This window comes from Ascaphus truei, unplaced genomic scaffold (assembly GCF_040206685.1).
Source record: "Ascaphus truei isolate aAscTru1 unplaced genomic scaffold, aAscTru1.hap1 HAP1_SCAFFOLD_1973, whole genome shotgun sequence".
Classification (NCBI taxonomy): domain Eukaryota; kingdom Metazoa; phylum Chordata; class Amphibia; order Anura; family Ascaphidae; genus Ascaphus; species Ascaphus truei.
Genome location: NW_027454879.1, coordinates 1 through 55,874, shown reverse-complemented (window position 1 = coordinate 55,874; position 55,874 = coordinate 1). Strand labels below are relative to the sequence as shown.

General features: G+C 52.8%; 1 pseudogene; it reads right to left on the bottom strand.

Moving 5' to 3' along the window:
- Nucleotides 1-20,236: 20,236 nt before the first annotated feature.
- On the bottom strand, nt 20,237-53,898 carry LOC142477129 (kazal-type serine protease inhibitor domain-containing protein 1-like; annotated as a pseudogene).
- Between the last annotated feature and the right edge of the window lie 1,976 nt (nt 53,899-55,874).

The window sequence follows — 55,874 nt, the reverse complement described above, 5'->3', positions numbered from 1 at the left end:
CAGTAAGGAAACGCTGGCAGGGTGGTGGGCAGTAAGGACACACTGGCAGGGTGGGGGGCAGTAAGGACACGCTGGCAGGGTGGGGGGGGCAGTAAGAACGCGCTGGCAGGGTGGGGGGCAGTAAGGACACTGGCAGGGTGGGGGGGCAGTAAGAACACTGGCAGGGTGGGGGACAGTAAGGACACGCTGGCAGGGTGGGGGGCAGTAAGGACACACTGGCAGGGTGGGGGGGCAGTAAGGACACTGGCAGGGTGGGGGGCAGTAAGGACACACTGGCAGGGTGGGGGGGCAGTAAGAACACGCTGGCAGGGTGGGGGGGGGCAGTAAGGACACACTGGCAGGGTGGGGGGGCAGTAAGGACATGCTGGCAGGGTGGGGGGGGGCAGTAAGGACACACTGGCAGGGTGGGGGGAAGTAAGGACACACTGGCTGGGTGGGGGGGCAGTAAGGACACGCTGGCAGGGTGGGGGGGGCAGTGAGAACACGCTGGCAGGGTGGGGGGGCAGTAAGGACACTGGCAGGGTGGGGGGGGGCAGTAGGGACACGCTGGCAGGGTGGGGGGGGGGCAGTAAGGACATGCTGGCTGGGGGGGGGGCAGTAAGGACACGCTGGCAGGGTGGGGGGGCAGTAAGGACACGTTGGCAGGGGTGGGGGGCAGTAAGGACATGCTGGCAGGGTGGGGGGGCAGTAAGGACACGCTGGCAGGGTGGGGGGGCAGTAAGGACACGCTGGCAGGGTGGGGGGCAGTAAGGACACTGGCAGGGTGGGGGGGCAGTAAGGACACTGGCAGGGTGGGGGGCAGTAAGGACACACTGACAGGGTGGGGGGGGCAGTAAGGACACACTGGCAGGGTGGGGGGGGGCAGTAAGGACACACTGGCAGGGTGGGGGGGGCAGTAAGGACACGCTGGCAGGGTGGGGGGGGGCAGTAAGGACACGCTGGCAGGGTGGGGGGGGGCAGTAAGGACACACTGGCAGGGTGGGGGGGGGCAGTAAGGACACGCTGGCAGGGTGGGGGGGGCAGTAAGGACACGCTGGCAGGGTGGGGGGGGGGGCAGTAAGGACACGCTGGCAGGGTGGGGGGCAGTAAGAACACGCTGCAGAGTGGGGGGAGCAGGAAGAACACACTGGCAGGGTGGGGGGGGGGCAGTAAGGACACACTGGCAGGGTGGGGGGGAAGTAAGGACACGCTGGCAGGGTGGGGGGGCAGTAAGGACACGCTGGCAGAGTGGGGGGGGAAGTAAGGACACGCAGGGTGGTGGGGGGCAGTAAGGACACTGGCAGGGTGGGGGGGGGCAGTAAGGACACTGGCAGGGTGGGGGGGCAGTAAGGACACTGGCAGGGTGGGGGGGCAGTAAGGACACGCTGGCAGGGTGGGGGGGCAGTAAGGACACTGGCAGGGTGGGGGGGCAGTAAGGACACTGGCAGGGTGGGGGGGCAGTAAGGACACGCTGGGTGGGGGGGCAGTAAGGACACACTGGCAGGGTGGGGGCAGTAAGGAAACGCTGGCAGGGTGGGGGGCAGTAAGGACACACTGGCAGGGTGGTGGGGCAGTAAGGACACACTGGCAGGGTGGGGGGCAGTAAGGACACGCTGGCAGGGTGGGGGGGCAGTAAGAACGCGCTGGCAGGGTGGGGGGCAGTAAGGACACTGGCAGGGTGGGGGGGCAGTAAGAACACTGGCAGGGTGGGGGGCAGTAAGGACACACTGGCAGGGTGGGGGGGCAGTAAGAACACGCTGGCAGGGTGGGGGGGGCAGTAAGGACACACTGGCAGGGTGGGGGGGCAGTAAGGACATGCTGGCAGGGTGGGGGGGGGGCAGTAAGGACACACTGGCAGGGTGGGGGGAAGTAAGGACACACTGGCTGGGTGGGGGGGCAGTAAGGACACGCTGGCAGGGTGGGGGGGGCAGTGAGAACACGCTGGCAGGGTGGGGGGGCAGTAAGGACACTGGCAGGGTGGGGGGGGGGCAGTAGGGACACGCTGGCAGGGTGGGGGGGGGCAGTAAGGACATGCTGGCTGGGGGGGGGGGCAGTAAGGACACGCTGGCAGGGTGGGGGGGCAGTAAGGACACGTTGGCAGGGTGGGGGGCAGTAAGGACATGCTGGCAGGGTGGGGGGGCAGTAAGGACACGCTGGCAGGGTGGGGGGGCAGTAAGGACACGCTGGCAGGGTGGGGGGGGGCAGTAAGGACACGCTGGCAGGGTGGGGGGCAGTAAGGACACTGGCAGGGTGGGGGGCAGTAAGGACACACTGACAGGGTGGGGGGGGGCAGTAAGGACACACTGGCAGGGTGGGGGGGGGGGCAGTAAGGACACACTGGCAGGGTGGGGGGGGCAGTAAGGACACGCTGGCAGGGTGGGGGGGGCAGTAAGGACACGCTGGCAGGGTGGGGGGGGCAGTAAGGACACACTGGCAGGGTGGGGGGGGGCAGTAAGGACACACTGGCAGGGTGGGGGGGGCAGTAAGGACACACTGGCAGGGTGGGGGGGGCAGTAAGGACACACTGGCAGGGTGGGGGGGGGGCAGTAGGACACACTGGCAGGGTGGGGGGGGGGCAGTAAGGACACACTGGCAGGGTGGGGGGGGGGGCAGTAAGGACACACTGGCAGGGTGGGGGGGGGGGGGCAGTAAGGACACACTGGCAGGGTGGGGGGGGGCAGTAAGGACACACTGGCAGGGTGGGGGGGGGCAGTAAGGACACACTGGCAGGGTGGGGGGGGGGCAGTAAGGACACACTGGCAGGGTGGGGGGGGCAGTAAGGACACACTGGCAGGGTGGGGGGGGCAGTAAGGACACACTGGCAGGGTGGGGGGGGGCAGTAAGGACACACTGGCAGGGCTGTTTCCTCGGTGTAACGATGTGTCGGGACTGATGGTCACCTGGACACCGCCATATCCTGGAAACCAACAGCCACCAGCCGGGACCCTGAGGCTCAAACACGGGGGATTAGTAGCGCGGGAGAGTGTGAGGAACATGCAGCGCAGGAGAGTGTGTGAGGAACAGGCAGCGCGGGAGAGTGTGAGGAACAGGCAGCGCGGGAGTGTGTGAGGAACAGGCAGCGCGGGAGAGTGTGAGGAACAGGCAGCGCGGGAGAGTGAGGAACAGGCAGCGCGGGAGAGTGTGTGAGGAACAGCAGCGCGGGAGAGTGTGAGGAACAGGCAGCGCGGGAGTGTGTGAGGAGCAGGCAGCGCGGGAGAGTGTGAGGAACAGGCAGCGCGGGAGAGTGAGGAACAGGCAGCGCGGGAGAGTGTGAGGAACAGGCAGCGCGGGAGAGTGTGAGGAACAGGCAGCGCGGGAGTGTGTGAGGAACAGGCAGCGCGGGAGTGTGTGAGGAGCAGGCAGCGCGGGAGAGTGTGAGGAACAGGCAGCGTGGGAGAGTGAGGAACAGGCAGCGCGGGAGTGTGTGAGGAACATGCAGCGCGGGAGTGTGAGGAACGGGCAGCGCGGGAGAGTGTGAGGAGCAGGCAGCGCGGGAGAGTGTGAGGAACATGCAGCGCGGGAGTGTGAGGAACAGGCAGCGCGGGAGAGTGTGAGGAGCAGGCAGCGCGGGAGTGTGAGGAACAGGCAGCGCGGGAGTGTGTGAGGAACATGCAGCGCTGGAGTGTGAGGAACGGGCAGCGCGGGAGAGTGTGAGGAACGGGCAGCGCAGGAGAGTGTGTGAGGAACAGGCAGCGCGGGAGTGTGTGAGGAGCAGGCAGCGCGGGAGAGTGTGAGGAACAGGCAGCGCGGGAGAGTGAGGAACAGGCAGCGCGGGAGAGTGTGAGGAACAGGCAGCGCGGGAGAGTGTGAGGAACAGGCAGCGCGGGAGTGTGTGAGGAACAGGCAGCGCGGGAGTGTGTGAGGAACAGGCAGCGCGGGAGAGTGAGGAACAGGCAGCGCGGGAGTGTGTGAGGAACATGCAGCGCGGGAGTGTGAGGAACGGGCAGCGCGGGAGAGTGTGAGGAGCAGGCAGCGCGGGAGAGTGTGAGGAACATGCAGCGCGGGAGTGTGAGGAACAGGCAGCGCGGGAGAGTGTGAGGAGCAGGCAGCGCGGGAGTGTGAGGAACAGGCAGCGCGGGAGTGTGTGAGGAACATGCAGCGCGGGAGTGTGAGGAACGGGCAGCGCGGGAGAGTGTGAGGAGCAGGCAGCGCGGGAGAGTGTGAGGAACAGGCAGCGCGGGAGTGTGTGAGGAACAGGCAGCGCGGGAGAGTGTGAGGAACAGGCAGCGCGGGAGAGTGTGAGGAACAGGCAGCGCGGGAGTGTGAGGAACAGGCAGCGCGGGAGAGTGTGAGGAACAGGCAGCGCGGGAGAGTGTGAGGAACAGGCAGCGCGGGAGTGTGTGAGGAACGGGCAGCGCGGGAGTGTGTGAGGAACAGGCAGCGCGGGAGAGTGTGAGGAACAGGCAGCGCGGGAGAGTGTGAGGAACAGGCAGCGCAGGAGAGTGTGAGGAGCAGGCAGCGCGGGAGTGTGAGGAGCAGGCAGCGCGGGAGTGTGAGGAACAGGCAGCGCGGGAGTGTGAGGAACAGGCAGCGCGGGAGTGTGTGAGGAACAGGCAGCGCGGGAGTGTGTGAGGAACAGGCAGCGCGGGAGTGTGAGGAGCAGGCAGCGCGGGAGTGTGAGGAACGGGCAGCGCGGGAGAGTGTGAGGAACAGGCAGCGCGGGAGAGTGTGAGGAACAGGCAGCGCGGGAGAGTGTGAGGAACGGGCAGCGCGGGAGAGTGTGAGGAACAGGCAGCGCGGGAGAGTGTGAGGAACAGGCAGCGCGGGAGAGTGTGAGGAACAGGCAGCGCGGGAGAGTGTGAGGAACAGGCAGCGCGGGAGAGTGTGAGGAACAGGCAGCGCGGGAGAGTGTGAGGAACAGGCAGCGCGGGAGAGTGTGAGGAACAGGCAGCGCGGGAGAGTGTGAGGAACAGGCAGCGCGGGAGAGTGTGAGGAACAGGCAGCGCGGGAGAGTGTGAGGAACAGGCAGCGCGGGAGAGTGTGAGGAACAGGCAGCGCGGGAGAGTGTGAGGAACAGGCAGCGCGGGAGAGTGTGAGGAACAGGCAGCGCGGGAGAGTGTGAGGAACAGGCAGCGCGGGAGAGTGAGGAACAGGCAGCGCGGGAGTGTGTGAGGAACAGGCAGCGCGGGAGTGTGTGAGGAACAGGCAGCGCGGGAGAGTGTGAGGAACAGGCAGCGCGGGAGAGTGTGAGGAGCAGGCAGCGCGGGAGAGTGTGAGGAACAGGCAGCGCGGGAGAGTGTGAGGAACGGCAGCGCGGGGAGTGTGAGGAACAGGCAGCGCGGGAGAGTGTGAGGAACAGGCAGCGCGGGAGTGTGTGAGGAACAGGCAGCGCGGGAGAGTGTGAGGAACAGGCAGCACGGGAGTGTGTGAGGAACAGGCAGCGCGGAGAGTGTGAGGAACAGGCAGCGCGGGAGAGTGTGAGGAACGGACAGCGCGGGAGTGTGTGAGGAACGGGCAGCGCGGGAGAGTGTGAGGAACAGGCAGCGCGGGAGAGTGTGAGGAACAGGCAGCGCGGGAGAGTGTGAGGAACAGGCAGCGCGGGAGAGTGTGAGGAACAGGCAGCGCGGGAGAGTGTGAGGAACAGGCAGCGCGGGAGTGTGTGAGGAACGGGCAGCGCAGGAGAGTGTGAGGAACAGGCAGCACGGGAGAGTGTGAGGAACAGGCAGCACGGGAGAGTGTGAGGAACAGGCAGCGCGGGAGAGTGTGAGGAACAGGCAGCGCGGGAGAGTGTGAGGAACGGGCAGCGCGGGAGTGTGTGAGGAACGGGCAGCGCGGGAGAGTGTGAGGAACAGGCAGCGCGGGAGAGTGTGAGGAACAGGCAGCGCGGGAGAGTGTGAGGAACAGGCAGCGCGGGAGTGTGTGAGGAACGGGCAGCGCGGGAGAGTGTGAGGAACAGGCAGCGCGGGAGAGTGTGAGGAACAGGCAGCGCGGGAGAGTGTGAGGAACAGGCAGCGTGGGAGAGTGTGAGGAACAGGCAGCGCGGGAGAGTGTGAGGAACAGGCAGCACGGGAGAGTGTGAGGAACGGGCAGCGCGGGAGTGTGTGAGGAACGGGCAGCGCGGGAGAGTGTGAGGAACAGGCAGCGCGGGAGTGTGTGAGGAACGGGCAGCGCGGGAGAGTGTGAGGAACGGGCAGCGCGGGAGTGTGAGGAACAGGCAGCACGGGAGAGTGTGAGGAACAGGCAGCGCGGGAGAGTGTGAGGAACAGGCAGCGCGGGAGAGTGTGAGGAAAAGGCAGCGCGGGAGAGTGTGAGGAACAGGCAGCGCGGGAGAGTGTGAGGAACAGGCAGCGCGGGAGAGTGTGAGGAACAGGCAGCGCGGGAGAGTGTGAGGAACAGGCAGCGCGGGAGAGTGTGAGGAACAGGCAGCGCGGGAGAGTGTGAGGAACAGGCAGCGCGGGAGAGTGTGAGGAACAGGCAGCGCGGGAGAGTGTGAGGAACAGGCAGCGCGGGAGAGTGTGAGGAACAGGCAGCGCGGGAGAGTGTGAGGAACAGGCAGCGCGGGAGAGTGTGAGGAACAGGCAGCGCGGGAGAGTGTGAGGAACAGGCAGCGCGGGAGAGTGTGAGGAACAGGCAGCGCGGGAGTGTGTGAGGAACAGGCAGCACGGGAGAGTGTGAGGAACAGGCAGCGCGGGAGAGTGTGAGGAGCAGGCAGCGCGGGAGTGTGAGGAACAGGCAGCGCGGGAGAGTGTGAGGAACAGGCAGCGCGGGAGAGTGTGAGGAACAGGCAGCGCGGGAGTGTGTGAGGAACAGGCAGCGCGGGAGAGTGTGAGGAACGGACAGCGCGGGAGAGTGTGAGGAACGGGCAGCGCGGGAGTGTGTGAGGAACAGGCAGCGCGGGAGAGTGAGGAACGGGCAGCGTGGGAGAGTGTGAGGAACAGGCAGCGCGGGAGAGTGTGAGGAACAGGCAGCGTGGGAGAGTGTGAGGAACAGGCAGCGCGGGAGTGTGAGGAACAGGCAGCGCGGGAGAGTGTGAGGAACAGGCAGCGCGGGAGTGTGAGGAACAGGCAGCGCGGGAGTGTGAGGAACAGGCAGCGCGGGAGAGTGTGAGGAACAGGCAGCGCGGGAGTGTGAGGAACAGGCAGCGCGGGAGTGTGAGGAACAGGCAGCGCGGGAGAGTGTGAGGAACAGGCAGCGCGGGAGTGTGAGGAACAGGCAGCGCGGGAGAGTGTGAGGAACAGGCAGCGCGGGAGAGTGTGAGGAACAGGCAGCGCGGGAGAGTGTGAGGAACAGGCAGCGCGGGAGTGTGTGAGGAACGGGCAGCGCGGGAGAGTGTGAGGAACAGGCAGCGCGGGAGTGTGTGAGGAACGGGCAGCGCGGGAGAGTGTGAGGAACGGGCAGCGCGGGAGTGTGAGGAACAGGCAGCACGGGAGAGTGTGAGGAACAGGCAGCGCGGGAGAGTGTGAGGAACAGGCAGCGCGGGAGAGTGTGAGGAACAGGCAGCGCGGGAGAGTGTGAGGAACAGGCAGCGCGGGAGAGTGTGAGGAACAGGCAGCGCGGGAGAGTGTGAGGAACAGGCAGCGCGGGAGAGTGTGAGGAACAGGCAGCGCGGGAGAGTGTGAGGAACAGGCAGCGCGGGAGAGTGTGAGGAACAGGCAGCGCGGGAGAGTGTGAGGAACAGGCAGCGCGGGAGTGTGTGTGGAACGGGCAGCGCGGGAGAGTGTGAGGAACAGGCAGCGCGGGAGTGTGTGAGGAACGGGCAGCGCGGGAGAGTGTGAGGAACGGGCAGCGCGGGAGTGTGAGGAACAGGCAGCACGGGAGAGTGTGAGGAACAGGCAGCGCGGGAGAGTGTGAGGAACAGGCAGCGCGGGAGAGTGTGAGGAACAGGCAGCGCGGGAGAGTGTGAGGAACAGGCAGCGCGGGAGAGTGTGAGGAACAGGCAGCGCGGGAGAGTGTGAGGAACAGGCAGCGCGGGAGAGTGTGAGGAACAGGCAGCGCGGGAGAGTGTGAGGAACAGGCAGCGCGGGAGAGTGTGAGGAACAGGCAGCGCGGGAGAGTGTGAGGAACAGGCAGCGCGGGAGTGTGTGAGGAACGGGCAGCGCAGGAGTGTGAGGAACAGGCAGCGCGGGAGAGTGTGAGGAACAGGCAGCGCGGGAGAGTGTGAGGAACAGGCAGCGCGGGAGAGTGTGAGGAACAGGCAGCGCGGGAGAGTGTGAGGAACAGGCAGCGCGGGAGAGTGTGAGGAACAGGCAGCGCGGGAGAGTGTGAGGAACAGGCAGCGCGGGAGAGTGTGAGGAACAGGCAGCGCGGGAGAGTGTGAGGAACAGGCAGCGCGGGAGTGTGTGAGGAACAGGCAGCGCGGGAGAGTGTGAGGAACAGGCAGTGCGGGAGAGTGTGAGGAGCAGGCAGCGCGGGAGTGTGAGGAACAGGCAGCGCGGGAGTGTGAGGAACAGGCAGCGCGGGAGAGTGTGAGGAACAGGCAGCGCGGGAGAGTGTGAGGAACAGGCAGCGCGGGAGAGTGTGAGGAACAGGCAGCGCGGGAGTGTGTGAGGAACAGGCAGCGCGGGAGAGTGTGAGGAACGGACAGCGCGGGAGAGTGTGAGGAACGGGCAGCGCGGGAGTGTGTGAGGAACAGGCAGCGCGGGAGAGTGTGAGGAACAGGCAGCGCGGGAGTGTGTGAGGAACGGGCAGCGCGGGAGAGTGTGAGGAACAGGCAGCGCGGGAGAGTGTGAGGAACAGGCAGCGCGGGAGAGTGTGAGGAACAGGCAGCGCGGGAGTGTGAGGAACAGGCAGCGCGGGAGAGTGTGAGGAACAGGCAGCGCGGGAGTGTGAGGAACAGGCAGCGCGGGAGAGTGTGAGGAACGGGCAGCGCGGGAGTGTGTGAGGAACAGGCAGCGCGGGAGAGTGTGCGGAACGGACAGCGCGGGAGAGTGTGAGGAACGGGCAGCGCGGGAGAGTGAGGAACGGGCAGCGTGGGAGAGTGTGAGGAACAGGCAGCGCGGGAGAGTGTGAGGAACAGGCAGCGCGGGAGAGTGTGAGGAACAGGCAGCGCGGGAGTGTGAGGAACAGGCAGCGCGGGAGAGTGTGAGGAACAGGCAGCGCGGGAGTGTGAGGAACAGGCAGCGCGGGAGAGTGTGAGGAACGGGCAGCGCGGGAGTGTGTGAGGAACGGGCAGCGCGGGAGAGTGTGAGGAACAGGCAGCGCGGGAGAGTGTGAGGAACAGGCAGCGCGGGAGAGTGTGAGGAACAGGCAGCGCGGGAGTGTGTGAGGAACGGGCAGCGCGGGAGAGTGTGAGGAACAGGCAGCGCGGGAGAGTGTGAGGAACAGGCAGCGCGGGAGAGTGTGAGGAACAGGCAGCGTGGGAGAGTGTGAGGAACAGGCAGCGCGGGAGAGTGTGAGGAACAGGCAGCACGGGAGAGTGTGAGGAACGGGCAGCGCGGGAGTGTGTGAGGAACGGGCAGCGCGGGAGAGTGTGAGGAACAGGCAGCGCGGGAGTGTGTGAGGAACGGGCAGCGCGGGAGAGTGTGAGGAACGGGCAGCGCGGGAGTGTGAGGAACAGGCAGCACGGGAGAGTGTGAGGAACAGGCAGCGCGGGAGAGTGTGAGGAACAGGCAGCGCGGGAGAGTGTGAGGAAAAGGCAGCGCGGGAGAGTGTGAGGAACAGGCAGCGCGGGAGAGTGTGAGGAACAGGCAGCGCGGGAGAGTGTGAGGAACAGGCAGCGCGGGAGAGTGTGAGGAACAGGCAGCGCGGGAGAGTGTGAGGAACAGGCAGCGCGGGAGAGTGTGAGGAACAGGCAGCGCGGGAGAGTGTGAGGAACAGGCAGCGCGGGAGAGTGTGAGGAACAGGCAGCGCGGGAGAGTGTGAGGAACAGGCAGCGCGGGAGAGTGTGAGGAACAGGCAGCGCGGGAGAGTGTGAGGAACAGGCAGCGCGGGAGAGTGTGAGGAACAGGCAGCGCGGGAGAGTGTGAGGAACAGGCAGCGCGGGAGAGTGTGAGGAACAGGCAGCGCGGGAGTGTGTGAGGAACAGGCAGCACGGGAGAGTGTGAGGAACAGGCAGCGCGGGAGAGTGTGAGGAGCAGGCAGCGCGGGAGTGTGAGGAACAGGCAGCGCGGGAGAGTGTGAGGAACAGGCAGCGCGGGAGAGTGTGAGGAACAGGCAGCGCGGGAGAGTGTGAGGAACAGGCAGCGCGGGAGTGTGTGAGGAACAGGCAGCGCGGGAGAGTGTGAGGAACGGACAGCGCGGGAGAGTGTGAGGAACGGGCAGCGCGGGAGTGTGTGAGGAACAGGCAGCGCGGGAGAGTGAGGAACGGGCAGCGTGGGAGAGTGTGAGGAACAGGCAGCGCGGGAGAGTGTGAGGAACAGGCAGCGTGGGAGAGTGTGAGGAACAGGCAGCGCGGGAGTGTGAGGAACAGGCAGCGCGGGAGAGTGTGAGGAACAGGCAGCGCGGGAGTGTGAGGAACAGGCAGCGCGGGAGTGTGAGGAACAGGCAGCGCGGGAGAGTGTGAGGAACAGGCAGCGCGGGAGTGTGAGGAACAGGCAGCGCGGGAGTGTGAGGAACAGGCAGCGCGGGAGAGTGTGAGGAACAGGCAGCGCGGGAGTGTGAGGAACAGGCAGCGCGGGAGAGTGTGAGGAACAGGCAGCGCGGGAGAGTGTGAGGAACAGGCAGCGCGGGAGTGTGTGAGGAACGGGCAGCGCGGGAGAGTGTGAGGAACAGGCAGCGCGGGAGTGTGTGAGGAACGGGCAGCGCGGGAGAGTGTGAGGAACGGGCAGCGCGGGAGTGTGAGGAACAGGCAGCACGGGAGAGTGTGAGGAACAGGCAGCGCGGGAGAGTGTGAGGAACAGGCAGCGCGGGAGAGTGTGAGGAACAGGCAGCGCGGGAGAGTGTGAGGAACAGGCAGCGCGGGAGAGTGTGAGGAACAGGCAGCGCAGGAGAGTGTGAGGAACAGGCAGCGCGGGAGAGTGTGAGGAACAGGCAGCGCGGGAGAGTGTGAGGAACAGGCAGCGCGGGAGAGTGTGAGGAACAGGCAGCGCGGGAGAGTGTGAGGAACAGGCAGCGCGGGAGTGTGTGTGGAACGGGCAGCGCGGGAGAGTGTGAGGAACAGGCAGCGCGGGAGTGTGTGAGGAACGGGCAGCGCGGGAGAGTGTGAGGAACGGGCAGCGCGGGAGTGTGAGGAACAGGCAGCACGGGAGAGTGTGAGGAACAGGCAGCGCGGGAGAGTGTGAGGAACAGGCAGCGCGGGAGAGTGTGAGGAACAGGCAGCGCGGGAGAGTGTGAGGAACAGGCAGCGCGGGAGAGTGTGAGGAACAGGCAGCGCGGGAGAGTGTGAGGAACAGGCAGCGCGGGAGAGTGTGAGGAACAGGCAGCGCGGGAGAGTGTGAGGAACAGGCAGCGCGGGAGAGTGTGAGGAACAGGCAGCGCGGGAGAGTGTGAGGAACAGGCAGCGCGGGAGAGTGTGAGGAACAGGCAGCGCGGGAGAGTGTGAGGAACAGGCAGCGCGGGAGTGTGTGAGGAACGGGCAGCGCAGGAGTGTGAGGAACAGGCAGCGCGGGAGAGTGTGAGGAACAGGCAGCGCGGGAGAGTGTGAGGAACAGGCAGCGCGGGAGAGTGTGAGGAACAGGCAGCGCGGGAGAGTGTGAGGAACAGGCAGCGCGGGAGAGTGTGAGGAACAGGCAGCGCGGGAGAGTGTGAGGAACAGGCAGCGCGGGAGAGTGTGAGGAACAGGCAGCGCGGGAGAGTGTGAGGAACAGGCAGCGCGGGAGTGTGTGAGGAACAGGCAGCACGGGAGAGTGTGAGGAACAGGCAGCGCGGGAGAGTGTGAGGAGCAGGCAGCGCGGGAGTGTGAGGAACAGGCAGCGCGGGAGTGTGAGGAACAGGCAGCGCGGGAGAGTGTGAGGAACAGGCAGCGCGGGAGTGTGTGAGGAACAGGCAGCGCGGGAGAGTGTGAGGAACAGGCAGCGCGGGAGAGTGTGAGGAACGAGCAGCGCGGGAGTGTGAGGAACAGGCAGCGCGGGAGTGTGTGAGGAACAGGCAGCGCGGGAGTGTGTGAGGAACAGGCAGCGCGGGAGAGTGTGAGGAACAGGCAGCGCGGGAGAGTGTGAGGAACAGGCAGCGCGGGAGAGTGTGAGGAACAGGCAGCGCGGGAGAGTGTGAGGAACAGGCAGCGCGGGAGAGTGTGAGTAACAGGCAGCGCGGGAGTGTGAGGAACAGGCAGCGCGGGAGTGTGAGGAACATGCAGCGCGGGAGAGTGTGAGGAACGGGCAGCGCGGGAGAGTGTGAGGAACGGGCAGCGCGGGAGAGTGTGAGGAACGGGCAGCGCGGGAGAGTGTGAGGAACGGGCAGCGCGGGAGAGTGTGAGGAACGGGCAGCGCGGGAGTGTGTGAGGAACGGGCAGCGCGGGAGTGTGAGGAACAGGCAGCGCGGGAGAGTGTGAGGAACGGGCAGCGCGGGAGAGTGTGAGGAACAGGCAGCGCGGGAGAGTGTGAGGAACAGGCAGCGCGGGAGAGTGTGAGGAACGGGCAGCGCGGGAGAGTGTGAGGAACAGGCAGCGCGGGAGTGTGTGAGGAACAGGCAGCACGGGAGAGTGTGAGGAACAGGCAGCGCGGGAGAGTGTGAGGAACATGCAGCGCGGGAGAGTGTGAGGAACGGGCAGCACGGGAGAGTGTGAGGAACAGGCAGCGCGGGAGAGTGTGAGGAGCAGGCAGCGCGGGAGAGTGTGAGGAACAGGCAGCGCGGGAGAGTGTGAGGAACAGGCAGCGCGGGAGTGTGTGAGGAACAGGCAGCGCGGGAGAGTGTGAGGAACAGGCAGCGCGGGAGAGTGTGAGGAACAGGCAGCGCGGGAGAGTGTGAGGAACAGGCAGCGCGGGAGAGTGTGAGGAACAGGCAGCGCGGGAGAGTGTGAGGAACAGGCAGCGCGGGAGAGTGTGAGGAACATGCAGCGCGGGAGAGTGTGAGGAACAGGCAGCGCGGGAGTGTGAGGAACAGGCAGCGCGGGAGTGTGTGAGGAACATGCAGCGCGGGAGTGTGTGAGGAACAGGCAGCGCAGGAGAGTGTGAGGAACAGGCAGCGCGGGAGTGTGTGAGGAACAGGCAGCGCGGGAGTGTGTGAGGAACAGGCAGCGCGGGAGTGTGTGAGGAACAGGCAGCGCGGGAGAGTGTGAGGAACATGCAGCGCGGGAGAGTGTGAGGAACAGGCAGCGCAGGAGAGTGTGAGGAACATGCAGCGCGGGAGTGTGTGAGGAACAGGCAGCGCGGGAGAGTGTGAGGAACAAGCAGCGCGGGAGAGTGTGAGGAACGGGCAGCGCGGGAGAGTGTGAGGAACGGGCAGCGCGGGAGAGCGCAGGGGCGGGGTGAAGCGCAGGGGTGGAGAGGAGCGCGGGGACGGGGAGAAGCGCGGGGCGGGGAGGAGCGCGGGGGCTTGGAGGAGTGGGGGGAGTGCGGGGGGGAGCGCGGGGGCGGAGAGAAGCGGGGAGACGTGCAGGGGCGGGGAGAAGGGAGGAGCGCGGGGGCGGGGAGACGTGCGGGGGCGGGGAGGAGCGCGGGGCGGGGAGATGCGCGGGGCGGGGAGACGTGCAGGGGCGGGCGGAGTGCAGGGGTGGGGAGACGTGCAGGGGCGGGGAGGAGCGCGGAGGCGGGGAGACGTGCGGGGAGATGCGCGGGGGCGGGGAGATGCGCAGGGGCGGGGAGGAGAGCGGAGACGGGCGGGGAGAAGGGAGGAGCGTGGGGGTGGGGAGGAGCGCAGGGGCGGGGAGGAGAGCGGAGAAGGGAGGAGCGTGGGGGCGGGGAGGAGCGCGGAGGCCGGGAGACGGGCGGGGAGGAGCGCGGGGCGGGGAGATGCGCAGGGGCGGGGAGGAGAGCGGGGGCCGGGAGGAGCGCGGAGGCGGGGAGAAGGGAGGAGCACGGGGGCGGGGAGGAGCACGGGGGTGGGGAGGAGCGGGGAGACGGGCGGGGAGAAGGGAGGAGCGCTGGGGCGGGGAGGAGCGCGGAGGCGGGGAGACGGGCGGGGAGAAGGGAGGAGCGCGGGGGCGGGGAGGGCGGGGGGGAGGGCGGGGGCGGAGAGAAGCGGGGAGACGTGCAGGGGCGGGGAAATGTGCGGGGGGCGGGGAGGAGCGCGGGGGCGGGGAGATGCGTGGGGGCGGGGAGGAGCGCAGGGGCGGGGAGATGCGCGGGGGCAGGGAGGAGCGGGGGGAAGCGCGGGGGCGGAGAGAAGCGGGGAAACGTGCAGGGGCGGGGAGAAGGGAGGAGCACGGGGGCGGGGAGACGTGCGGGGTCGGGGAGGAGCGCGGGGGCGGGGAGATGCGCGGGGGCGGGGAGGAGCACAGGGGCGGGGAGACATGCAGGGGCGGGCGGAGTGCAGGGGTGGGGAGACGTGCAGGGGAGGAGCGGGGAGGCGGGCGGGGAGAAGGGAGCAGCGCGGGGGCGGGGAGATGTGCAGGGACGGGGAGATGCGCAGGGACGGGGAGGAGCGCAGAGGCGGGGAGACAGGCGGGGAGAAGGGACGCGCACGGGCGGGGAGGAGCGCGGCGGCGAGGAGACGTACAGGGGCGGGGAGGAGTACACGGGCGTGGAGGAGTGCAGGGGCGGGGAGACGTGCAGGGGCGGGGAGGAGTGCGGGGGCGGGGAGGAGGGCGGGGAGGAGTGCGGGGGTGGGGAGGAGGGAGGGGAGGAGCGCGGGGGCGGGGAGAAGGGAGGGGAGGAGCGTGGAGGTGGGGAGGAGCGCTGAGGCGGGGAGGAGCGCAGGGGCGGGGAGAAGCGCGGGGAGGAGCGCATGGGCGGGGAGAAGCACGGGGAGGAGCGGGGAGAAGGGAGGGGAGGAGCGTGGGGGCGGGGAGGAGCACTGAGGCGGGGAGGAGCGAGAGGGCGGGGAGGAGCGCGGGGGCGGGGAGGAGCGCGGGGGCGTGGAGAAGCGCGGGGGCGGGGAGGAGCGTGTGGGCGGGGAGGAGCGTGGGGGCAGGGAGGAGCGCTGAGGCGGGGAGGAGCGCAAGGGCGGGGAGGAGCTCGGGGCCGGGGAGGAGCGCGGGGGCGGGGAGGAGCGCGGGGGCGGGGAGGAGCGTGGGGGCGGGGAGGAGCGCTGAGGCGGGGAGGAGCGCTGAGGCGGGGAGGAGTGCGGGGGCGGGGAGAAGCGCGGGGAGGAGTGCGGGGGCGGGGAGGAGCGCTGAGGCAGGGAGAAGCGCAGGGGCGGGGAGACGTGCAGGGGCGGGGAGGAGCGCGGGGGCGTGGAGGAAGCGGAGGCAGGGAGGAGCGCGTGTATCTCCAGCATCGGTTCGTGTAGCTCCAGCATCGGTTCGTGTAGCTCCAGCATCGGGTCGGTTCGTGTAGCTCCAGCATCGGGTCGGTTCGTGTAGCTCCAGCATCGGGTCGGTTCGTGTATCTCCAGTGTTGGATCGTGCAGCTCCAGCATCGGATCGTGTAGCTCCAGCATCGGATCGTGTAGCTCCAGCATCGGATCGTGTAGCTCCAGCGTCAAATCGTGTATCTCCAGCATCGGATCGTGTATCTCCAGCATCGGATCGTGTAGCTCCAGCGTCGGATCGTGTAGCTTCAGCGTCGGATCGTGTAGCTTCAGCGTCGGATCGTGTAGCTCCAGCGTCGGATCGTGTAGCTCCAGCGTCGGATCGTGTAGCTCCAGCGTCGGATCGTGTAGCTCCAGCATCGGATCGTGTAGCTTCAGCATCGGATCGTGTAGCTCCAGGATCGGTTCATGTAGCTCCAGCATCCACTCATCCAGATCCCACTACCACAAAGAGCTGGATCCTGAAACCAGTCAGGAGACTAGTCAGGTGGTCTCTCTCCCCTCTCCTCTCACGTATCTCTCTCGTGTCTCGTCTCGACCGCAGACGGGGAAATGTACTGTTTAAACACATCACATCAAAGCCCTTACACAATTAAAGGTATAACTTTAGTTAGGAGTGTCCTAGCTTTCTAATTTTTGGTATGCAAAGGGTTAGAAGGGTCTCATGCAGATTGATAGGAGTTTGTTAATTTTACAATGTGTATAAATGTATAAACGGACATAGCCCGGGTTTAGGTACATTTAAAAATGATGTGAGCTGGGGAATTTACAGGGACAGCGGATACATTAAAGATTCACCCAGATAATTTGTGTTTAGCCTTTCCGGGGAAGTCATAAATAAAATGAATGTCTGGGCTTCTAGAGACCCTGGGGAGAGGCCGCCCGATTGTCTATAGAAGTCAGGAGCTTCAAAGGTTTTAACCCGGCCAACGTGTGAAGTGCCGGTAAGTGAATTAAGACCACTTGCCTGGCAAATGGTGAGGGATCTCAAGGCAGGTAGACTTTCTGCGCCGGAGCAAGGGGGTTTGGCCAGGTATGCTAAGCGGGCTAAGCGTGAAATTAGCGCATGACCCTTGTGACGCCCTTTGCCCGGCTGCAGGAACTATTGGCAACTTTGCTATAGGGTAGAATTTGCTTCCCACGCCAGAGATTGGTTGCCCATGGCCCAGATAGGCGTGGGAGGGTATTATAAGCCCGCGCACACCGTCGGGGAAGCGTTCTCTGCTTTACATCGGAAAGGATAGCGGCGGCCGGTACAAAAGAGACATTTTCACCGCAACCACGGATTTGTTCCCCGCTCAGGATTTTGTAAGATCTAAGGCCTTGCAAACAAATTCTGTAAGGGCAGAACGAAATTCTTTCGTTTGGCGAAGATACAGGGACCGCAAGCAGCGCCCCTAGCCCAGAGACTGCTTCGCGTCTTTTGCTGCGTATTAACCCCGCCCCTGGGAATTGATACCTAAAGACTTGATGGTGAGGACGTTCGCTCCAAAAGCAATTTATTCCGTTTTGGCCCGTTCACGTAAGTGTTTATTCGTGATAATTTTGTAATTCAAGCTGTGTGTGTTCTTTATGTAAATAAATACAATTTATTATATTTCATGTTTTATTCAATCAAAGGATCCAGATGGTAAAGTGTTAATAAGCTTGGTCTCCCGTGACAGTGGGTTACTAGTAATCTGCAGTATAGTGAGCACAGAGGGTATTGAGTAGTTACTAGTAATCCTCAGTATAGTGAGCACAGAGCGTATTGAGTAGTTACTAGTAATCCCCAGTATAGTGAGCACAGAGGGTATGAAGTAGTAACTAGTAATCCCCAGTATAGTGAGCACAGAGCGTATTGAGTAGTTACTAGTAATCCCCAGTATAGTGAGCACAGTGTATGGAGTAGCTAGTTATTGTAATCCCCAGTATAGTGAGCACAGAGGGTATGGAGTAGTTAGTTACTAGTAATCTACAGTATAGTGAGCACAGAGGGTATGGAGTAGTTAGTTACTAGTAATCCCCAGTATAGTGAGCACAGAGGGTATGGAGTAGTTAGTTACTAGTAATCCCCAGTATACTGAGCACAGAGGGTATGGAGTAGTAACTAGTAATCTGCAGTATAGTGAGCACAGAGGGTATGGAGTAGTAACTAGTAATCCCCAGTATAGTGAGCACAGAGTGTATGGAGTAGTTAGCTACTAGTAATCCCCAGTATAGTGAGCACAGTGTGTATGGAGTAGTTAGTTACAAGTAATCCCCAGTATAGAGAGCACAGTGTGTATGGAGTAGTTAGTTACTAGTAATCCCCAGTATAGTGAGCACAGTGTGTATGGAGTAGTTAGTTACTAGTAATCCCCAGTATAGTGAGCGCAGTGTGTATGGAGTAGTTACTAGTAATCCCCAGTATAGCGAGCACAGAGTGTATGGAGTAGTTAGTTACAAGTAATCCCCAGTATAGTGAGCACAGGGTGTATGGTGTAGTTAGTTACTAGTAATCCCCAGTATAATGAGCACAGTGTGTAGTTAGTTACTAGTAATCCCCACTATAGTGAGCACAGAGTGTATGGAGTAGTTACTAGTAATGCCCAGTATAGTGAGCACAGAGTGTATGAAGAAGTTAGTTACTAGTAATCCACAGTATAGTGAGCACAGAGTGTATGGAGTAGCTAGTTACTAGTAATCCCCAGGATAGTGAGCACAGAGTGTATGGAGTAGCTAGTTACTAGTAATCCCCAGTATAGTGAGCACAGAGTGTATGGAGTAGCTAGTTACTAGTAATCCCCAGTATAGTGAGCACAGCGTGTATGGAGTAGCTAGTTACTAGTAATCCCCAGTATAGTGAGCACAGAGTGCATGAGTAGTTAGTTACTAGTAATCCCCAGTATAGTGAGCAGAGTGTAAGGAGTAGCTAGTTACTAGTAATCCCCAGTATAGTGAGCACAGAGTGTATGGAGTAGTTAGTTACTAGTAGTGCAACATATAGTGAGCACAGAGGGTATGGAGTAGTTAGTTACTAGTAATCCCCAGTATACTGAGCACAGAGGGTATGGAGTAGTAACTAGTAATCTGCAGTATAGTGAGCATAGAGGGTATGGAGTAGTAACTAGTAATCCCCAGTATAGTGAGCACAGAGTGTATGGAGTAGTTAGCTACTAGTAATCCCCAGTATAGTGAGCACAGTGTGTATGGAGTAGTTAGTTACAAGTAATCCCCAGTATAGAGAGCACAGTGTGTATGGAGTAGTTAGTTACTAGTAATCCCCAGTATAGTGAGCACAGAGTGCATGAGTAGTTAGTTACTAGTAATCCCCAGTATAGTGAGCACAGAGTGTATGACGTAGTTAGTTACTAGTAATCCCCAGTATAGTGAGCAGAGTGTAAGGAGTAGCTAGTTACTAGTAATCCCCAGTATAGTGAGCACAGAGTGTATGGAGTAGTTAGTTACTAGTAGTGCAACATATAGTGAGCACAGAGGGTATGGAGTAGTTAGTTACTAGTAATCCCCAGTATACTGAGCACAGAGGGTATGGAGTAGTAACTAGTAATCTGCAGTATAGTGAGCACAGAGTGTATGGAGTAGTAACTAGTAATCCCCAGTATAGTGAGCACAGTGTGTATGGAGTAGTTAGTTACAAGTAATCCCCAGTATAGAGAGCACAGTGTGTATGGAGTAATTAGTTACTAGTAATCCCCAGTATAGTGAGCACAGTGTGTATGGAGTAGTTAGTTACTAGTAATCCCCAGTATAGTGAGCGCAGTGTGTATGGAGTAGTTACTAGTAAACCCCAGTATAGCGAGCACAGAGTGTATGGAGTAGTTAGTTACAAGTAATCCCCAGTATAGTGAGCACAGGGTGTATGGTGTAGTTAGTTACTAGTAATCCCCAGTATAATGAGCACAGTGTGTAGTTAGTTACTAGTAATGCCCAGTATAGTGAGCACAGAGTGTATAAAGAAGTTAGTTACTAGTAATCCACAGTATAGTGAGCACAGAGTGTATGGAGTAGCTAGTTACTAGTAATCCCCAGGATAGTGAGCACAGAGTGTATGGAGTAGCTAGTTACTAGTAATCCCCAGTATAGTGAGCACAGAGTGTATGGAGTAGCTAGTTACTAGTAATCCCCAGTATAGTGAGCACAGCGTGTATGGAGTAGCTAGTTACTAGTAATCCCCAGTATAGTGAGCACAGAGTGCATGAGTAGTTAGTTACTAGTAATCCCCAGTATAGTGAGCACAGAGTGTATGACGTAGTTAGTTACTAGTAATCCCCAGTATAGTGAGCAGAGTGTAAGGAGTAGCTAGTTACTAGTAATCCCCAGTATAGTGAGCACAGAGTGTAAGGAGTAGTTAGTTACTAGTAATCCCCAGTATAGTGAGCACAGAGTGTAAGGAGTAGCTAGTTACTAGTAATCCCCAGTATAGTGAGCACAGCGTGTATGGAGTAGCTAGTTACTAGTAATCCCCAGTATAGTGAGCACAGAGTGCATGAGTAGTTAGTTACTAGTAATCCCCAGTATAGTGAGCACAGAGTGTATGGAGTAGTTAGTTACTAGTAATCCCCAGTATAGTGAGCACAGCGTGTATGGAGTAGCTAGTTACTAGTAATCCCCAGTATAGTGAGCACAGAGTGCATGAGTAGTTAGTTACTTGTAATCCAAAGTATAGTGAGCAGAGTGTATGGAGTAGTTAGTTACTAGTAATCCCCAGTATAGTGAGCACAGAGTGTATGGAGTAGTTAGTTACTTGTAATCCAAAGTATAGTGAGCAGAGTGTATGGAGTAGTTAGTTACTAGTATTCCCCTGTATAGTGAGCAGTGTGTATGGAGTCGTTAGTTACTAGTAATCCCCAGTATAGTGAGCACAGAGGGTATGGAGTAGTTAGTTACTAGTAATCCCCAGTATAGTGAGCACAGAGTGTAAGGAGTAGTTAGTTACTTGTAATCCAAAGTATAGTGAGCAGAGTGTATGGAGTAGTTAGTTACTAGTAATCCCCAGTATAGTGAGCACAGAGGGTATGGAGTAGTTAGTTACTAGTAATCCCCAGTATAGTGAGCAGTGTATATGGAGTCGTTAGTTACTAGTAATCCCCAGTATAGTGAGCACAGAGGGTATGGAGTAGTTAGTTACTAGTAATCCCCAGTATAGTGAGCACAGAGTGTATGGAGTAGTTAGTTACTAGTAATCCCCAGTATAGTGAGCACAGAGTGTATGGAGTAGTTAGTTACTTGTAATCCAAAGTATAGTGAGCAGTGTGTATGGAGTCGTTAGTTACTAGTAATCCCCAGTATAGTGAGCACAGAGGGTATGGAGTAGTTAGTTACTAGTAATCCCCAGTATAGTGAGCACAGAGTGTATGGAGTAGTTAGTTACTAGTAATCCCCAGTATAGTGAGCAGTGTGTATGGAGTCGTTAGTTACTAGTAATCCCCAGTATAGTGAGCACAGAGGGTATGGAGTAGTTAGTTACTAGTAATCCCCAGAATAGTGAGCACAGAGTGTATGGAGTAGTTAGTTACTAGTAATCCCCAGTATAGTGAGCACAGAGTGTATGGAGTAGTTAGTTACTTGTAATCCAAAGTATAGTGAGCAGAGTGTATGGAGTAGTTAGTTACTAGTAATCCCCAGTATAGTGAGCAGTGTGTATGGCGTCGTTAATTACTAGTAATCCCCAGTATAGTGAGCACAGAGGGTATGGAGTAGTTAGTTACTAGTAATCCCAGGTATAGTTACTTTCCACTAGTGTGCAGTCCTGACTCTGGAGCAGTTTATTGGTGCTGGTCCGGAGTACAGCTAGTGCCGAGTAACCTGCTTTCCTGGCTGCGCGGGATTGTTAGTTGCCGGAAATCTCTAGTCCGTGCTAGTTACCGGTAATCTCCAGTCCCACAGCGGGTTAGTTACCGGTAATCTCCAGTCCCACAGCGGGTTAGTAACCGGTAATCTCCAGTCCCACAGCGGGTTAGTTGACCTGTCGCAGAGAGAGAGACGCAGATATCCTGCGGCTGCTTCACACTTGACGCACGCCTGTCATGTGTCCGGAAAGAGCGTCTGAAGTCCGTGACGCAGTGAACAAAACCCCAAAGTGTGGGGACAATCAGAAGTCAGCTGAGGGACGCGGGGAATACCCCCAGGGCAGAAGAGCATGGAGGGAGCGGGTAATACCCCCAGGGCAGAAGAGCATGGAGGGAGCGGGTAATACCCCCAGGGCAGAAGAGCATGGAGGGAGCGGGTAATACCCCCAGGGCAGAAGAGCATGGAGGGAGCGGGCATCTGTCTGTCCTCACTCGCGGGAGCCGGACGGACCTTCTCGCGCTCGCTCATCATCATCATTATCTTCATCATCCGTCGCATCAAACACCCCGACACGGCGCCCCCGAAACTCGGCGGCCAGAGGGGAGTCTGTGGGGAAAGGGGCGCTGTAATATGGGGTAATAGGGGGTAATAGGGGGGGTTATAGGGAGCGGTTATATGGGGTAATAGGAGGAGTTATAGGGAGCGCTTATATGGGGTAATCGGAGGAGTTATAGGGAGGGGGTATATGGGGTAATAGGAGGAAATATAGGGAGGGGGTATATGGGGTAATAGGAGGAGTTATAGGGAGGGGTTATATGGGGTAATAGGAGGAGATATAGGGAGGGGTTATATGGGGTAATAGGAGGAGTTATAGGGAGGGGGTATATGGGGTAATAGGAGGAGATATAGGGAGGGGTTATATGGGGTAATAGGAGGAGTTATAGGGAGAGGTTATATGGGGTAATAGGAGGAGTTATAGGGAGGGGTTATATGGGGTAATAGGAGGAGTTATAGGGAGAGGTTATATGGGGTAATAGGAGGAGTTATAGGGAGGGAGTATATGGGGTAATAGGAGTAGTTATAGGGAGGGGTTATATGGGGTAATAGGAGGAGTTATAGGGAGGGGTTATATGGGGTAATAGGAGGAGTTATAGGGAGGGGTTATATGGGGTAATAGGAGGAGTTATAGGGAGCGGTTATATGGGGTAATAGGAGGAGTTATAGGGAGGGGTTATATGGGGCAATAGGAGGAGTTATAGGGAGCGGTTATATGGGGTATTAGGAGGAGTTATAGGGAGGGGTTATATGGGGTAATAGGAGGAGTTATAGGGAGAGGTTATATGGGGTAATAGGAGGAGTTATAGGGAGGGGGTATATGGGGTAATAGGAGGAGTTATAGGGAGCGGCTATATGGGGTAATAGGAGGAGTTATAGGGAGGGGTTATATGGGGTAATAGGAGGAGTTATAGGGAGGGGTTATATGGGGTAATAGGAGGAGTTATAGGGAGCGGCTATATGGGGTAATAGGAGGAGTTATAGGGAGGGGTTATATGGGGTAATAGGAGGAGTTATAGGGAGGGGTTATATGGGGTAATAGGAGGAGTTATAGGGAGCGGTTATATGGGATAATAGGAGGAGTTATAGGGAGGGGTTATATGGGGTAATAGGAGGAGTTATAGGGAGGGGTTATATGGGGTAATAGGAGGAGTTATAGGGAGCGGTTATATGGGTAATAGGAGGAGTTATAGGGAGGGGTTATATGGGGTAATAGGAGGAGTTATAGGGAGGGGGTATATGGGGTAATAGGAGGAGTTATAGGGAGGGGTTATATGGGGTAATAGGAGGAGTTATAGGGAGAGGTTATATGGGGTAATAGGAGGAGTTATAGGGAGGGGTTATATGGGGTAATAGGAGGAGTTATAGGGAGGGGTTATATGGGGTAATAGGAGGAGTTATAGGGAGCGGTTATATGGGGTAATAGGAGGAGTTATAGGGAGGGGTTATATGGGGTAATAGGAGGAGTTATAGGGAGCGGTTATATGGGGTAATAGGAGGAGTTATAGGGAGGGGTTATATGGGGTAATAGGAGGAGTTATAGGGAGGGGTTATATGGGGTAATAGGAGGAGTTATAGGGAGGGGTTATATGGGGTAATAGGAGGAGTTATAGGGAGGGGGTATATGGGGTAATAGGAGGAGTTATAGGGAGCGGTTATATGGAGCAATAGGAGGAGTTATAGAGAGCGGTTATATGGGGTAATAGGAGGAGTTATAGGGAGCGGTTATATGGGGTAATAGGAGGAGTTATAGGGAGAGGTTATATGGGGTAATAGGAGGAGTTATAGGGAGGGAGTATATGGGGTAATAGGAGTAGTTATAGGGAGGGGTTATATGGGGTAATAGGAGGAGTTATAGGGAGGGGGTATATGGGGTAATAGGAGGAGTTATAGGGAGCGGTTATATGGGGTAATAGGAGGAGTTATAGGGAGGGGTTATATGGGGCAATAGGAGGAGTTATAGGGAGCGGTTATATGGGGTATTAGGAGGAGTTATAGGGAGGGGTTATATGGGGTAATAGGAGGAGTTATAGGGAGAGGTTATATGGGGTAATAGGAGGAGTTATAGGGAGGGGGTATATGGGGTAATAGGAGGAGTTATAGGGAGCGGCTATATGGGGTAATAGGAGGAGTTATAGGGAGGGGTTATATGGGGTAATAGGAGGAGTTATAGGGAGGGGTTATATGGGGTAATAGGAGGAGTTATAGGGAGCGGCTATATGGGGTAATAGGAGGAGTTATAGGGAGGGGTTATATGGGGTAATAGGAGGAGTTATAGGGAGGGGTTATATGGGGTAATAGGAGGAGTTATAGGGAGCGGTTATATGGGATAATAGGAGGAGTTATAGGGAGGGGTTATATGGGGTAATAGGAGGAGTTATAGGGAGGGGTTATATGGGGTAATAGGAGGAGTTATAGGGAGCGGTTATATGGGTAATAGGAGGAGTTATAGGGAGGGGTTATATGGGGTAATAGGAGGAGTTATAGGGAGGGGGTATATGGGGTAATAGGAGGAGTTATAGGGAGGGGTTATATGGGGTAATAGGAGGAGTTATAGGGAGAGGTTATATGGGGTAATAGGAGGAGTTATAGGGAGGGGTTATATGGGGTAATAGGAGGAGTTATAGGGAGGGGTTATATGGGGTAATAGGAGGAGTTATAGGGAGCGGTTATATGGGGTAATAGGAGGAGTTATAGGGAGGGGTTATATGGGGTAATAGGAGGAGTTATAGGGAGCGGTTATATGGGGTAATAGGAGGAGTTATAGGGAGGGGTTATATGGGGTAATAGGAGGAGTTATAGGGAGGGGTTATATGGGGTAATAGGAGGAGTTATAGGGAGGGGTTATATGGGGTAATAGGAGGAGTTATAGGGAGGGGTTATATGGGGTAATAGGAGGAGTTATAGGGAGCGGTTATATGGGGTAATAGGAGGAGTTACAGGGAGGGGGTATATGGGGTAATAGGAGGAGATATAGGGAGGGGGTATATGGGGTAATAGGAGGAGTTATAGGGAGGGGTTATATGGGGTAATAGGAGGAGTTATAGGGAGGGGTTATATGGGGTAATAGGAGGAGTTATAGGGAGGGGGTATATGGGGTTATAGGAGGAGTTATAGGGAGCGGTTATATGGGGTAATAGGAGGAGTTATAGGGAGGGGTTATATGGGGTAATAGGAGGAGTTATAGGGAGGGGTTATATGGGGTAATAGGAGGAGTTATAGGGAGAGGTTATATGGGGTAATAGGAGGAGTTATAGGGAGGGGTTATATGGGGTAATAGGAGGAGTTATAGGGAGCGGTTATATGGGGTAATAGGAGGAGTTATAGGGAGGGGTTATATGGGGTAATAGGAGGAGTTATAGGGAGAGGTTATATGGGGTAATAGGAGGAGTTATAGGGAGCGGTTATATGGGGTAATAGGAGGAGTTATAGGGAGGGGTTATATGGGGTAATAGGAGGAGTTATAGGGAGGGGGTATATGGGGTTATAGGAGGAGTTATAGGGAGCGGTTATATGGGGTAATAGGAGGAGTTATAGGGAGAGGTTATATGAGGTAATAGGAGGAGTTATAGGGAGGGGTTATATGGGGTAATAGGAGGAGTTATAGGGAGAGGTTATATGGGGTAATAGGAGGAGTTATAGGGAGGAGTTATATGGGGTAATAGGAGGAGTTATAGGGAGGGGTTATATGGGGTAATAGGAGGAGTTATAGGGAGGGGTTATATGGGGTAATAGGAGGAGTTATAGGGAGGGGTTATATGGGGTAATAGGAGGAGTTATAGGGAGGGGTTATATGGGGTAATAGGAGGGGTTATAGGGAGGGGTTATATGGGGTAATAGGAGGAGTTATAGGGAGGGGTTATATGGGGTAATAGGAGGAGTTATAGGGAGGGGTTATATGGGGTAATAGGAGGAGTTATAGGGAGGGGTTATATGGGGTAATAGGAGGGGTTATAGGGAGGGGTTATATGGGGTAATAGGAGGAGTTATAGGGAGGGGTTATATGGGGTAATAGGAGGGGTTATATGGGGTAATAGGAGGAGTTATAGGGAGCGGTTATATGGGGTAATAGGAGGAGTTATAGGGAGGGGTTATATGGGGTAATAGGAGGAGTTATAGGGAGGGGTTATATGGGGTAATAGGAGGAGTTACAGGGAGGGGGTATATGGGGTAATAGGAGGAGATATAGGGAGGGGGTATATGGGGTAATAGGAGGAGTTATAGGGAGGGGTTATATGGGGTAATAGGAGGAGTTATAGGGAGGGGTTATATGGGGTAATAGGAGGAGTTATAGGGAGGGGTTATATGGGGTAATAGGAGGAGTTATAGGGAGGGGTTATATGGGGTAATAGGAGGAGTTATAGGGAGGGGGTATATGGGGTTATAGGAGGAGTTATAGGGAGCGGTTATATGGGGTAATAGGAGGAGTTATAGGGAGAGATTATATGGGGTAATAGGAGGAGTTATAGGGAGAGGTTATATGGGGTAATAGGAGGAGTTATAGGGAGCGGTTATATGAGGTAATAGGAGGAGTTATAGGGAGGGGTTATATGGGGTAATAGGAGGAGTTATAGGGAGCGGTTATATGGGGTAATAGGAGGAGTTATAGGGAGAGGTTATATGGGGTAATAGGAGGAGTTATAGGGAGCGGTTATATGGGGTAATAGGAGGAGTTATAGGGAGGGGTTATATGGGGTAATAGGAGGAGTTATAGGGAGGGGTTATATGGGGTAATAGGAGGAGTTATAGGGAGGGGTTATATGGGGTAATAGGAAGAGTTATAGGGAGGGGTTATATGGGGTAATAGGAGGAGTTATAGGGAGCGGTTATATGGGGTAATAGGAGGAGTTACAGGGAGGGGGTATATGGGGTAATAGGAGGAGATATAGGGAGGGGGTATATGGGGTAATAGGAGGAGTTATAGGGAGGGGTTATATGGGGTAATAGGAGGAGTTATAGGGAGGGGTTATATGGGGTAATAGGAGGAGTTATAGGGAGGGGGTATATGGGGTTATAGGAGGAGTTATAGGGAGCGGTTATATGGGGTAATAGGAGGAGTTATAGGGAGAGGTTATATGAGGTAATAGGAGGAGTTATAGGGAGGGGTTATATGGGGTAATAGGAGGAGTTATAGGGAGAGGTTATATGGGGTAATAGGAGGAGTTATAGGGAGAGGTTATATGGGGTAATAGGAGGAGTTATAGGGAGGGGTTATATGGGGTAATAGGAGGAGTTATAGGGAGCGGTTATATGGGGTAATAGGAGGAGTTATAGGGAGGGGTTATATGGGGTAATAGGAGGAGTTATAGGGAGAGGTTATATGGGGTAATAGGAGGAGTTATAGGGAGCGGTTATATGGGGTAATAGGAGGAGTTATAGGGAGGGGTTATATGGGGTAATAGGAGGAGTTATAGGGAGGGGGTATATGGGGTAATAGGAGGGATTATAGGGAGGGGTTATATGGGGTAATAGGAGGAGTTATAGGGAGGGGTTATATGGGGTAATAGGAGGAGTTATAGGGAGCGGTTATATGGGGTAATAGGAGGAGTTATAGGGAGAGGTTATATGGGGTAATAGGAGGAGTTATAGGGAGCGGTTATATGGGGTAATAGGAGGAGTTATAGGGAGGGGTTATATGGGGTAATAGGAGGAGTTATAGGGAGGGGGTATATGGGGTAATAGGAGGAGTTATAGGGAGCGGTTATATGGGGTAATAGGAGGAGTTATAGGGAGGGGGTATATGGGGTAATAGGAGAAGTTAAAGGGAGGGGGTATATGGGGTAATAGGAGGAGTTATACGGAGGGGTATATGGGGTAATAGGAGGAGTTATAGGGAGGGGTTATATGGGGTAATAGGAGGAGTTATAGGGAGCGGTTATATGGGGTAATAGGAGGAGTTATAGGGAGCGGTTATATGGGGTAATAGGAGGAGTTATAGGGAGCGGTTATATGGGGTAATAGGAGGGATTATAGGGAGGGGTTATATGGGGGAATAGGAGGAGTTATAGGGAGCGGTTATATGGGGTAATAGGAGGAGATATAGGGAGGGGTTATATGGGGTAATAGGAGGAGTTATAGGGAGCGGTTATATGGGGTAATAGGAGGAGATATAGGGAGGGGTTATATGGGGTAATAGGAGGAGTTATAGGGAGCGGTTATATGGGGTAATAGGAGGAGTTATAGGGAGGGGTTATATGGGGTAATAGGAGGAGTTATAGGGAGCGGTTATATGGGGTAATAGGAGGAGTTATAGGGAGCGGTTATATGGGGTAATAGGAGGAGATATAGGGAGCGGTTATATGGGGTAATAGGAGGAGATATAGGGAGGGGTTATATGGGGTAATAGGAGGGTTTATATGGAGCGGTTATATGGGGTAATAGGAGGAGTTATAGGGAGGGGTTATATGGGGTAATAGGAGGAGATATAGGGAGGGGTTATATGGGGTAATAGGAGGAGTTATAGGGAGGGGTTATATGGGGTAATAGGAGGAGTTATAGGGAGAGGTTATATGGGGTAATAGGAGGAGTTATAGGGAGCGGGTATATGGTGTAATAGGAGGAGTTATAGGGAGCGGTTATATGGGGTAATAGGAGGAGTTATAGGGAGCGGTTATATGGGGTAATAGGAGGAGATATAGGGAGGGGTTATATGGGGTAATAGGAGGAGTTATAGGGAGGGGTTATATGGGGTAATAGGAGGAGTTATAGGGAGCGGTTATATGGGGTAATAGGAGGAGTTATAGGGAGCGGTTATATGGGGTAATAGGAGGAGTTATAGGGAGCGGTTATATGGGGTAATAGGAGGAGTTATAGGGAGAGGTTATATGGGGTAATAGGAGGAGATATAGGGAGGGGGTATATGGGGTAATTGGAGGAGTTATAGTGAGGGGTTATATGGGGTAATAGGAGGAGTTATAGGGAGGGGTTATATGTGGGTAATAGGAGGAGTTATAGGGAGGGGTTATATGGGGTAATAGGAGGGATTATAGGGAGGGGTTATATGGGGTAATAGGAGGAGTTATAGGGAGGGGTTATATGGGGTTATAGGAGGAGTTATAGGGAGGGGGTATATGGGGTAATAGGAGGAGTTATAGGGAGCGGTTATATGGGGTAATAGGAGGAGTTATAGGGAGGGGTTATATGGGGTAATAGGAGGAGTTATAGGGAGGGGTTATATGGGGTAATAGGAGGAGTTATAGGGAGGTGTTATATGGGTAATAGGAGGAGTTATAGGGAGGGGTTATATGGGGTAATAGGAGGAGTTATAGGGAGGGGTTATATGGGGTAATAGGAGGAGTTATAGGGAGCGGTTATATGGGTAATAGGAGGAGTTATAGGGAGGGGTTATATGGGGTAATAGGAGGAGTTATAGGGAGCGGTTATATGGGTAATAGGAGGAGTTATAGGGAGGGGTTATATGGGGTAATAGGAGGAGTTATAGGGAGGAGTTATATGGGGTAATAGGAGGAGTTATAGAGAGGCTATATGGGTAATAGGAGGAGTTATAGGGAGAGGTTATATGGGTAATAGGAGGAGTTATAGGGAGAGGTTATATGGGTAATAGGAGGAGTTATAGGGAGCGGTTATATGGGGTAATAGGAGGAGTTATAGGGAGCGATTATATGGGGTAAGAGGAGGAGTTATAGGGAGAGGTTATATGGGTAATAGGAGGAGTTATAGGGAGGGGGTTATATGGGGTAATAGGAGGAGTTATAGGGAGAGGTTATACGGGGTAATAGGAGGAGTAATAGGGAGCGGTTATATGGGGTAATAGGAGTTATAGGGAGCGGTTATATGGGGTAATAGGAGGAGTTATAGGGAGGGATTATATGGGGCAATAGGAGTTATAGGGAGAGGCTATATGGGGTAATAGGAGGAGTTATAGGGAGGGGGTATATGGGGTAATAGGCGGAGTTATAGGGAGAGGTTATATGGGGAAATAGGAGGAGTTATAGGGAGAGGTTATATGGGGTAATAGGAGGAGTTATAGGGAGAGGTTATATGGGGTAATAGGAGGAGTTATAGGGAGAGGTTATACGGGGTAATAGGAGGAGTTATAGGGAGGGGTTATATGGGGTAATAGGAGGAGTTATAGGGAGGGATTATATGGGGTAATAGGAGGAGTTATAGGGAGGGGTTATATGAGGTAATAGGAGTTATAGGGAGCGGTTATATGGGGTAATAGGAGGGGTTATGGGAGCGGTTATATGGGGTTATAGGAGGAGTTATAGGGAGGGGTTATATGGGGGAATAGGAGGAGTTATAGGGAGCGGTTATATGGGGTAATAGGAGGAGTTATAGGGAGGGGTTATATGAGGTGATAGGAGGAGTTATAGGGAGGGGTTATATGGGGTTATAGGAGGAGTTATAGGGAGCGGTTATATGGGGTAATAGGAGGAGTTATAGGGAGCGGTTATATGGGGTAATAGGAGGAGATATAGGGAGGGGTTATATGGGGTAATAGGAGGAGTTATAGGGAGGGGTTATATGGGGTAATAGGAGGAGTTATAGGGAGCGGTTATATGGGGTAATAGGAGGAGTTATAGGGAGGGGTTATATGGGGTAATAGGAGGAGTTATAGGGAGCGGTTATATGGGTAATAGGAGGAGTTATAGGGAGGGGTTATATGGGGTAATAGGAGGAGTTATAGGGAGCGGTTATATGGGTAATAGGAGGAGTTATAGGGAGGGGTTATATGGGGTAATAGGAGGAGTTATAGGGAGGGGTTATATGGGGTAATAGGAGGAGTTATAGAGAGGCTATATGGGTAATAGGAGGAGTTATAGGGAGAGGTTATATGGGTAATAGGAGGAGTTATAGGGAGAGGTTATATGGGTAATAGGAGGAGTTATAGGGAGCGGTTATATGGGGTAATAGGAGGAGTTATAGGGAGCGATTATATGGGGTAAGAGGAGGAGTTATAGGGAGAGGTTATATGGGTAATAGGAGGAGTTATAGGGAGGGGGTTATATGGGGTAATAGGAGGAGTTATAGGGAGAGGTTATACGGGGTAATAGGAGGAGTTATAGGGAGCGGTTATATGGGGTAATAGGAGTTATAGGGAGCGGTTATATGGGGTAATAGGAGGAGTTATAGGGAGGGATTATATGGGGCAATAGGAGTTATAGGGAGAGGCTATATGGGGTAATAGGAGGAGTTATAGGGAGGGGGTATATGGGGTAATAGGCGGAGTTATAGGGAGAGGTTATATGGGGAAATAGGAGGAGTTATAGGGAGAGGTTATATGGGGTAATAGGAGGAGTTATAGGGAGAGGTTATACGGGGTAATAGGAGGAGTTATAGGGAGGGGTTATATGGGGTAATAGGAGGAGTTATAGGGAGGGATTATATGGGGTAATAGGAGGAGTTATAGGGAGGGGTTATATGAGGTAATAGGAGTTATAGGGAGCGGTTATATGGGGTAATAGGAGGGGTTATGGGAGCGGTTATATGGGGTTATAGGAGGAGTTATAGGGAGGGGTTATATGGGGGAATAGGAGGAGTTATAGGGAGCGGTTATATGGGGTAATAGGAGGAGTTATAGGGAGGGGTTATATGAGGTGATAGGAGGAGTTATAGGGAGGGGTTATATGGGGTTATAGGAGGAGTTATAGGGAGCGGTTATATGGGGTAATAGGAGGAGTTATAGGGAGGGGTTATATGAGGTAATAGGAGTTATAGGGACCGGTTATATGGGGTAATAGGAGGGGTTATGGGAGCGGTTATATGGGGTAATAGGAGGAGTTATAGGGAGGGGTTATATGGGAGAATAGGAGGAGTTATAGGGAGCGGTTATATGGGGTAATAGGAGGAGTTATAGGGAGGGGTTATATGGGGTAATAGGAGGAGTTATAGGGAGGGGTTATATGGGGTTATAGGAGGAGTTATAGGGAGCGGTTATATGGGGTAATAGGAGGAGTTATACGGAGGGGTATATGGGGTAATAGGAGGAGTTATAGGGAGCGGTTATATGGGGTAATAGGAGGAGTTATAGGGAGAGGTTATATGGGGTAATAGGAGGAGTTATAGGGAGGGGTTATATGGGGTAATAGGAGGAGTTATAGGGAGGGGTTATATGGGGTAATAGGAGGAGATATAGGGAGGGGTTATATGGGGTAATAGGAGGAGTTATAGGGAGGGCGTATATGGGGTAATAGGAGGAGATATAGGGAGGGGTTATATGGGGTAATAGGAGGAGTTATAGGGAGGGGTTATATGGGGTAATAGGAGGAGGTATAGGGAGAGGTTATATGGGGCAATAGGAGTTATAGGGAGCGGTTATATGGGGCAATAGGAGGAGTTATAGGGAGCGGTTATATGGGGTAATAGGAGGAGTTATAGGGAGCGGTTATATGGGGTAATAGGAGGGGTTATAGGGAGGGGTTATATGGGGTAATAGGAGGAGTTATAGGGAGCGGTTATATGGGGTAATAGGAGGAGTTATAGGGAGCGGTTATATGGGGTAATAGGAAGAGTTATACGGAGAGGTTATATGGGGTAATAGGAGGAGTTATAGGGAGGGGATATATGGGGTAATAGGAGGAGTTATAGGGAGGGGTTATATGGGGTAATAGGAGGAGTTATAGGGAGCGGTTATATGGGGTAATAGGAGGAGTTATAGGGAGGGGGTATATGGGGTAATAGGAGGAGATATAGGGAGGGGTTATATGGGGTAATAGGAGGAGTTATAGGGAGGGGGTATATGGGGTAATAGGAGGAGTTATAGGGAGGGGTTATATGGGGTAATAGGAGGAGGTATAGGGAGAGGTTATATGGGGCAATAGGAGTTATAGGGAGCGGTTATATGGGGCAATAGGAGGAGTTATAGAGAGCGGTTATATGGGGTAATAGGAGTTATAGGGAGCGGTTATATGGGGTAATAGGAGGGGTTATAGGGAGGGGTTATATGGGGTAATAGGAGGAGTTATAGGGAGCGGTTATATGGGGTAATAGGAGGAGTTATAGGGAGGGGGTATATGGGGTAATAGGAGGAGTTATAGGGAGCGGTTATATGGGGTAATAGGAGGAGTTATAGGGAGGGGTTATATGGGGTAATAGGAGGAGTTATAGGGAGGGGTTATATGGGGTAATAGGAGGAGTTATAGGGAGGTGTTATATGGGTAATAGGAGGAGTTATAGGGAGGGGTTATATGGGGTAATAGGAGGAGTTATAGGGAGGGGTTATATGGGGTAATAGGAGGAGTTATAGGGAGCGGTTATATGGGTAATAGGAGGAGTTATAGGGAGGGGTTATATGGGGTAATAGGAGGAGTTATAGGGAGCGGTTATATGGGTAATAGGAGGAGTTATAGGGAGGGGTTATATGGGGTAATAGGAGGAGTTATAGGGAGGGGTTATATGGGGTAATAGGAGGAGTTATAGAGAGGCTATATGGGTAATAGGAGGAGTTATAGGGAGAGGTTATATGGGTAATAGGAGGAGTTATAGGGAGAGGTTATATGGGTAATAGGAGGAGTTATAGGGAGCGGTTATATGGGGTAATAGGAGGAGTTATAGGGAGCGATTATATGGGGTAAGAGGAGGAGTTATAGGGAGAGGTTATATGGGTAATAGGAGGAGTTATAGGGAGGGGGTTATATGGGGTAATAGGAGGAGTTATAGGGAGAGGTTATACGGGGTAATAGGAGGAGTTATAGGGAGCGGTTATATGGGGTAATAGGAGTTATAGGGAGCGGTTATATGGGGTAATAGGAGGAGTTATAGGGAGGGATTATATGGGGCAATAGGAGTTATAGGGAGAGGCTATATGGGGTAATAGGAGGAGTTATAGGGAGGGGGTATATGGGGTAATAGGCGGAGTTATAGGGAGAGGTTATATGGGGAAATAGGAGGAGTTATAGGGAGAGGTTATATGGGGTAATAGGAGGAGTTATAGGGAGAGGTTATACGGGGTAATAGGAGGAGTTATAGGGAGGGGTTATATGGGGCAATAGGAGTTATAGGGAGAGGCTATATGGGGTAATAGGAGGAGTTATAGGGAGGGATTATATGGGGTAATAGGAGGAGTTATAGGGAGGGGTTATATGAGGTAATAGGAGTTATAGGGAGCGGTTATATGGGGTAATAGGAGGGGTTATGGGAGCGGTTATATGGGGTTATAGGAGGAGTTATAGGGAGGGGTTATATGGGGGAATAGGAGGAGTTATAGGGAGCGGTTATATGGGGTAATAGGAGGAGTTATAGGGAGGGGTTATATGAGGTGATAGGAGGAGTTATAGGGAGGGGTTATATGGGGTTATAGGAGGAGTTATAGGGAGCGGTTATATGGGGTAATAGGAGGAGTTATAGGGAGGGGTTATATGAGGTAATAGGAGTTATAGGGACCGGTTATATGGGGTAATAGGAGGGGTTATGGGAGCGGTTATATGGGGTAATAGGAGGAGTTATAGGGAGGGGTTATATGGGGGAATAGGAGGAGTTATAGGGAGCGGTTATATGGGGTAATAGGAGGAGTTATAGGGAGGGGTTATATGGGGTAATAGGAGGAGTTATAGGGAGGGGTTATATGGGGTTATAGGAGGAGTTATAGGGAGCGGTTATATGGGGTAATAGGAGGAGTTATACGGAGGGGTATATGGGGTAATAGGAGGAGTTATAGGGAGCGGTTATATGGGGTAATAGGAGGAGTTATAGGGAGAGGTTATATGGGGTAATAGGATGAGTTATAAGGAAGGGTATATGGGGTAATAGGAGGAGTTATAGGGAGCGGTTATATGGGGTAATAGGAGGAGTTATAGGGAGCGGTTATATGGGGTAATAGGAGGAGTTATATGGAGCGGTTATATGGGGTAATAGGAGGAGTTATAGGGAGCGGTTATATGGGGTAATTGGAGGAGTTATAGGGAGGGGTTATATGGGGTAATAGGAGGAGTTATAGGGAGGGGTTATATGGGGTAATAGGAGGAGTTATAGGGAGCGGTTATATGGGGTAATTGGAGGAGTTATAGGGAGGGGTTATATGGGGTAATAGGAGGAGTTATAGGGAGCGGTTATATGGGTTAATAGGAGGAGTTATAGGGAGCGGTTATATGGGGTAATAGGAGGGATTATAGGGAGGGGTTATATGGGGTAATAGGAGGAGTTATAGGGAGGGGTTATATGGGGTAATTGGAGGAGTTATAGGGAGCGGTTATATGGGGTAATAGGAGGAGTTATAGGGAGCGGTTATATGGGGTAATAGGAGGAGTTATAGGGAGCGGTTATATGGGGTAATAGGAGGGATTATAGGGAGAGGTTATATGGGGTAATAGGAGGAGTTATAGGGAGCGGTTATATGGGGTAATTGGAGGAGTTATAGGGAGCGGTTATATGGGGTAATAGGAGGAGTTATAGGGAGCGGTTATATGGGGTAATAGGAGGAGTTATAGGGAGCGGTTATATGGGGTAATAGGAGGGATTATAGGGAGGGGTTATATGGGGGAATAGGAGGAGTTATAGGGAGCGGTTATATGGGGTAATAGGAGGAGTTATAGGGAGGGGTTATATGGGGTAATAGGAGGAGTTATAGGGAGGGGTTATATGGGGTTATAGGAGGAGTTATAGGGAGCGGTTATATGGGGTAATAGGAGGAGTTATACGGAGGGGTATATGGGGTAATAGGAGGAGTTATAGGGAGCGGTATATGGGGTAATAGGAGGAGTTATAGGGAGCGGTTATATGGGGTAATAGGAGGAGTTATACGGAGTGGGTTATATGGGGTAATAGGAGGAGTTATAAGGAAGGGTATATGAGGTAATAGGAGGAGTTATAGGGAGCGGTTATATGGGGTAATATGTGGAGTTATAGGGAGCGGTTATATGGGGTAATATGTGGAGTTATAGGGAGCGGTTATATGGGGTAATAGGAGGAGTTATAGGGAGGGGTTATATGGGGTAATAGGAGGAGTTATAGGGAGGGGTTATATGGGGTAGTAGGAGGAGTTATAGGGAGAGGTTATATGGGTCATAGGAGGAGTTATAGGGAGGGGTTATATGGGGTAATTGGAGGAGTTATAGTGAGGGGTTATATGGGGTAATAGGAGGAGATATAGGGAGGGGGTATATGGGGTAATAGAAGGAGTTATAGGGATGGGTTATATGGGGGAATAGGAGGAGTTATAGGGAGGGGGTATATGGGGTAATAGGAGGAGTTATAGGGAGGGGTTATATGGGGGAATAGGAGGAGTTATAGGGAGCGATTATATGGGGTAATAGGAGGAGTTATAGGGAGCAGTTATATGGGGTAATAGGAGGACTTATAGGGAGGGGTTATATGGGCTAATAGGAGGAGTTATAGGGAGCGGTTATATGGGGTTATAGGAGGAGTTATAGGGAGCGGTTATATGGGTAATAGGAGGAGTTATAGGGAGAGGTTATATGGGGTAATAGGAGGAGTTATAGGGAGAGGTTATATGGGGTAATAGGAGGAGTTATAGGGAAGGGTTATATGGGGTAATAGGAGGAGTTATAGGGAGGGGTTATATGGGGTAATAGGAGGAGATATAGGGAGGGGGTATATGGGGTAATAGGAGGAGTTATAGGGAGGGGTTATATGGGGTAATAGGAGGAGTTATAGGGAGGGGATAATAGGGGGTAATCGGAGGGGTTATAGGGAGCGGTTATATGGGGTAATAGGAGGAGTTATAGGGAGCGGTTATATGGGGTAATAGGAGTTATAGGGAGCGGTTATATGGGGTAATAGGAGGAGTTATAGGGAGCAGTTATATGGAGTAATAGGAGGGGTTATAGGGAGGTGTTATATGGGGTAATAGGAGGAGTTATAGGGAGAGGTTATATGGAGTAATAGGAGGAGTTATAGGGAGGGGTTATATGGGGTAATAGGAGGAGTTATAGGGAGGGGTTATATGGGGTAATAGGAGGAGTGATAGGGAGGGGTTATATGGGGTAATAGGAGGAGTTATAGGGAGGGGGTATATGGGGTAATAGGAGGAGTTATAGGGAGCGGTTATATGGGGTTATAGGAGGAGTTATAGGGAGAGGTTATATGGGGTAATAGGAGGAGTTATAGGGAGCGGTTATATGGGGTAATAGGAGGAGTTATAGGGAGGGGTTATATGGGGTAATAGGAGGAGTTATAGGGAGGGGTTATATGGGGTAATAGGAGGAGTTATAGGGAGGGGTTATATGGGGTAATAGGAGGAGTTATAGGGAGGGGTTATATGGGGTAATAGGAGGAGTTATAGGGAGGGGGTATATGGGGTAATAGGAGGAGTTATAGGGAGCGGTTATATGGGGTTATAGGAGGAGTTATAGGGAGAGGTTATATGGGGTAATAGGAAGAGTTATAGGGAGGGGTTATATGGGGTAATAGGAGGAGTTATAGGGAGGGGTTATATGGGGTAATAGGAGGAGTTATAGGGAGGGGTTATATGGGGTAATAGGAGGAGTTATAGGGAGGGGTTATATGGGGTAATAGGAGGAGTTATAGGGAGGGGTTATATGGGGTAATAGGAGGAGTTATAGGGAGAGGTTATATGGAGTAATAGGAGGAGTTATAGGGAGGGGTTATATGGGGTAATAGGAGGAGTTATAGGGAGCGGTTATATGGGGTAATAGGAGATATAGAGAGGGGTTATATGGGGTAATAGGAGGAGTTATAGGGAGAGGTTATATGGGGTAATAGGAGGAGTTATAGGGAGAGGTTATATGGGGTAATAGGAGGAGTTATAGGGAGCGGTTATATGGGGTAATAGGAGGAGTTATAGGGAGGAGTTATATGGGGTAATAGGAGGGGTTATAGGGAGCGGTTATATGGGGTAATAGGAGGAGTTATAGGGAGAGGTTATATGGGGTAATAGGAGGAGTTATAGGGAGCGGTTATATGGGGTAATAGGAGGAGTTATAGGGAGGAGTTATATGGGGTAATAGGAGGGGTTATAGGGAGCGGTTATATGGGGTAATAGGAGAAGTTATATGGGGTAATAGGAGGAGTTATAGGGAGGGGTTATATGGGGTAATAGGAGTTATAGGGAGGGGTTATATGGGGTAATAGGAGGAGTTATAGGGAGGGGTTATATGGGTCATAGGAGGAGTTATAGGGAGGGGTTATATGGGGTAATTGGAGGAGTTATAGTGAGGGGTTATATGGGGTAATAGGAGGAGATATAGGGAGGGGGTATATGGGGTAATAGGAGGAGTTATAGGGATGGGTTATATGGGGGAATAGGAGGAGTTATAGGGAGGGGGTATATGGGGTAATAGGAGGAGTTATAGGGAGGGGTTATATGGGGGAATAGGAGGAGTTATAGGGAGCGATTATATGGGGTAATAGGAGGAGTTATAGGGAGCAGTTATATGGGGTAATAGGAGGACTTATAGGGAGGGGTTATATGGGGTAATAGGAGGAGTTATAGGGAGCGGTTATATGGGGTTATAGGAGGAGTTATAGGGAGCGGTTATATGGGTAATAGGAGGAGTTATAGGGAGAGGATATATGGGGTAATAGGAGGAGTTATAGGGAGAGGTTATATGGGGTAATAGGAGGAGTTATAGGGAAGGGTTATATGGGGTAATAGGAGGAGTTATAGGGAGGGGTTATATGGGGTAATAGGAGGAGATATAGGGAGGGGGTATATGGGGTAATAGGAGGAGTTATAGGGAGGGGTTATATGGGGTAATAGGAGGAGTTATAGGGAGGGGATAATAGGGGGTAATCGGAGGGGTTATAGGGAGCGGTTATATGGGGTAATAGGAGGAGTTATAGGGAGCGGTTATATGGGGTAATAGGAGTTATAGGGAGCGGTTATATGGGGTAATAGGAGGAGTTATAGGGAGCAGTTATATGGAGTAATAGGAGGGGTTATAGGGAGGTGTTATATGGGGTAATAGGAGGAGTTATAGGGAGAGGTTATATGGAGTAATAGGAGGAGTTATAGGGAGGGGTTATATGGGGTAATAGGAGGAGTTATAGGGAGGGGTTATATGGGGTAATAGGAGGAGTGATAGGGAGGGGTTATATGGGGTAATAGGAGGAGTTATAGGGAGGGGGTATATGGGGTAATAGGAGGAGTTATAGGGAGCGGTTATATGGGGTTATAGGAGGAGTTATAGGGAGAGGTTATATGGGGTAATAGGAGGAGTTATAGGGAGCGGTTATATGGGGTAATAGGAGGAGTTATAGGGAGGGGTTATATGGGGTAATAGGAGGAGTTATAGGGAGGGGTTATATGGGGTAATAGGAGGAGTTATAGGGAGGGGTTATATGGGGTAATAGGAGGAGTTATAGGGAGGGGTTATATGGGGTAATAGGAGGAGTTATAGGGAGGGGGTATATGGGGTAATAGGAGGAGTTATAGGGAGCGGTTATATGGGGTTATAGGAGGAGTTATAGGGAGAGGTTATATGGGGTAATAGGAGGAGTTATAGGGAGGGGTTATATGGGGTAATAGGAGGAGTTATAGGGAGGGGTTATATGGGGTAATAGGAGGAGTTATAGGGAGGGGTTATATGGGGTACTGGAGGAGTTATAGGGAGGGGTTATATGGGGTAATAGGAGGAGTTATAGGGAGGGGTTATATGGGGTAATAGGAGGAGTTATAGGGAGAGGTTATATGGAGTAATAGGAGGAGTTATAGGGAGGGGTTATATGGGGTAATAGGAGGAGTTATAGGGAGCGGTTATATGGGGTAATAGGAGATATAGAGAGGGGTTATATGGGGTAATAGGAGGAGTTATAGGGAGAGGTTATATGGGGTAATAGGAGGAGTTATAGGGAGAGGTTATATGGGGTAATAGGAGGAGTTATAGGGAGCGGTTATATGGGGTAATAGGAGGAGTTATAGGGAGGAGTTATATGGGGTAATAGGAGGAGTTATAGGGAGCGGTTATATGGGGTAATAAGAGGAGTTATAGGGAGGGGTTATATGGGGTAATAGGAGGAGTTATAGGGAGGAGTTATATGGGGTAATAGGAGGGGTTATAGGGAGCGGTTAAATGGGGTAATAGGAGAAGTTATATGGGGTAATAGGAGGAGTTATAGGGAGGGGTTATATGGGGTAATAGGAGTTATAGGGAGGGGTTATATGGGGTAATAGGAGGAGTTATAGGGAGGGGGTATATGGGGCAATAGGAGGAGTTATAGGGAGCGGTTACATGGGGTAATAGGAGGGGTTATAGGGAGCGGTTATATGGGGTAATAGGAGAAGTTATAGGGAGGGGTTATATGGGGTAATAGGAGTTATAGGGAGGGGTTATATGGGGTAATAGGAGGAGTTATAGGGAGGGGGTATATGGGGTAATAGGAGGAGTTATAGGAGCGGTTATATGGGGTAATAGGAGGAGTTATAGGGAGAGGTTATATGGGGTAATAGGAGGAGTTATAGGGAGAGGTTATAAGGGGTAATAGGAGGAGATATAGGGAGAGGTTATATGGGGTAATAGGAGGAGTTATAGGGAGGGGTTATATGGGGTAATAGGAGGAGTTATAGGGAGGGAGTATATGGGGCAATAGGAGTTATAGGGAGAGGCTATATGGGGTAATAGGAGGAGTTATAGGGAGGGGTATATGGGGTAATAGGAGGAGTTATAGGGAAAAGTTATACGGGGTAATAGGAGGAGTTATAGGGAGAGGTTATATGGGGTAATAGGAGGAGTTATAGGGAGTGGTTATATGGGGTAATAGGAGGAGTTATAGGGAGGGGTTATATGAGGTAATAGGAGTTATAGGGAGGGGTTATATGGGGTAATAGGAGGAGTTATAGGGAGCGGTTATATGGGGTTATAGGAGGAGTTATAGGGAGAGGTTATATGGGTAATAGGAGGAGTTATAGGGAGGGGGTATATGGGGTAATAGGAGGAGTTATACGGAGGGGTATATGGAGAAATTGGAGGAGTTATAGGGAGGGGGTATATGGGGTAATAGGAGGAGTTATAGGGAGGGGTTATATGGGGGAATAGGAGGAGTTATAGGGAGCGGTTATATGGGGTAATAGGAGGAGTTATAGGGAGCAGTTATATGGGGTAATAGGAGGACTTATAGGGAGGGGTTATATGGGGTCATAGGAGGAGTTATAGGGAGCGGTTATATGGGGTCATAGGAGGAGTTATAGGGAGCGGTTATATGAGGTAATTGGAGGAGTTATAGGGAGCGGTTATATGGGGTAATAGGAGTTATAGGGATGGGTTCATATGGGGTAATAGGAGGAGTTATAGGGCGGGGTTATATGGGGTCATAGGAGGAGTTATAGGGAGGGGTTATATGGGGTAATTGGAGGAGTTATAGGGAGGGGTTATATGGGGTAATAGGAGGAGATATAGGGAGGGGGTATATGGGGTAATAGGAGGAGTTATAGGAGGGGTTATATGGGGGAATAGGAGGAGTTATAGGGAGGGGGTATATGGGGTAATAGGAGGAGTTATAGGGAGGGGTTATATGGGGGAATAGGAGGAGTTATAGGGAGCGGTTATATGGGGTAATAGGAGGAGTTATAGGGAGCAGTTATATGGGGTAATAGGAGGACTTATAAGGAGGGGTTATATGGGGTAATAGGAAGAGTTATAGGGAGGGGTTATATGGGGTTATAGGAGGAGTAATAGGGAGGGGTTATATGGGGTAATAGGAGGAGATATAGGGAGGGGGTATATGGGGTAATAGGAGGAGTTATAGGGAGGGGTTATATGGGGTAATAGGAGGAGTTATAGGGAGCGGTTATATGGGGTAATAGGAAGAGTTATAGGGAGCAGTTATATGGGGTAATAGGAGGACTTATAGGGAGGGGTTATATGGGGTAATAGGAGGAGTTATAGGGAGCGGTTATATGGGGTTATAGGAGGAGTTATAGGGAGCGGTTATATGGGGTAATAGGAGGAGTTATAGGGAGAGGTTATATGGGGTAATAGGAGGAGTTATAGGGAGAGGTTATATGGGGTAATAGGAGGAGTTATAGGGAGGGGTTATATGGGGTAATAGGAGGAGTTATAGGGAGCGGTTATATGGGGTAATAGGAGGAGTTATACGGAGCGGTTATATGTGGTAATAGGAGGAGTTATAGGGAGCGGTTATATGGGGTAATAGGAGGAGTTATAGGGAGGGGTTATATGGGGTAATAGGAGGAGATATAGGGAGGGGGTATATGGGGTAATAGGAGGAGTTATAGGGAGGGGTTAAATGGGGTAATAGGAGTACTTATAGGGAGGGGTTATATGGGGTAATAGGAGGAGTTATAGGGAGCGGTTATATGGGGTTATAGGAGGAGTTATAGGGAGCGGTTATACGGGGTAATAGGAGGAGTTATAGGGAGAGGTTATATGGGGTAATAGGAGGAGTTATAGGGAGAGGTTATATGGGGTAATAGGAGGAGTTATAGGGAGGGGTTATATGGGGTAATAGGAGGAGTTATAGGGAGCGGTTATATGGGGTAATAGGAGGAGTTTTAGGGAGCGGTTATATGGGGTAATAGGAGTTATAGGGAGCGGTTATATGGGTAATAGGAGGAGTTATAGGGATAGGTTATATGGGGTAATAGGAGGAGTTATAGGGAGGGGTTATATGGGGTAATAGGAGGAGTTATAGGGAGGGGTTATATGGGGTAATAGGAGGGATTATAGGGAGGGGTTATATGGGGTAATAGGAGGAGTTATAGGGAGGGGTTATATGGGGTAATAGGAGGAGTTATAGGGAGCGGTTATATGGGGTAATAGGAGGAGTTATATGGAGCGGTTATATGGGGTAATAGGAGGAGTTATAGGGAGCGGTTATATGGGGTAATAGGAGGAGTTATAGGGAGCGGTTATATGGGGTAATAGGAGGAGTTATAGGGAGGGGTATATGGGGTAATAGGAGGAGTTATAGGGAGGGGTTATATGGGGTAATAGGAGGAGTTATAGGGAGCGGTTATATGGGGTAATAGGAAGAGTTATAGGGAGCAGTTATATGGGGTAATAGGAGGACTTATAGGGAGGGGTTATATGGGGTAATAGGAGGAGTTATAGGGAGCGGTTATATGGGGTTATAGGAGGAGTTATAGGGAGCGGTTATATGGGGTAATAGGAGGAGTTATAGGGAGAGGTTATATGGGGTAATAGGAGGAGTTATAGGGAGAGGTTATATGGGGTAATAGGAGGAGTTATAGGAAGGGGTTATATGGGGTAATAGGAGGAGTTATAGGGAGCGGTTATATGGGGTAATAGGAGGAGTTATACGGAGCGGTTATATGTGGTAATAGGAAGAGTTATAGGGAGCGGTTATATGGGGTAATAGGAGGAGTTATAGGGAGGGGTTATATGGGGTAATAGGAGGAGATATAGGGAGGGGGTATATGGGGTAATAGGAGGAGTTATAGGGAGGGGTTATATGGGGTAATAGGAGGACTTATAGGGAGGGGTTATATGGGGTAATAGGAGGAGTTATAGGGAGCGGTTATATGGGGTTATAGGAGGAGTTATAGGGAGCGGTTATACGGGGTAATAGGAGGAGTTATAGGGAGAGGTTATATGGGGTAATAGGAGGAGTTATAGGGAGAGGTTATATGGGGTAATAGGAGGAGTTATAGGGAGGGGTTATATGGGGTAATAGGAGGAGTTATAGGGAGCGGTTTATATGGGGTAATAGGAGGAGTTTTAGGGAGCGGTTATATGGGGTAATAGGAGTTATAGGGAGCGGTTATATGGGTAATAGGAGGAGTTATAGGGATAGGTTATATGGGGTAATAGGAGGAGTTATAGGGAGGGGTTATATGGGGTAATAGGAGGAGTTATAGGGAGGGGTTATATGGGGTAATAGGAGGGATTATAGGGAGGGGTTATATGGGGTAATAGGAGGAGTTATAGGGAGGGGTTATATGGGGTAATAGGAGGAGTTATAGGGAGCGGTTATATGGGGTAATAGGAGGAGTTATATGGAGCGGTTATATGGGGTAATAGGAGGAGTTATAGGGAGCGGTTATATGGGGTAATAGGAGGAGTTATAGGGAGGGGGTATGTGGGGCAACAGGAGGAGTTATAGGGAGAGGTTATATGGGGTAATAGGAGGAGTTATAGGGAGGGGTTATATGGGGTAATAGGAGGAGTTATAGGGAGGAGTTACATGGGGTAATAGGAGGAGTTATAGGGAGGGGTTATATGGGTAATAGGAGGAGTTATAGGGAGGGGTTATATGGGGTAATAGGAGGGGTTATAGAGTGCGGTTATATGAGGTAATAGGAGTTATAGAGAGCGGTTATATGGGGTAATAGGAGGAGTTATAGGGAGGGGTTATATGGGGTAATAGGAGGAGTTATAGGGAGGGGTTATATGGGGTAATAGGAGGAGTTATAGGGAGCGGTTATATGGGGTTATAGGAGGGGTTATAGGGAGAGGTTATATGGGGTAATAGGAGGCGTTATAGGGAGCGGTTATATGGGGTTATATGGGGGAATAGGAGGGGTTGTGGGAGCGGTTATATGGGGTAATAGGAGGAGTTATAGGGAGCGGGTATGTGGGGTAATAGGAGGAGTTATAGGGAGCGGGTATATGGGGTAATAGGAGGAGTTATAGGGAGCGGTTATATGGGGTAATAGGAGGAGTTATAGGGAGCGGTTATATGAGGTAATAGGAGGAGTTATAGGGAGCGGTTATATGGGGTAATAGGAGGGGTTATAGGGAGAAGTTATATGGGGTAATAGGAGGAGTTATAGGGAGCGGTTATATGAGGTAATAGGAGGAGTTATAGGGAGCGGTTATATGAGGTAATAGGAGGAGTTATAGCGAGCGGTTATATAAGGTAATAGGAGGAGTTATAGGGAGCGGTTATATGGGGTAATAGGAGGAGTTATAGGGAGAGGTTATATGGGGTAATAGGAGGAGTTATAGGGAGCGGTTATATGGGTAATAGGAGGAGTTATAGGTAGGGGTTATATGGGGTAATAGGAGGAGTTATAGGGAGGGGTTATATGGGGTAATAGGAGGAGTTATAGGGAGCAGTTATATGAGGTAATAGGAGGAGTTATAGGGAGGGGTTATATGGGGTAATAGGAGGAGTTATAGGAGCGGTTATATGAGGTTATAGGAGGAGTTATAGGGAGAGGTTATATGGGGTAATAGGAGGAGTTATAGGGAGGGGTTATATGGGGTAATAGGAGGAGGTATAGGGAGAGGTTATATGGGGTAATAGGAGGAGTTATAGGGAGCGGTTATATGGGGTAATATGTGGAGTTATAGGGAGCGGTTATATGGGGTAATATGTGGAATTATAGGGAGCGGTTATATGGGGTAATATGAGGAGTTATAGGGAGGGGTTATATGGGGTAATAGGAGGAGTTATAGGGAGGGGTTATATGGGGTAGTAGGAGGAGTTATAGGGAGCGGTTATATGGGGTAATATGTGGAGTTATAGGGAGCGGTTATATGGGGTAATAGGAGGAGTTATAGGGAGGGGTTATTATGGGGTAATAGGAGGAGTTATAGGGAGGGGTTATATGGGGTAATAGGAGGAGTTATAGGGAGCGGGTATATGGGGTAATAGGAGGAGTTATAGGGAGTGGGGTATATGGGGTAATAGGAGGAGGTATAGGGAGGGGTTATATGGGGTAATAGGAGGGGTTAGAGGGAGCGGTTATATGGGGTAATAGGAGAAGTTATAGGGAGCGGTTATATGGGGTAATAGGAGGAGTTATAGGGAGGGGTTACATGGAGTAATAGGAGTTATATGGAGCGGTTATATGGGGTAATAGGTAGAGTTATAGGGAGGGGTTACATGGAGTAATAGGAGTTATAGGGAGGGGTTATATGGGGTAATAGGAGGAGTTATAGGGAGGGGATATATGGGTAATAGGAAATTATAGGGAGGGGTTATATGGGGTAATAGGAGGGTTTATATGGAGCGGTTATATGGGGTCATAGGAGGAGTTATAGGGAGGGGTTATATGGGGTCATAGGAGGAGTTATAGGGAGGGGTTATATGGGGTAATAGGAGGAGTTATAGGGAGGGGTTACATGGAGTAATAGGAGTTATAGGGAGGGGTTATATGGGGTAATAGGAGGAGTTATAGGGAGGGGATATATGGGTAATAGGAAGTTATAGGGAGTGGTTATATGGGGTAATAGGAGGAGTTATAGGGAGGGGTTATATGGGGTAATAGGAGGGTTTATATGGAGCGGTTATATGGGGTCATAGGAGGAGTTATAGGGAGGGGTTATATGGGGTCATAGGAGGAGTTATAGGGAGGGGTTATATGGGGTAATAGGAGGAGTTATAGGGAGGGGTGACATGGAGTAATAGGAGTTATAGGGAGGGGTTATATGGGGTAATAGGAGGAGTTATAGGGAGGGGATATATGGGTAATAGGAAGTTATAGGGAGGGGTTATATGGGTAATAGGAGGAGTTATAGGGAGGGGATATATGGGTAATAGGAGGAGTTATAGGGAGGGGTTATATGGGGTAATAGGAGGAGTTATAGGGAGGGGATATATGGGTAATAGGAGGAGTTATAGGGAGGGGTTATATGGGGTAATAGGAGGGTTTATATGGAGCGGTTATATGGGGTAATAGGAGGAGTTATAGGGAGGGGTTATATGGGGGTAATAGGAGGAGGTTATAGGGAGCGGTTATATGGGGTAATAGGAGGAGTTATAGGGAGGGGTTATATGGGTAATAGGAGGAGTTATAGGGAGAGGCTATATGGGGTAATAGGAGGAGTTATAGGGAGGGGGTTATATGGAGTAATAGGAGTTATATGGAGCGGTTATATGGGTAATAGGAGGAGTTATAGGGAGGAGTTATATGGGGTAATAGGAGGAGTTATAGGGAGGGGTTATATGGGGTAATAGGAGGGAGGTTATAGGGAGCGGTTATATGGGGTAATAGGAGGAGTTATAGGGAGCGGTTATATGGGGTAATAAGAGGGTTTATATGGAGCGGTTATATGGGTAATAGGAGGAGTTATAGGGAGGGGTTATATGGGGTAATAGGAGGAGTTATAGGGAGGGGTTATATGGGGTAATAGGAGGAGTTATAGTGGAGCGGTTATATGGGGTAATAGGAGGAGTTATAGGGAGCGGTTATATGGGGTAATAGGAGGGTTTTATATGGAGCGGTTATATGGGTAATAGGAGGAGTTATAGGGAGGGGTTATATGGGGTAATAGGAGGAGTTATAGGGAGGAGTTATATGGGGTAATAGGAGGAGTTATAGGGAGCGGTTATATGGGGTAATAGGAGGTGTTATAGGGAGCGGTTATATGGGTAATAGGAGGAGGAAGGAGTTATAGGGAGGGGTTATATGGGGTAATAGGAGGAGTTATAGGGAGGAGTTATATGGGGTAATAGGAGGGTTTATATGGAGCGGTTATATGGGGTAATAGGAGGAGTTATAGGAGGTGTTATATGGGGTAATAGGAGGAGTTATAGGGAGCGGTTATATGGGGTAATAGGAGGAGTTATAGGGAGGGGTTATATGGGGTAATAGGAGGAGTTATAGGGAGGGGTTATATGGGGGTAATAGGAGGAGTTATAGGAGGGGTTATATGGGTAATAGGAGGAGTTATAGGGAGGGTGGGGTATATGGGGTGATAGGAGGAGTTATAGGGAGGGGTTATATGGGGTAATAGGAGGAGTTATAGGGAGGTGTTATATGGGTAATAGGAGGAGTTATAGGGAGGGGTTATATGGGGTAATAGGAGGAGTTATAGGAGGGGTTATATGGGGTAATAGGAGGAGTTATAGGGAGAGGGTTATATGGGTAATAGGAGGAGTTATAGGGAGGGGGTATATGGGGTGATAGGAGGAGTTATAGGGAGGGGGTATATGGGGTGATAGGAGGAGTTATAGGGAGGGGTTATATGGGGTAATAGGAGGGAGTTATAGGGAGGTGTTATATGGGTAATAGGAGGAGTTATAGGGAGGGGTTATATGGGGTAATAGGAGGAGTTATAGGGAGCGGGTATATGGGGTAATAGGAGGAGTTATAGGGAGGGGGTATATGGGGTAATAGGAGGAGTTATAGGGAGAGGGTATATGGGGTGATAGGAGGAGTTATAGGGAGGGGTTATATGGGTAATAGGAGGAGTTATAGGGAGCGGGTATATGGGGTAATAGGAGGAGTTATAGGGAGCGGTTATATGGGGTAATAGGAGGAGTTATATGGAGCGGTTATATGGGGTAATAGGGAAAGTAATTGAGAGCAGTTATATATGGAGGTATAGGAGGAGGTATAGAGAGAGGGGGAGGTGCAGTGACAGGCGTGCGCGTTAGCGTGGGGGTATTAAGTACTGGAATAGGAGGAGCTGTGTGGGGCAGTTGGAGGTGCAGAGGCTGCGGAACGGAGAGATTCCTCACCGAGGGGGATGACCCGCAGTCGCGCTGCCGCTGACACGTCTCCGAAGACATTCCGTGCCCGGCACACGTACAGAGCGGCGTCCCGCAGCGTGACGCGGTGAATCTGCAGCCAGCCTGTGACCTGCTGTCTCTGAGGGCCCCCCCGAGACTGTCAGACAAGAGAGACCGTCACAGAGAGACCGTCACAGAGAGACCGTCACAGAGAGACCGTCACAGAGAGACCTTCACAGAGAGACCGTCACAGAGAGACCGTCACAGAGAGAGACCGTCACAGAGAGACCGTCACAGAGAGACCGTCACAGAGAGAGACCGTCACAGAGAAGAGACCGTCACAGAGAGACCGTCACAGAGAGAGACCGTCACAGAGAGAGAGACCGTCACAGAGAGGCCGTCACAGAGAGAGACCGTCACAGAGAGAGACCGTCACAGAGAGACCGTCACAGAGAGAGACCGTCACAGAGAGAAAGAGACCAACAGAGGGAGATCATCACAGAGAGACAGTGATCAGAAAGAGACCGTCAGAGAGAGAGACAGAGACCATCAGAGAGAGACCGTCAGAGAGAGAGAGAGAGACAGAGACCATCAGAGAGAGACCGTCAGAGAGAGAGAGAGACAGAGACCATCAGAGAGAGAGACCGTCACAGAGAGACAGAGGCAATCAGGGAGAGGGAAAAAAACGGTCACGGAGAGAGAGAGAAGCAGACAGAGAGACAAAGGAGAGAGAGAGAGAGAGACAAAGGAGAGAGAGACAGAGAGAGAGAGAGAGAGAGGAGAGAGAGAGACAAAGGAGAGAGAGAGAGAGAGAGAGAGACAAAGGAGAGAGAGAGAGACAAAGGAGAGAGAGAGAGAGAGAGAGAGAGAGAGAGAGAGAGAGAGAGAGAGAGAGAGAGAGAGAGAGAGAGAGAGAGAGAGAGAGAGAGACAAAGGAGAGAGAGAGAGAGAAAGGAGAGAGAGAGAGAGAGAGAGAGAGAGACAAAGGAGAGAGAGAGAGAGAGAGAGGAGAGAGAGAGAGGAGAGAGAGAGAGAGAGATGAGAGAGGCAGAAGGAGAGAGAGAGAGAGAGAGAGAGAGAGAGACAAAGGAGAGAGAGAGAGAGAGAGAGAGAGAGAGAGAGGAGAGAGAAAGGAGAGAGAGAGAGAGAGAGAGAGAGAGAGAGAGAGAGAGAGAGAGAGAGAGAGAGAGAGAGAGAGAGAGAGAGACAAAGGAGAGAGAGAGAGAGAGAGAGAGAGAGAGAGAGAGAGAGAGAGAGAGAGAGAGAGAGAGAGAGAGAGAGAGAGAGAGAGAGAGAGAGAGAGAGAGAGAGAGAGAGAGAGAGAGAGAGAGAGAGAAAGGAGAGAGAGAGAGAGGGAGACAAAGGAGAGAGAGAGAGACAAAGGAGAGAGAGAGAGACAAAGGGGAGAGAGAGAGACAAAGGGGGGAGAGAGAGAGAGAGAGAGAGAGAGAGAGAGAGACAAAGGAGAGAGAGAGAGAGAGAGAGAGAGAGAGAGAGAGAGAGAGAGAGAGAGAGAGAGAGAGAAAGGAGAGAGAGAGAGAGAGAGAGAGAGAGAGAGAGAGAGAGAGAGAGAGAGAGAGACAAAGGAGAGAGAGAGAGTAATATAAAAGAGAGGGAGTGAAAGTGAGAGGGAGGAAGGAGAGAGCTCAGAGAAGAAGAGGAAGTGAGAGGGAGAGAATGAGAGAAAGTGAGAGGAGGGAAAGAGAGAGGCTCAGAGAAGAAGAGAAAGTGAGAGGGAGGGAAGGAGAGAAAGTGAGAGGGAGGGAATGAAGGAGAGAGGCTCTGAGAAGAGAAAGTGAGAGGGGGGAAGGAGAGAGAGGGAGAGGGAGGGAAGGAGAGAGAGAGGCTCAGAGAAGAAGAGAAAGTGAGAGGGAGGGAAGGAAGGAGAGAGGCTACGAGAGAAGAGAAAGTGAGAGGGAGGGAAGGAGGAGAAAATGAGAGGGAGGGACGGAGAGAGGCTCTGAGAAGAAGAGAAAGAGAGAGGGAGGGAAGGAGAGAAAGTGAGAGGGAGGGAAGGAGAGAGGCTCAGAGAAGAAGAGAAAGAGAGAGGGAGGGAAGGAAGGAGAGAGAGGCTCAGAGAAGAGAAAGTGAGAGGGGGGAAGGATAGAGAGGGAGGGAAGGAGAGAGACGAAGAGAAAGAGAGAGGGAGGGAAGGGAGAGAAAGTGAGAGGGAGGGAAGGAGAAAAAGTAAGAGGTAGGGAAGGAAGGAGAGAGACTCAGAGAAGAAGAGAAAGAGAGAGAGGGAAGGAGAGAAGTGAGAGGGAGGGAAGGAGAGAAAGTGAGAGGGGAGGGAAGGAGAGAAAGTGAGAGGGAGAGAGGCTCAGAGAAGAAGAGAAAGAGAGAGGGGGGAAGGAGAGAAAGTGAGAGGGAGGGAAGGAGAGAGGCTCAAAGAAGAAGATAAAGTGAGAGGGAGGGAAGGAGAGAAAGTGAGAGGGAGGGAAGGAGAGAGGCTCAGAGAAGAAGAGAAAGAGAGAGGGAGGGAAGGAGAGAAAGTGAGAGGGAGGGAATGAAGGAGAGAGGCTCTGAGAAGAGAAAGTGAGGAGGGAGGGAAGGAAAGAAGTGAGAGGGAGGGAAGGAGAGAGGCTCAGAGAAGAAGAGAAAGAGAGAGGGAGGGAAGGAGAGAAAGTGAGAGGGAGGTAAGGAGAGAGACTCAGAGGAGAAGAGAAAGAGAGAGGGAGGGAAGGAGAGAAAGTGAGAGGGAGGGAAGGAGAGAAGCTCTGAGAAGAAGAGAAAGTGAGAGGGAGGGAAGGAGAGAAAGTGAGAGGGAGGGAAGGAGAGAGGCTCTGAGAAGAAGAGAAAGAGAGAGGGAGGGGAAGGAGAGAAAAGTGAGAGGGAGGGAAGGAGAGAGGCTCAGAGAAGAAGAGAAAGAGAGAGGGAGGGAAGGAAGGAGAGAGGCTCAGAGAAGAGAAAGTGAGAGGGGGGAAGGATAGAGAGGGAGGGAAGGAGAGAGACGAAGAGAAAGAGAGAGAGGGAGGGAAGGAGAGAAAGTGAGAGGGAGGGAAGGAGAAAAAGTAAGAGGTAGGGAAGGAAGGAGAGAGACTCAGAGAAGAGAAAGAGAGAGAGGGAAGGAGAGAAAGTGAGAGGGAGGAAGGAGAGAAAGTGAGAGGGAGGGAAGGAGAGAAAGTGAGAGGGAGAGAGGCTCAGAGAAGAAGAGAAAGAGAGAGGGGGAAGGAGAGAAAGTGAGAGGGAGGGAAGGAGAGAGGCTCAAAGAAGAAGATAAAGTGAGAGGGAGGGAAGGAGAGAAAGTGAGAGGGGGGAAGGAGAGAAAGTGAGAGGGAAGGAAGGAGAGAGGCTCAAAGAAGAAGATAAGTGAGAGGGAGGGAGGGAGGGAGAGAAAGTGAAAGGGAGGGAGGGAAGGAGAGAGACTCAGAGAAGAAGAGAAAGTGAGAGGGAGGGAAGGGAGAGAAAGTGAGAGGGAGGGAAGGAAGGAGAGAGGCTCTGAGAAGAAGAGAAAGTGAGAGGGAGGGAAGGAGAGAAAGTGAGAGGGAGGGAGGGAAGGAGAGAGACTCAGAGGAGAAGAGAAAGAGAGAGGGAGGGAAGGAGAGAAAGTGAGAGGGAGGAAAGGAGAGAAAGGTGAGAGGGAGGGAGGGAAGGAGAGAGACTCAGAGGAGAAGAGAAAGAGAGAGGGAGGGAAGGTGAGAAAGTGAGAGGGAGGAAAGGAGAGAAAGTGAGAGGGAGGGAAGGAGAGAGGCTCTGAGAAGAAGAGAAAGAGAGAGGGAGGGAAGGAGAGAAAGTGAGAGGGAGGGAAGGAGAGAGGCTCAGAGAAGAAGAGAAAGAGAGAGGGAGGGAAGGAGAGAAAGTGAGAGGGAGGGGAAGGAGAAAAAGTGAGAGGGAGGGAAGGAAGGAGAGAGACTCAGAGAAGAAGAGAAAGAGAGAGGGGGGAAGGAGAGAAAGTGAGAGGGAGGGAGGGAGAGAAAGTGAGAGGGAGAGAGGCTCAGAGAAGAAGAGAAAGGGGGGGAAGGAGAGAAGTGAGAGGGAGGGAAGGAGAGAAAGTGAGAGGGAGGGTGGGAAGGAGAGAGGCTCAAAGAAGAAGAGAAAGTGAGAGGGGGGAAGGAGAGAAAGTGAGAGGGAGGGAGATAAAGTGAGAGGGGGAGAGGCTCAGAGAAGAAGAGAAAGAGAGAGGGGGGAAGGAGAGAAAGTGAGAGGGGGGGAAGGAGGGGAAGGAGGGCTCAAAGAAGAAGATAAGTGAGAGGGAGGGAGAGAAAGTGAGAGGGAGGGGAGGAAGGAGAGATGCTCAGAGAAGAAGAGAAAGTGAGAGGGAGGGACGGTGAGAAGTGAGAGGGAGGAAGGAGAGAAAGTGAGAGGGAGGGAAGGAGAGAAAGTGAGAGGGAGGGAAGGAGAGAGGCTCTGAGAAGAAGAGAACATGAGAGGAGGGAAGGAGAGAAAGTGAGAGGGAGGGAAGGAGAGAAGCTCTGAGAAGAAGAGAATGTGAGAGGGAGGGAAGGAGAGAAAGTGAGAGGGAGGGAAGGAGAGAAAGTGAGAGGGAGGGAAGGAAGGAGAGAGGCTCAGAGAAGAAGAGAAAGAGAGAGGGAGAGAAGGAGAGAAAGTGAGAGGGAGGGAAGGAGAGAGAGACTCAAAGAAGAAGAGGAAGTGAGAGGGGGGAAGGAAGGAGAGAAAGAGAGAGGGAGAGGGAGGGAAGGAGAGAGGCTCAGAGAAGAAGAGAAAGTGAGAGGGAGGGAAGGAGAGAAAGTGAGAGGGAGGGAATAAGAGAAAGTGAGAGGGAGGGAGGAGAGAGAGTGAGAGGGAGGGAATGAAGGAGAGAGGCTCTGAGAAGAAGAGAAAGTGAGAGGGGGGGAAGGAGAGAGAGAGGGAGAGGGAGGGGAGGAGAGAGAGTGAGAGGGAGGGAGGAGAGATAGTGAGAGGGAGGGAGGGAGAGAAAGTGAGAGGGAGGGAAGGAGAGAGAGTGAGAGGGAGGGAGGGAAGGAGAGAGAGTGAGAGGGAAGGAGAGAGTGAGAGGGAGGGAAGGAGAGAGAGTGAGAGGGAGGGAGGAGAGAGTGAGAGGGAGGGAAGGAGAGCGAGTGAGAGGGAGGGGAGGAAGGAGTGAGAGTGAGAGGGAGGGGAGGAAGAGAGAGAGTGAGAGGGAGGGAAGGAGAGCGAGTGAGAGGGAGGGAAGGAGTGAGAGTGAGAGGGAGGGAAGGAGAGAAAGTGAGAGGGAGGGAAGGAGAGAAAGAGAGAGGGAGGGAAGGAGAGAAAGTGAGAGGGAGGGAAGGAGAGAGAGAGGCTCAGAGAAGAGAGAAAGTGAGAGGGGGGAAGGAGAGAAAGTGAGAGGGGAGGGAAGGAGAGAAAGAGAGAGGGAGGGAAGGAGAGAGAGGGAGAGGGAGGGAAGGAGAGAAAGTGAGAGGGAGGGGAGGAGAGAGAGTGAGAGGGAGGGAAGGAGAGAGAGTGAGAGGGAGGAAGGAGAGAGAGTGAGAGGGAGGGAAGGAGAGAGAGAGAGAGGGAGGGAGAGGAGAGAGAGGGAGAGGGAGGGAAGGAGAGAAAGTGAGAGGGAGGGGAGGAGAGAAGGAGGGAGAGGGAGGGAAGGAGAGAAAGTGAAGGGAGGGGAGGAGAGAGAGTGAGAGGGAGGGAAGGAGAGAGAGTGAGAGGGAGGGAAGGAGAGAGAGTGAGAGGGAGGGAAGGAGAGAGAGTGAGAGGGAGGGGAGGAGAGAGAGTGAGAGGGAGGGGAGGAGAGAGAGTGAGAGGGAGGGGAGGAAGGAGAGAGAGTGAGAGAGGAGGGGAGGAGAGAAAGTGAGAGGGAGGGGAGGAGAGAGAGTGAGAGGGAGGGAAGGAGAGAGAGTGAGAGGGAGGGAAGGAGAGAGAGTGAGAGGGAGGGAAGGAGAGAGAGTGAGAGGGAGGGGAGGAGAGAGAGTGAGAGGGAGGGGAGGAGAGAGAGTGAGAGGGAGGGAGGAAGGAGTGAGTGTGTGTTAGAGTGTCACAGAGTGCCCGGGGAGGTGGGTTACCTGCACGGTGATGTGACCGCTCTCCCCGGGCAGGGGGAGCGCTCTGCCCCTCTTTCCTCCATTCTATCTCCGCCAGCGGCTGCGCAGAGACCTCACAGCCCAGAATCACGCTCTGCCCAACCAGCGCCAGCGTGTCACGCGGAGTGCCGAGTATCACAGGGGCTGAGAGGAGAGAGCAGGGTCACACACAGCCTGGCACACACACACACACACAGCCTGGCACACACACACACACAGCCTGGCACACACACACAGCCTGGCCACACACACACACAGCCTGGCACACACACACACACACACACACACACACACACACAGCCTGGCACACACACACACACACACACACACACACACACACACACACACACACACACACACACACACAGACAGACACAGCCTGGCACACACACACACAGCCTGGCACACACACACAGCCTGGCACACGCACATGCACACATACATATATACACACACACACACACAGCCTGGCACACACACACAGCCTGGCACCACACACACAGCCTGGCACACGTGCACATGCCACACATACATACATATACACACACACACACAGCCTGGCACACACACACACCACACACACACACACACACACACAGCCTGGCACACACACACAAGCCTGGCACACAACGCACAGCCTGGCACACGCACATGCACACATACACACACACACACACAGCCTGGCACACACACACAGCCTGGCACACACACACACGTACACATACAATATACACACACACACAGCCTGGCACACACACAGCCTGGCCACACACACACACACACACACAGCCTGGCACCACACACACACACACACACACACACACACACACACCACACACACACACACACACACACACACACACACACACACACACACACACACACAGCCTGGCACACACACACAGCCTGACACACACACACACACACACACACACACACACACACACACACACACACACACACACACACACACACACACACACACACACACACACACACACACACCACAGCCTGGCACACACACAGCTTGGCACACACACAGCCTGGCACACACACACAGCCTGGCACACACACACACACAGCCTGGCACACACACACAGCCTGGCACACACACACACACACACACACACACAGCTGGCACACACACACACACAGCCTGGCACGCGGAGTGCTGAGGTATCACAGGGGCTGAGAGGAGAGAGCAGGGTCACACATAGCCTGGCACACACACAGCCTGGCACACACACACAACACACACACACAGCCTGGCACACACACAGCCTGGCACACACACAGCCTGGCACACACACACACAGACTGGCACACACACACAGCCTGGCACACACACAACACAGACTGGCACACACACACAGCCTGCACACACACACAGCCTGGCACACAGCACACACAGACTGGCACACACAGCCTGGCACACACACACACAGCCTGGCACACACACACACAGCCTGGCACACAACACACAGCCTGGCACACACACACAGTTTGGCACACACACACACAGCCTGGCACACACACAGCCTGGGCACACACACCACAGCCTGGCACACACTCACCACAGCCAAGAATCACGCTCTGCCCAACCAGCGCCAGCGTGTCACGCGGAGTGCTGAGTATCACAGGGGCTGAGAGGAGAGAGCATGGTCACACACAGCCTGGCACACACACACACACAGCCTGGCACACACACAGCCTGTCACACACACACACAGCCTGGCACCACACACACAGCCTGGCACACACACACACAGCTGGCACACACACACACCACACACAGCTGGCACACAAACACACAGCCTGGCACACACACACACACACACAGCCAGGCACACAACTGCACACAGCCTGGCAACAGCTGGCACACACACACACAGCCTGGCACACACACAGCCTGGCACACACACACACAGCCTGCACACACACCACACAGCACACCAGCACACACACAACACACACACCCACACACCACACACACACACACACACACACACACACACACAACACACACACAGCTGGACACACAAACAGCCTGGCACACACACACACACACACACACACACACACACACACACACACACACACACACACACACACACACACACACACACACAA